This window comes from Heteronotia binoei, chromosome 1 (assembly GCF_032191835.1).
Source record: "Heteronotia binoei isolate CCM8104 ecotype False Entrance Well chromosome 1, APGP_CSIRO_Hbin_v1, whole genome shotgun sequence".
NCBI lineage: Eukaryota > Metazoa > Chordata > Lepidosauria > Squamata > Gekkonidae > Heteronotia > Heteronotia binoei.
The window spans coordinates 69,439,551-69,511,639 of NC_083223.1; positions in this window are offsets into that span (position 1 = coordinate 69,439,551).

Sequence of the window (72,089 nt, forward strand, 5' to 3'; positions counted from 1 at the left end):
ACTTTTGTCTTGTTTTGAGTGTACTGCTCTTTTTTTCTGAAGTCTTTCCTGAGCGTTACAAAATACAGTCCATAAAATTATTTGTGAACTTTCTTTGAGAATCCAAGTGCCACTGAGGAATCTGTCATTTTTAAATAGGGCTGTATTTAACAAGCAATAAATTTCTGTGAATTATTCCTTGTTGTTTTTTTCATATTAACCTAGCAATTAAAATCTCACCAGCTCTCCAAAAGCACATTTATTGCTTAAAGATTATAAAGCCAAATGATGGGAATCTTGGACAATACGTGACGGGCTTTAATTGTTTGCTTGCTTGCTTTTAGCCTGTTCATGCTGATTCTTGTGTATAGATAATACTCTTGGTTGATAGTACAAATATAGACCAGCTCTTGGGATGTATTAAAATTTTAAGTGTGTATTTCATTACTACAAAGGAAAGCCATTTATGGACTGACTGTACTGCACAAATTCAAGGAGTTATGGGAGTCATAGATAATAAGACAAACATTTGGGTTAAAAATACCATTCTCATAAAATGCCTGTGCTATTTACAGTGAAAAACTGGAAGATTATTAACAAGAAATAGAGCCAACATCTCGGCTAGCAGACATTCTGGGATATTAAACATAAAGCACAAAGCACGGGTTTTCCTACAGATATTCTTGCAAGTAAACCAGAACAAATCAAAGTCTCTTCTAGACAGTAATTTCTAAACAAAAAGAGACATAGGATATTGGCAAGAGGAATGCCCCAGAGGTATAAACAAAGTGTCACAATGTTGTCTTGAAAGGGCAATGCAGTATCAGACAAAACCTAAATCCTCCGAGGAAATGAAAGGCCACATAGAGGGTTTTTTGGTGGGGGAAGAAATGAGGGGAAAACTGTGTTTACCAGTTATCTCAGTTTGTGAAAAATTAGTTGTTCAGAGAGAGTACCTGTGTGGATTAAACTCACCTGACTAAAAAGCAGCCTTGTCTGTCTTTCTGTGGATATTAAGGATGTAGGCAAATTGTGGGAATTCGTTGGTTCAACTTGTATACTGATGGTTCATTTGGGTTCTTTTACTCCAAAGGTCAAAATCAGAGCCATCAAACATGTTTAATTGGCAAATGAACTCCAAATACCATCATTGGCATCAGTTGTTCACCACCACCTCACTACCCTAAGCTGCAGCTGTAATGGCTAACCGTATCTTTGAGTTGTTGATGAGTAGGAATGGCCATCACAAATGGCCAGCTTGTCTGGTATTGTGTGTATGAGTATGAAGGCATTGTATCTGCAGGAGACACCTGCAGAGACATGTGTCCCCATGGAAGGCAATGTATGGAGAGTGAGAGGACAAAGGGAGAGGGAAGAGGGGTCAGATTTAAGAGAGGCATCCTATTCAAGGAGATAACATCTATATACCCTTAGAGTGATGTAGCCCCCCCCCCCCTCACAGTCTAGGCACTCTGAGTTGCTCACTCCAACACAAACCTTTGCTTGGGAGACTGGAATGCTTGTTCACATCCAGTTCTTTAATAAGATGCTCACTCTGTGATTTATAGCATTTATTATACTTGTTTGTTCTACTTCTCTAGTTTATCCAGTTTCCTACCAGTTACTGGCCAGGTTATAAAAGGAATGCTAGACAGGCCTGTGGGGAAGGCTATACTCTCTCAGTCAGTTAACCTGCAGAAAATCTCATCTAAATGTTAAAAAGTTGTTGCTAAACTGCAAGGCAGGATTTCCAAACACCTGAGAGCTGAGCACAGTTTGTTTCTTGAATTAAAATTAGTGGCAAGCTTCATTCTTCCATCTGGGGGAAAAATCATTCTTGGGCATGTAAGGAGAAAGAATAACCTACCCTCTCAAGCAACCTACTCCCTGTGCTTCCACATGAGTCACTGTCCTGATCAAAAATACTGACTGCAAGGAAGGAACCCTGGAATATTGACCCATGCAGAGCAAGTAATTCTGCTGCATGATCTTGAGTGGTCAAATGTCTATGTGTCAGGAGTACTCACCACAAGCAGAGTCTGATTGGAAGTAGACAATGAATCCAGAGCAGTAAATCATGCAGAGATGCAGCAGGCATCCTCCTCTATGAGTAGGTATGTACTCTGAGCACAGAGAAACTAATATATTTGGCATTTATACACAATATTAGCATTTTTAAAGCGCAGTAGTGTACAATAACACATAGCTAAGGGCTTCCTTTTGTAGAAGGTAAGGGCAGTCTCTTTTATCTGATTTCTTTAAGCCTTGTATGCCAGACCTGATAAAACTTAAATGTCAATTGAATCAAGCTGTTAATGTATTAAGGATCTGTGAGTATGCTCTTTCTTTTCAATTTTCTTATTTATTTATTAAATATTATTTATTATTTATTAAAACATTTATAGCCTGCCTTCCTTTTTACTGTTCCACTCAGACATCAAATTAAACCATTCTTAAGGTATAGAACAAAATAGGAGTCAATTGCACCTTTAAGACCAACATAGTTTTATTCCGAACGTAAGCTTTTGTGTGCATGCACACTTCTTCAGACACTTCTTAAGGTATATAAGAAAAGTAAAACTACCAACTGTAGACTTAGAATTTTCTGGAAAAGGACTAAGTCCTATAGAAATCTGAATGCAACCAATAACTTGCCTGTACCCTGCCCCGTGCTCAGAGTGATAAAGCCGCAGTACTGCAGTTTGAACTCTCTGCTCACAACCTGAGTCCAATCCCGGCGGAAGCTGGGTTCAGGTAGCCAGCTCAAGGTTGACTCAGCCTTCCATCCTTCCGAGGTCGGTAAAATGAGTACCCAGCTTGCTGGGGGGAAAGTACAGATGACTGGGGAAGGCAATGGCAAACCACCCCGTAAAAAGTCTGCCATGAAAACGTCATGATGCGACATCACCTCAGAGTCAGAAATGACTGGTGCTTGCAGAGGGGACTACCTTTACCTTTACTTTTTTACCCTGCCATATAAATCAATAAGAATCACACTCAGAAGGTCAACATAGTAGATCTCTTTGGAAAATAAATCCCAGAAAAGGTGATCCCATGTTTGAATAATCTTCTGCCAGGATACTTCAGTCACTAAATCAGAGATTTCAGCTGCTCATATCCTTTTAAATATCACCCTCAGGTAGAGAAGTAGTTTCTCGAATATCCAAGATTTATAGCATTTCATGTTATATATTTTCAAAACTAATAGCTTAAACTATGGTGGACTCCAGTGCCCATTGAAGTTTCAGTCCCATCATGCAATGGAAATACTAAAAGTAAATTGTTAACTATAAGAGACTCAGGAGTTCACTCTTAGAAAATGGATTAAGCTTTGACAAAGTACCTGAAATAGCTGGTATTGCTGCCTTTAGATAAAATGTGCTGGATAGCCTTCAGAATCAGTAATTCATGTTCAAAACACATATATTAAGTAGATTAGAAACAAAGTGAGTTGAGTTGTGTACATACACACAGATAAGGGTAAGGTCAGTATAATAGAAAACTTTTGAAAAAACTCAGTAATTTTATATTTTCTGATTTCAAGGAGGATACTATAGTTTCTACTAAATTATGTGGACCCTGAAAAGTAAAATGTATTTGTAATTTTACAATGTGAAAGGGAAAGTGTGGGTGAAAACAGCACCCAAGGAATCTGTCTGGTTCCATAAGCTTGTAGAGAATGCTTTACTTAAGGTATAATTACTGCTCATGTACCATAACTAATGACTGCTAGCTATTCATTATAAGCACTGTTTACTTGCCGGTTTTCATAGTAATACCACCTACTGCTTGCTTTCCGAATAAATAATTCAAAGGTTCTCCCCATAATTAACATGTTGTATTTGTTATGCCGTACCCTAGCTTGTGTCTCAATTTGTCATTAAAAGAAACCAGTACAAAAATGTGTGGTGAATATTTCCTTAGAATGTATGGGGAAAAGGTGGGAGGGAGATGCAACACTGCAACATTCAATATATGGTAGACAGAACAGGAACCTGAGCATACTCAAGCAAAATGGCGGACTTCCGGAAAGATGGCGTGGTGAGACACAGGGCATTGCTGAGCTCCGGCGTGCACTGTGATTTGGAGCGCTCCAGAGAGGTCCCTCTTCGTAGGGGGTCTCTTAAGAAGCGTCTGAAAGACGCATCGAAGCTTGGGGGAGCTGGTTGGGGGCTTAGGAGGAACGCGGAGGCGTCCCTTTTACCCCAGCCTGTCCCTCGCCTGGTGCTCTCTAACGCGTTGCGCAACAACCAGGCCTCCGGAACAGGAGCGGAGGGGGCGAACGAACTCAGACGAATTGCCCTAAGCGAAGACTAAATTGGAAAATTGCTAATTATTAATACAAACGAAACATCAAAGAGAGTCTATTGAAGAATATAAAAAGTACCGTCCGACGGAGAAGTGGGGAAGCGAAAGACGGATCGGAAGCGGCTGGCGACGCGGTGCAGCAACGGAGAGGCGGAAGGGGCCGCACGAGAGGTCTGACCGGGCGAGAGCGGCGGTGGCGGTGGCGGCTGAATAGCTCTGGCTGAGCGGATCAGATATTTACTAGAGTCCGAGGCGTCGGCGGCCTGACGCAGGCGGAGACGGCGGAGCAGAATTTGGAGAAGGTGCCGGGGCGCCGGGGCGAGTGGACGGGAGGAGATACGAAAGCGGGCGGCGAAATGAGGAAGCGGTGAAGCGGAGGAACAGCAACAGCAACGGGTTTGTTGAACAGATGTGGTGAACGGAGAGTCGGGGAGTAACAGCCTGTATGGTGCGGAGCGAGGCGGCATGGTGGAAGATGGCGCAGAGTGGTGAGTGAAAGAGAGAGTGGTGACTGAGAGCGGGCTAAGAGTTAAAGACTAGTGATGAGAATATAGAAGGTGTCTGGAAAGTGAAGAACGACTAATAAGACCGAAAGAGAAAGAGAAGGAGAGAAAGAGAGAAAGAGAAGGAGAGATAGAATCAAGGATTAATCAAGTGAGGGAGAGACAGTTTTTAGCAGGGAACTCTGCGGCTGTCCCTCCCTTGAAGAAAGGGTGAGAAATAAAAGGATATAAGAACCGGAGGAACTGAGATAGAGGCTAAGACTAAGACTAAGACTATATATAATAACTCTCCCGAAGTAGACTGTAAGCGGTTGAATAAAAGGGGAGAAAGAAGACAGAAGAAAGGAAGAGGAAGATAAGAAGACAATAAGAAGAAAGAAGAAAGAAAATAAAGTAAAACCAATAAGACTGGACCTTAAATAAACAGTGGTTCTTAGCTGTAATGTTCATACTGCCTAGCTGCTGAATTGTGAGTTGTGTTTGATGAATTTTGAATACTATATTAATGCCAAATAATGAGTTGTTAAAGTGAAGAAAAGCTGGGGGAAGAGATACTGATTTACAATTTATTATTTGTTTAAGTATTGATGAAGGGTGGAATTGATTTACCAATGAAATTGATTTATTGATTTTGGGGGAGAAACAACAAAATGAAATGGTGGGGGTTTGATTTAAGTAATTATTAGTAGCAGTCAAAATGGCACAAAATTCCTGAATGGCCAATATATGCTAATATCCTGAAGTAATTGCTTTGGGCTGTGATTAATAATTGTAATAGACGATTGGTGTTTTGTGCGGTGAATAATAACAATTGAACAGAAGCAATATAAAGACAGGAGAAAGTTACTCTACGTTGTTTAAGTGAGCAGAAAGACTAAGGATATGGGAGATAAAGAAAAAAAAGAAAGACAGATGGAGGCCAAAATTAAAAAAGTAGGCCAGGGTACCTCACCAGGAGGTCAAAGAACTTTACCATCAACAGATAATCAGGAAGCTATAGAGAAGCTGCAAGCAATAATGGTGGCAAGCTTTAAGCAAAGCCAAGAAGCTCTGGAAGCGATGAAAATGGATCTGATGGGGGAGATCAAAAAAACAAATGACAAAATGGATGATTTTCAAAAACAGCTATTAGCTAACACACAGCAAGTGCACAGCTTGGTTGCTAAAGTGGATAGACTGGAAGATCAAAATAAAGCCACTACAGTAACGGTGCGAGAGAATCAAAATGAATTAGTAGAGTTGGAAGATAAAGTAGCGAAATTAGAAATGGAGAAGGCGGCATATGTACTAAGATTCCAGAATATCCCAGAAGCTAGGGGAGAGAACTTGGAGGACAAAATTTTGGAGATATTAAATACAGAGGAAGAGAAATTATTGGAGGGAGGAAAGAGTGAGATTGACTGGGTAAGGAGAATATCTTCCTCCTATTCCAGAAGACATAACTTACCAAGAGAAGTTTTAGTAAGGTTTGTTCGAAGAGTGACTTGTGAAAAGATCCAAAAAAAGGCAAGAGACGAAGGTTTATCCTGGCAAAATATTAATATCAAAGCTTTGAAAGATGTTCCATGGACAATTCGCCAAAGAAGACAAGGATATAAGAAGTTGACCAGCTGGCTATTGAAGCAGGCAATTCAATTTAGATGGCTGGTGCCAGAAGGAATCTTTTTTACGTACCAGGCCAAGAGACATAACATTACTACCCTGGAAAAAATGGAAGACTTCTGGAGCAGTTTTGTAGCTTCAAGTAACCAGAGTTCTGATATAGGGGAAGATCAAGAAGAAGAAACAGATTTGTGTGGAAAGGAAGCAGAAGATAGCTGCAAGTTTAGAAGAGAAGGAGTCAGAACAAGACAATTTACTAAAAGAGACCAAAGAGCAACAGAAGGAAGTAAAACGATATTAGGATGAATAAAAAGGCGGGATTACAAATTGTATCGGTAAATGTGAACGGCTTAAATGAACCAAAGAAGAGAAGGAAAACCTTTTTACAACTTCAGAAAACTAAAGCTCAAATAATTTGCCTTCAGGAAACGCATATAAAAGAAAGTGATAAGAAGTTTCTACAAAATAAAAGATTGGGACAGTTATATTATTCGTGTGATGAAGGAAAGAGGAGAGGAGTAGCCATATATGTTCATCAAAATATAGATTCCAAACTGATTTATAAAGATGAAATGGGAAGGATCCTGATAATAGAAACAACAATTAATAAAAAAAAGATATTGCTTGTAAACATATATGCACCGAACGACAAGCAAGAAAACTTCTATAAAAATGTGCATGAGAAACTAGTGGAATTACAAACGGAAGCCTGTTGCATTATAGGAGATTTTAATGCTGTATTTGACGCTCATAAAGATAAAAAATTTGAAAAGTTAAAGAAAAATTCATCACGTAGTGTCTTGCCAAAGGCTTTCTTCAAGATGGTTGAGGAGTTAAGTCTTATTGATATCTGGAGGGTTAAGAACCCACAAGCAGAAGATTTTACACACTTTTCACAAGCTCACAGGTGCTGGTCCAGAATCGACATGTGTTGGATGATGATAGGCCTGATTCCGCAAGTCACGCAAGCTAACATTCTCCCGAAAACATTTGCCGACCATAATCCATTGCAAGTGACGATACATTGCCCATCAAGGAATAGTCGCTGGACTTTGAACACCCAAATTTTAAAAGAGACAACTTTCTTGGAAAAGGCGAAAAAAGAAATAAAAGAATTTTTCCAGCGTAATGTGGAAGAAGATACCAGCATCCAAAATATTTGGGATACTTTCAAGGCCTTTTTTAGGGGGATGGCTATTAGCTTCACGGCAAAAAGAAATCGGGAACGGATGAAGTTATTTAATGAGTTAGTGAAAGACTTAAAAGAGCAAGAGAGACAACAGAAAATTAAGAATACGAAAGAGATAAAAGCAAAAATACAAGCTACGCAACACAGAATTAATTTATGGCTAACAGAAGAACTGGAAAGAAAAATGAAGTGGACTAAGCAAAACCTTTTTGAAAATGCAAATAAAACAAGCAGATGGCTAGCATACAAACTCAAAAAGGAAAAGGAAAAAAAAATCATAAGATCACTTATAAATCAAGAAGGTGAAGAAACTACAAAGGAAGATCAAATGGAACAAATAGTCAAAAGTTTTTACCAAAATCTATACAAAAAACAGGAGATTGAAGAACAACGGCAAGATGAATATATTCAAAGTATTAATGTGAAACAAATTACGAAAGAACAACAGAAGGCATTGGATAGCTCTATCACAATCCACGAGGTAATTGAAGCAATTAAGCAGCAGAAACCCAATAAAACGCCTGGTCCGGATGGTCTTCCGGTGGAAGTATACAAAACCTTTGAAGATATACTCTTAATTCCCTACAAAAAATTGCTGGAGAAAATTCAGGAGTCAGCAATAATTCCAACATCCTGGAGAGAGGCGTTGATTACATTAATTCATAAAGAAGGAACAGAGTCTAAGGAAATCAAGAATTATAGGCCAATTTCTCTCCTAAATGCTGACTATAAAATTTTCGCTACGATATTGACAAATAGATTCAAGAAAGCAGTAACCAACATAGTGCAAGAAGATCAAACGGGTTTCATACCCGGAAGAATGATGCGGCAGAACTTAAGATATTTTTTGAACATCTTAGAATACTATAAAGATCATCCGGACAAACAATTTGCAGGAATTTCATTGGATGCAGAAAAAGCGTTCGACAACGTGAACTGGAATTTCATGAGCAAAGTATTGCAAGCTGTTGGTTGTGGCAAAAATTTTAAGAAGATGATTGAGGCTATATATACTAAGCAAAATGCAAGAATTAACATAAACGGAAACAATTCTGGATTTGTGGAAATAGAACAGGGGACCAGACAAGGGTGTCCTCTCTCCCCTCTCCTTTTTGTAACTACAATAGAATTTTTGATTCAAAAAATAAGAGAGGATACTGAAATTAGAGGCCTGAAGGTAAAGAACGAAGAATTTAAGATTCAAGCATTTGCAGACGACCTGCTGTTTTTTCTGGAGGATCCTATCTCTTCGATTGATAAACTAAAAATGAATTTGCAACACTTCGGAGAAGTTTCTGGATTCAAGGTGAATACACAGAAAACTAAATTTCTAACTAAAAACATGACTAAAGAACAAATTAAACAATTAGAAGATAAATCGGGCTTTAAAAAAGAAAAGAAAATCAGATATTTGGGAATTTATTTAACAAATGATGTGAAATCTCTCTACTGCGACAATTATGAAAAGATTTTAAAGGAAATTGAAACAGATCTGGAGAAATGGCGAGACTTGCAAATTTCCCTTTTGGGAAGAATAGCCACAATTAAAATGAACATTCTGCCCAGAATCCTATTCCTATTTCAGATGATCCCTGTCCAACTACCCAACTCGTTCTTTCAAAAACTTAATAAAATGATCTTGACTTTTATATGGCAAAACAAGAAGCCAAGGATTAAGTTAAAAATTCTCCAAGAGAGCAAATTAAGAGGGGGCATGGCCTTACCAAATTGGTATTTATATTACAAAGCCTCTTGTTTAGCCTGGGTCAGAGATTGGTGTCTGCTAGAAAACAAAAGGTTACTAGTTTTAGAGGGAGCAGGATTAACTAAAGGCTGGCATGCATACATTTGGTATCAGACCTCCCCAAAAAACACCAATTTCCAGGCACATGAAGTTCGAAAAGCAATTTACAAAACTTGGTTCGAGATTAAAAAGAAAATTTATACATATACTCCATTGTGGGTCTCACCAGTGGAAGCAACTACCCACCCTAATTTATATGACTGGGAAAATCCTCAAAACTATTCAATCCTATTAGACAGTAAAAACAATTTAAATCTGGAAACAAACATAATCTCGGACTGGTGGGTCAGATGCCAAATTAAGTCAAGATATCAATCTGACAAAAGCGTGGGCTTTCCTAAAGACGCCAAAGTAAATGAATTTGACACAATGATACAAGAACCCAAAAATCTTATTTCAAAAATCTATAGTTGGTTATTGGAGATGGAAATGCAGTCGGAAACGGTTAAAGAGAGCTGGATAAAGTGGTTACAGGACTTTGGCTATTCGATCGAATTAGAAGAATGGGAAAAGATCTGGAAATATAATATTAAATTGACCAAATCAGTAGTTTTCAAAGAAAACCTATATAAAATGATGTATAGGTGGTACTTGACTCCAGCGAGATTAGCCAGAATGAACCCAACCTATAACGACAAATGTTGGAAATGTAAAAAAGCTAGAGGGACACTTTACCACATTTGGTGGAACTGTGAGATTGCTAGAAAATTTTGGACACAAATAAGTATATGGATCCAAAAGATTTTAAAGAAAAGGTTGAAACACTCACCCGAACTGTATTTGTTAAGTGTATGTAGAGAAAACTTAACACAGGGTGAGAAAAAACTGGTAATATATATGATCACAACAGCCAGAATCCTCTTTGCAAAATATTGGAAATCCCCCCAAACCCCGTGTAAAGAAGAATTTTTGTTTAAATTACTGGAGTCTGCCGAAATGGATGTTTTAACTATAAGGTTGAGAGATGGAAACTGGCAAGAATGTATAAAAACTTGGGAACCAGTGTATACATGGGCGAAAAGTATGGGATATGATTTGAGACAGTAGATTTAATATCATTATATGCTCCTAAAGCTCCTTTCACAGGTGGTGGTGGAAGATGGGTGGGTATGGGATTTATGTTCTTCTGTTTCCCTTTTCTGTATTTTTTGTTGGTGTTTTTTGGTTTTCTTGTTTGTTTGTATTGTTTTTCTTTGAACTTTAATAAATGAAAATTTTCATCAAGCAAAATGGCTTCTGTATTTCTTGCCCTTGATTTGGATAACCTTTTATCAAATAATGCAGTTCTTGAAACCTCAGCTTTAATCAAGACATTTCAGGTAATGTATTTCTTTTAACTTTTGGAGCTTGCATGAAAGTTCAAAATAAGTGATAATGGTCGTTTTCGCACTTAGCGTTTGCTCCCCTTATTCCTCGGCGCAATTATGTCCGGATCATTTTCCTCGTTTTCGCACATTGCCTCTTTAGTGGAGTTGCTTTCCATGAAGCCCCGGCTCAAATCGTTTTTGCACTAGCATCGACTTGAGTTCGATGCCCTGTCAATCTTTTTTTTTTAAGCGCAAGTCGAATTGCGTAACAACGTAACAACGTAAACCGCATCACGTGTGCCGCTTCTGCTTATGGAGTGGCTGCAGCCGTAGTATCCTCCACAGCCCTTTATGTATTAACAGAAGCATTCACAGTGGAGAATCCCAGCACTAGATTCCCCCCCCCCAACACAAATGCCAGAGTTGCGTGTGTGTGTGTATGTGGCAGCTTCTTCCTTTCCCAGCCTCGCTCCCTCCCGGGTGGTGAAGCTGGGATTTCCTCCGCGCTCTTCCCCCTCCCCGGCTGGCGCTTGCAGCCGCAACGGGGACCTGACTGACTCCTGCTGCCAGAGCTCCCCCCCCCAGCCCATTCTCTCCTTCCCCTTCTGTGGCGCGTGTGAAGAGTGAGCTCGCGTCTGTTTTCTAACCGAGTGGAATGTAGCCAGGGAGGAGAATGCAGGACTCCAACTTCCCATTTTATACATGGCGATTTTGTGCAGGTCCAGAAATGCTGGTGGCACAGCTGAGGGAGGCATTTCCTTTTTAAAACACACACACATGAACGCTTTGGCCCACGCCAGCACTAGATTTCCCCCCCCCCCCCCCCAACAATGTATAATGTATAATGCAATTTCGAAGTTGCGAAATAACGCAACAGCGGAAAAGCAACCTCACATACCCGCCGCTTCAGGAGGGGTTTTTTTTTTCTATTTGTTAATTTCGAAATATCGCTATTACGCAAGAAAGATGAAGTTTAAAAAAAATGGCCGTGCGGGCACTTTTGGGAAGCGCCGCGAACGGCTGATGATTGGCCAAGGGGGTGGATGGGGTGGGAGGACGGAAAGGGAGAGGGTGACGCCCACAAAGCAGTCGATCCGGCGTGGATGGATTTCCCACAGCAAACTCCGAGGAGTGGATCCGGTGTGGATCCGGAGGTTTTCAAAAATTCCGGAAGGAGGTGGATCTAGATACTCTGGCGTGAAACCCCTGCAGCACCGGAGCAAGACGCAATGCCGGAGCAACAGGTGCGAAAACCAGGAAAAGATCCGGAGGTAAATGGGGTGCTACGCCGGAGTAAACGCTAGTGCGAAAACGGCCAATGTGTGTGTTAAGTGTTGTCTTTAGCCTTGCCAATCCCCAGGTCCCAGTGGGGGTTCTTCCACTTTCCCAGGCTCCTTCCCGCCCCCAATCAGCTGGCCAGTGGGGAAAACCCTGCCCCCAAAGCCACCATATGCCTTTCCATCTCCAGAGGCTTCAGTCTTTAATTGAAAGGCTTCCTCTTGGGATGGTGTGTCTGTGTTACTTTGAAGAAACTGGCAGCAACTCTTGAATAGAGAGGCCAATCCTTCGCTTCAGAGTCACCAGAAATGGGCTGGGGGGTGGGGAGGGAAACGTCTTCTGAGCACTTCATTATTCCCTATGTGGAGAGCGATTCTCATAGGGTATAATGAGGAATTGATCTGGAGGTTTCAGCGACTCTGGGGGAGCTGTTTTTTTAGGTAGAGGCACCAAATTTTTAGTATAGTATCTAGTGCCTCTCCCCAAAGTACCCCCATAGTTTCAAAATGATTGGACAAGGGGGTCCAATTCTATGAGCTCAAAAGAAGGTGCCCCTATCCATTATATCCTATGGAAGGAAGACATTTTAAAAGGTGTGCTGTCCCTTTAAATGTGATGGCGAGAACTCCCTTGGAGTTCAATTATGCCTGTCACACCCTTGTTTCTGGCTCCACCCCAATGTCTCCTGGCTCCACCCCCAAAGTCCCCAGATATTTCTTGAATTGGATTTGGCAACCCTAGTTGTCTAGTCACTTCCTATTTATGGCAACCCAATATATCAGGGGTGGCCAAATTTGCTTTACATAAGATAGAATACATGTCAGATGTTTGAGCTGCAAGACATGAGCATCAGATGTTTGAGGGAGGGAGGGCTATAAATGCATTCTCCAAGCCACTGGCTGGCTTGGCTTAGAGAAGTGATTTAAAGAGAGAAATGCCTTTTCCAAGTCAGCTGACAGGGTGGTGGGGGCTTCAAAAGCCACACAATATGTGTGAAAAAGCCACAGTTTGACCACTCCTGCTATAAATTCATGAGTTCCAAAACATCCTATTATTAACAGTCTTGTTCAGGTCTTGCAAACTGAGGGCCATGGCTTCCTTTACTGATAGTTTCATGCTATTGAAAAACTCAGTATAAGAAAAACATACTCAATAGCCATCAGAGAACCATCAAAATCTACAGAGATTTTGTGTGCTTTGTTGCCACTTGTGGTGATCCACTCAGGAATGGAGAGCATAAGATTCCCAGGACTATGACATCCTGCCAGGTTCTGGGACGACTCCACTTTCATAGACAGCTTATAGGTTTATAGTAATGTATACTTAGAACTATAATAATGGCAATCAAACCTGAAAAAGAAACACCCCTGGGAAATGTTTCCCAATTCAATCACAATTTCTTCTGACTCTCAGGAGTGGATGGAAGCCTTCTTATCTGACAGTTATTCTAACACCTCATAGGCTGATTTTGCATTCTAGATAGTCAAGAGAAAGACGTTGCTTGTCACTGAGACTGATTTCACTACTGTTGCTCCACCGCCAGGCTTCTGTTCTGCCCAGCACAAGCAAACAATTTCTCACCAGTTGCAACAGGGGCGCATTTTGACACGCAGCTCCCTCCAGTTCCCTTTGCAGCTTTGTGATGCTATCTTTCAAAGATTAAGAAACTGCAAGGAGAACTGGAGGGAGCCACATATCAAAATGCACCCACACAGCAACTGGTGGAAAATTGATCTCTTGTGCTGGGAGAAAACAGAAGCCTGGGGTCAGAGCAACACTAGTGAGAAATCGGTATGATAAGCACTGTTTGAGATAAAGGCACTGTATCTTCCACGACAGGTATTGCAGGCAAGCCCACATCTCCTGCATGTAACAGCACATCTTTCCTCCAAGTCCAATATCCATCGCCTGTATATATGTGCTGTCAAGTTACAATGAATTTATGGCAATCCCAGCAAGGGGCTTTCAAAGCAAGTGAGAAGCAGAGGTGGTTTGACATCCTGGAGTGTGAAGTCAAATAGATCTTAGAAAGCATTACTGACAACAAAGCGAGCAGAGATGACGGTATCCCAGTTAAGCTATTCAAAGTCCTACAAGACTATGCTGTTAAAGTGATGCACACATTATGTCAGCAAATTTGGAAAACACAACAGTGGCCACAGGATTGGTAAAGGTCAGTTTATATTCCAATCCCAAAAAAGGATAATGCCAAGGAATGTTCAAACTATAACACCATTGCACTCATTTCACATACCAGCAAGGTCATGTTAAAGATCCTACAAGTTAGGCTTCAGCAGTATGTAGATCAGGAACTTCCAGAAGTTCAAGCTGGGTTTCACAGAGGTAGAGCAACTAGAGATCAAATTGCCAACATTTGCTGGATTATGGAGAAAGCATGGGAGTACCAGAAAAATGTCTTTTTCTGTTTCATTGACTATGCTAAAGCCTTTGATTGTGTGGATCACAACAAACTGTGGCAAGTTCTTAAAGATATGGGAGTACCAGCCCATCTCCCATGTCTCCTGAAAAACCTGTATAAGGGTCAAGAAGCAACTGTCAGAACAAGATATGATTGGTTTTGAATAGGAAAAGGAGTTTGACAAGGATGTATATTGTCACCCCACTTATTTAATTTATACGCAGAGTACATCATGCAGAATGCTGGCCTGGATGAAGCACAAGCCAGAATTAAGATTGCCGGGGAAAACATCAACAATCTCAGATATGCAGATGACACCATTCTAGTGGCAGAAAGTGAAGAGGACCTAAAGAACCTCTTGTTGGGGGTGAAAGAGGAGAGCAGAAAAGTAGGCTTGAAACTCAACATCAAAAATACTAAGCTCATGGCATATGACCCTACCACTTCTTGGCAAATAGAACGGGAAGACATGGAAGTAGTGACAGACTTCACATTTCTGGGATCCAAGATCACTGCAGATGGTGACTGTAGTAACCATGAAATTAAAAGATGTTCGCTCCTTGAGAGGAGAGCTTTGGCAAACCTAGGCAGTATAATAAAAAGTAGAGACATCACCCTGCCAACAAAAGTCCATATAGTCAAAGCGATGGTATTCCCAGTAGTAATGTATGGCTGTGAGAGTTGGACCATAAGGATGGCTGAGCGCAGAAGGATAGATGATTTTGTGGTGGAGAAGATGTGGTGTTGGAGAAGAATCTTGAGAGTCCCTTGGACTGCAAGAAGATCAAATCAGTCAATCCTAAGGGAAATCAACCCTGACTGTTCCCTAGAAGGTCAGATGCTGAAGCCGAAGCTCAAATACTTTGGCCACCAAATGAGAAGGGAGCACTCACTGGAGAAAATCCTGATGCTGGGAAAGACAGAAGGCAAAAGAAGAAAGGGACAGTAAAATATGAGATGGCTGGACAGAGTTACTGATGTAACCAACACGAATTTGAGCAGACTTCGGAGGATGGTGTCAGAATCAACTGTGCAACTGAACAACAAAAAAGCAAATACAGTAGAAGACAGAAACAGGATCCAGAATGATCTTGACAGTCTGGAAAACTTGGTTAAAATCAATAAAATGAATTTTAACAGGTAGAAATGTAAAGTGCTGCATTTAGGTAGGAAAAATCCAATGCATGGCTATAAGATGGGGGAGACTTGTCTTAGCAGTAGTATGTGTGAAAAGGATCTAGGGGTATTAGTGGAACACACACTGAACATAACTCAGCAGTGTGATGTGGTAGCTAAAAAGGTGAATGCAATTTTGGGCTGTATCAAAAGAAATATAGTGTCCAGATCACGTGAAGTGATGGTATCACTTTGCTCTGCTCTTGTAAGACCTGGAGTATTGTGTTCTGTATTGGGCACCACATTTTAGGAAGGATATAGACAAGCTGAAATGGGTCCAGAGGAGGATGGTGAGGGGTCTAGAGACCAAGTCCTATGAAGAAAGGTTGAAGGAGCTGGGCATGTTTAGCCTGGAGAGGAAATGGCTGAGAGGTGGTATGATCACCAAGTACTTGAAGGGCTGTCGTCTAGAAGATGGTGTGGAATTGTTTTCTGTAGCCCCAGAAGGTAGGACCAGAACCAATGGGCTGAAATTAAATCAAAAGAGTTTCCAGCTTAACATTAGGAAGAACTTCCTGACAGTTAGAGTGGTTCCTCAGTGGAACAAGCTTTTTCAGGAGGTGGTGGGCTCTCCTCCCTTGGATGTTTTTAAACAGAGGCTAGATCGCCATCTGACAGCAATGAAGATTCTGTGAATTTAGGTGGAGGCATTTGTGAGTTTCCTGCATTGCGCAGGGGGTTGGAATAGATGACCCTGGAGGTCCCTTCCAACTCTATGATTCTTCCATATATCTCAGAATGACTGCATTTTAGAAGCAGATTGTTTAAAAATGTGGCAACAATAGTAGTGGGTAAAGTTTTGTGGAATTGTAGATGGCGGTACCTTTGCTGCCTGCATGAAGCCAGGGTGACATCACTGTTATGTGGAGACAGGGGGTGGCAAGGTATTCAGCCTCTCTGAGGATGTATCCCACAGCTCTTTAACAAGGGCTTATAGAAGGGCCAAGAAATCTGACTAATGGTGTCTTTCCCCTGGATTGATATAGCCTCTACACAACCAGCTAAGCGCACCTGTATGTTCCAGCTGTTGGTGGTGGAAAAGACAACATACTTCAGCAATTGTGATGGGTCCTCCAGTGGATAATAGCTTTATACATATTGCTAGGGCTTTTTTGTAGTAGGAACTTCTTTGCATATTAGGCCACACACCCCTGATGTAGCCAATCCTCCAAGAGCTTACAGGGCTCTTAGTACAGGGCCTACAGTAAGCTCCAGGAGGATTGGTTATATCAGGGGTGTGTGGCCTAATATGTAGTTCCTGCTACAAAAAAGCCCTGCATATTGTTATTCTGAGTTGGAATCTTTTGTAATCTTTCCCCCAAGAAATTTCTTTACATAATAACACTTGGTGAAGATGCATATTGCTAAGGAAGATTCAATAAGCTTGTAAGAGAAAACAACATATAAATAATAATGAATATTTGGCATGCTGACAAACAAGCACCACTTTTGAATAACCTGCTAATTGGTTGTGGTCAGACAAGTAGTTAGACCCATTGTTGTTGCTGTTCCCATCCAAAATTAAAGTGCACAGACAGCGACATCTGCTTGCTGTTCCCCAGTTGCCTTCACCCTGTTCTGACCCATGTTAAAAGCTGAGTTATTAGGCCCCTGGGAAAGTCTGGTATTTATAGATGTCAGCACTTTCACCTTGCATTCCTAAATGTCTGAACTTCCCTGTTACAAACTGAAGCTGTTTGGGAAGTGTGAACATCTCCACCATTATTTTCCACCCAAGTTGTTGATGATGTGCACATAAGTACATAAATGCACATGTACCCATAGCATTTTTTTTTTTAAAAAAAACCAACCAGACAGTGCACTCTGTGGTTGTTGTACAATACTAATATGGATGATTGAACTCAGATCAAGTGCATGGTGAAGCCACCTCAGAGTGTGCTGTCTGATCATACCTTCCTGTTACAACTTAAACTGGTGCAATTAGAGGTGCAGCCAGATTGTGCCAAGCTGGTAGTCTGACCACAGTCATTATCTGAACATTAATTTGGTGTCCTAATGAACAAAAAAATCCACTATATTAAAGGTTGTGCATTCTTTGAGAGCATAATCCAGCAAGGAATCCCATAGGATGGAATATTAATTTAGCTCGGTTTTATGTGTACTTATTTAATAAGTTCTGAATTTTAAAATTATTATTTATATAATTATTTTTGCTCATGCAGTTTCCTTCTTGAAGCAGAGGAGGGACTTCTAATGAGAACATCTGAAGTTTGCAGACAATGAGCAGCTTCTAGAGGAGACCTGTGTAAAAAATAATAAAGTGGGAAATGAAGAAAATAGTTGCAGCAGTGCCAGAAAGTTTTGGCACCACTATCTTCATGAATTATTCAGAGGACTACCTTTCAGCACTCCTCTCTGCCAGGTACAGGTTATCTTGACAGGAATAAACCAGCCTGCTATTCACACTGCTTTGTTGGTTACTCTAAGGAGAAAGTCTCAGGGTGTGCAACTCATCCATAACCTGGAGCAAGTGGTACCTAGCATGTAGGAAATCGATAGTGCACCAATATTCAGAAAAAGCCTTGCAACAGGCTGGCTCCAGATATATTGGCAGCTGAATTCCTAAGATTTAGTCTGTGAGAGCAAAATGGTGGGCAAGACCAACTGTTCACTACACAAGTGTGTCAAAGCCAAATGATTGGGGGATGTAGCAGTGGGCTTCCACATGCAAATTGGCCTGTGTATTGAGTCTGTAATGTGTAAAGCACTCTTTACAGAGGTAAGAGTCAGGCTGTGTCACAGGGTTAATTATTTTTACAGTCTACAGTCTGATGTATACCCAGGTGCTGACTTGATACAGTACTCCAGTTTAGAAGGATGCACGAAATAGAGAGGGAGAAACTCAAAATAAGTAATTTTTATTCCCTTAATGAGACACAAAGCTAGGAAAATTAAATGCAAGGGAAAGCAAGTATGTGAAACAACACTGCAGTATAGTAACGTAATCCTAGCAATGCTACATTTATGTGTTCCCTGCTTATTTTATTTAATTAGTTCATTTATACCCTACTTCTTCCCCAAAGGAGACCCAAAGTGGCTAGCCACATTTTCCTCTCCTCCATTTTATCCACAGAATAACCCTGAGAAGTAGGTTAGTCTAAGAGAGTGTAAGTGGCCCAAGGTCATCCAATGAGCTTTCATAGCACTAATGGGGATTCAAGTCAGGGTCTTCCAGATACTAGTTCAACACTTTTAAGTTTTAACCACTACAACACTCTTGGAGTGAATGGGAAACTTAACATCAAATAAAGGATGAAAGGAAAAATATACACTCCTTTATCCTAAAGAGAAAACTCCGTTAAGTTGAGGTCTGGGAGCAAAAGGAAGAAAAACAGACCAATTCAAAGAAAAAATCCAAACCAAAACCATCTATGAAACTGTGGATCCAAGGCAAGGGATGTAGTGATTCAGCAAGAGTGAAGGGCCAAGAAGCAACCCAACCACATAGTTGGGGAAGAAAGTTCATATTGAGAACCAGCTACAAAGTTGGAGAAGCTTAGGGAACAGTATTTATGGGTTTGGGGACAGATGAGTTACAGGAGGATCAGATGGTGGAACGACTTTGATGGGGTGAATGAATTACCAGGAAGGTGGACCAATTTAGATTGGTCTGACAAAACCTGAATAGCAGCTTGATATTTCCTTTGGTTTGGGATTGAATTTCCAGGATAAGCTGAATAAAGAAGAGGATTCTTTGAGAGTTATGTGCTGTCAAGTCACTTCCAACATATGGCAACCCTATGAATTTATGTACTTCAAACCATCCTATCATTAACAGGACTTCAAAATGAAGTTTGTGGCATCCATTATTGAGTGAATGAGTGCTTTATTCAGGGTTCTATAGCCTTAGATTATTAACCAGCAAACATGAATCAATCATTCTTGCATGTGAGAAAACTTCTGAGGCTGAGGACAAAAAGCCTTTAATAAATGTGCTATTTAGATCATTCCAGCAGGCTACTCCCATGTGGGAATCTTAGGCTTGCCAGTCCCCAGGTCCCAGTGGGGGATCCCCTGTTTTGCAGGCTCCTTCCAGTCACCAGCCAGCTGGCCAATAGGTGAAATCCCTGCCTCAACAACTACCATATGCATTTAAATCTTGGCAGGCATAGAAGATGGAACTTTTTGTGTTTTGGAACATGTATATCTTTAAATCTCAGCAGCAGGAGGCAGGGCAAGCAGGCAGAGCCACCGGTGTGTGAAACTATGGGAAAGCAGAGAGCAGAGTCCCTCTGTTTTGCATTCATTTCAGAAGTCATTTCCATAGTAAAATAAATAAGAAAGAGTTAGCTAGTACCCGATTATGGAATAGAGAACATAAGAACATAAGAGAAGCCATGATGGCTCAGGCCAATGGCTCATCCAGTCCAACACTCTGTGTCACACAGTGGCCAAAAAACCCCAAGTGCCATCAGGAGGTACACCACTGGGGCCAGAACATTAGAGGGAAACACCACCCCCTAGGCTGCTCTTCTTTCATGTTCCTGTCTGAAGAAGTTGGTTGAAATATATACAGCAGATGGTTTCTGTACTCTTGAAGGACTACGGCTATTGTTTTGGCAATAATTATAATGCTGGTTCAAATAAATAAAAAATGTTTGGGGAAAAAGAAATACAGCAGACGGTTACATTCAGCAACTCCCATGAGTAAATTGCTCCAGTGAGATCACAAAAGTGTGGACTTCCAAACTGTATTCATTTTGGCTGCTTTGTGTGTGTCACTTTAAAAAGCCATGCTTGGAAATGCTTCCAGAGCTTGACAAGGGGACTTGTGGGGGTATGAAAAATTTCACTTTCATTTAGTGGAAGCATAATAGCCAGGGTAGGCAAAAAAAGAGGATAAGGAAATGAAGACTGTATTCAGGGGAAGTGCACTGCTATATTTTTATTTATTTATTTAGGAAATGGAGACGTATCTTGGCTCCACGCCCAAAGTTCCCAGATATTTCCTGAGTCAGATCTGCAACCCTAGGGAATATCCAGGGAAAATTCCTGCTGGCCCAAATATCCCAGTCTTGATATTAAACTAGATATTATGTCCAGGTCTCTGACAGCTAAATCAAAGGGATGTGCAAATATAGAGGCCCCTGTGTGGAAGTCTCATTCACAACTGAGACACCTATGGATATTTCTGCTCACATTTATTAATTTAATTATAGTTTGCATAGGGCATGCTCAATAGCACCCACTCTCAGTCATGACCCTGATCCCCTCAGGGTATAGAGCTGCTCCTGAGGCAACTACCTGGCAACTCCATCAAAAAGTCTATGGCCGTTTTCGCACTAGCGTTTGCTCCGGCGTAGCACCCCATTTACCTCCGGATCTTTTCCTGGTTTTCGCATCTGTTGCTCCGGCGCTGCGGTTTGCTCCGGCGCTGCAGGGGTTTCACGCCGGAGTATCTAGATCCACCTCCTTCCGGAGTTTTTGAAAACCTCCGGATCCACACCGGATCCACTCCTCGGAGTTTCCTGTGGGAAATCCATCCACGCCGGATCGACTGCATTGTGGGCGTCACCCTCTCCCTTTCCGTCCTCCCACCCCATCCACCCCCTTGGCCAATCATCAGCCTTTCGCGGCGTTTCCCCAAAGTGCCGGCGCGGCCATTTTTTTTTTTAAACTTCACAGTTTTGCGTAATAGCGATATTTTGAAATTTAAAAAAAAGACCCCCCCTCCTGGAATAGCCTCAATTGCAACTTTTTTTGTAGTTTTACACTGTCCCTGCACTGTTACGCCATTTCAAAGGTGGATGCATTAGAATTTTTTTTTATTTTTAACTTTAGTTGCGTTACTTCGCTAAACCGACGGGTCAGTTCGAGTGACGTTTCGTTATTTCGCAGTTGCATCACACATAACACATTTCGGCTGATACATAATTATTGATAATAAGCATTATTATTGATAGGGTGTTAGGTTCGCGAGACTTTGATGGGTGCTATGGCGAGGGTCTCGCGAGAATTGCGGCTGATACATTATAGTTGAGGGTGTTGGGTCTCGCGAGAATTGCGACTGCTGAGCTAGAATCAGGGAATCGCCCACATCATGCTGCCAATGCTAGTGGCCAATCATGAGGCGAGAAGCAGCTATCGTCACAATTTGCATGAGCCGAACAGAACACTGGGAGGAAGAAGGGACAGATATTGCTGGCCGCCATTGAGCATCTTACTCCCGCCACCGCACAGCAGCTACGTGCAATGGCATCCATCAGCAGGCCAATGGGGGCTCGTGGTGTTTCGTGGCGGGAGAGCGAAACAGAAGCCTTGCTGTCCATTTGGGTTGAGGAAAAGATCCAGAAGGTGCTGGCCTCTAACCGCAAAAACATCTATGTCTACGAGGATATATCTAAGGCAATGCATGCCATGGGGCACAAGAGGTCGGCGCTTGAGTGCCGCACAAAGACCAAGGGCTTGCGTGCGGACTATCGAAGATGCGTTAGCCACAATGAAAAGACTGGAGCATCCCCAGTTTACTGCCCTCACTTTGATGTGCTGCACCGCATACTTAAGAACGATAAGTCCGCGCGTCCCCCCCTCATGAAGAGAAGCTGGACGGCACGGTATTACAAGGCAAATAAGGAAAACATCCCGATTCAAGGATCTGATAGCATCTCTTCAGCTGACCTCCAAACAATCAACGCTGCTGATCTCCTGACGCACACCACTGAATCACCTCCTGGTGAGTATCCAGGCGATGCAGTGCCCCTCAGCCGTGTAATTTTTAGGGTTTGGGGTCCCTTCTCACCCATAAGGAAACCCACGTAAAGGGTTCCTTAGTTTTTTCAAACTTTTATCGCAATAGCGATTCTTCGAACTAACGAAACTACAAAACGTAAGTGGTTGCTGTGGGTTGGCCGGTGATAGGGAGCCATGGGGAAAGCCTTAATGAAACTGCCCCTTAATGAAGGGAGACGTGGATGTTTGGCACTTATTATACTCGCAACACTCCTCTGCCTTCTGCCTCCCCCCCCCCCCCAGCTAGCGTAATACTGTTGATTTTTCTGCATTGCTATAGGCTCAAGCGGCGTGAACCCAAGCAATGCGTTACAGGAACAGGAACAGAGCCAGGATTTTAATGATGAACATCCAGGCGAGGAGTCATTTCGGGGTAAGTGCGGCCTGCAGTGCTTCTGATAAGTCTTATGTGGAATGTGAAAGCTTTCAGTGGAACTTAGATGCATTGCCCAGCTTACAATTGCTGAACCATTGACCCTGCGTTTCCTGCTTCATGTATGAGCAGAACTGCTCCTGAAGACATGTTATAGTACAGATTTTTAAGGTAAGCATGGGCTTTGCAGCACTAACCAGGTTAAGGAATGAGTGTTGTGTCAATTTCAATTCCAGGTGACATTGAGGAGGAAGAAGGGTGCAGTATCCAAAGGGGAGGACCTGGAGATGCTGTCCTCTCAGAGCAGGAAGCAGAGGAAGGAGGTATGCTCGTGGGCTTTCTGCTTAATGTACAGCAGCGATGCCAATGCCCGCAGTAGAGTAGTGCATGTCAGTAATGGGAGCTTGTACCCTAGCTCAAACAAGGGGTGTATTGCCAGAGTTTTCCAAGGAATGTAATCTTTCCATCCTTCTTCTTTGAGGAGATGCTTCAGGAGATCAGCTGCCGGTATCATCAGCACAGCAAATAAAGGAGGCGAGTGTGCAGAACGAAGCTCAACGTCAGCGAAGGGTTGCCATGCTGAATAATGTAGCTGAAAGGATGATGAATCAAAGCCGTCTGGATCATGAAGACGCAATGGAGCACTTTAACCGAATGCTAGCTTCTGAAGAACGCAGGTTCACTTTGCAGGGAGAGCGTGACACAGGCTTGGTAAAGGCTTTCGAACAGGCCACAAGGGAGACTGTGGATGTTATGAGGGCAGCTGTTGATATGCTAGGCAGCATTGCCCAAATTTTTAGGGAAGGTCGGGCACAGGGAAGGGTGGGTGAGGTACCAGCCACTGCAACATCTCCACCATATGCAGCATCTCCACCATCTGTCACACATAGGCAGCTTCACCTAAACTGTGACTGCAGCGAAACTCGGGGACCACTGCCTTCAGATATAGCTTACCCGGTTTTGGCAGAAGACTCTATGCCTGAGAGTCAGAGCCTCCTGTCTCCTGCACCCTGCTCAAGTGGCAGTGTGGCGGCTTCCCGTAGGGGCAAGAAAAGATCCTGCACAGGGAAGCAGAGGGTATATTTTGAGCCCTAAAACCATTTCATTACTGGTTGGCTGCTTCTGACATGCAATGCTGTCTATGACAGAAGCAGGTACTGCTGCTCTGCCTTTTTATTTTGCTGTGTTTTTCAGCACTGTCCCATTCCTGGGTACCAGAATCAATGCCCATCAAGGGAGGCAGTGAGTTGCAGGCATTGTTTACATGTTGTGCATGTTGTTATTGATGATGTTATTTCATTGTTTACATGTTGTGCATGTTGTTATTGATGATGTTATTTCATTGCTTATACCTGCACGGGCAGGCTGTTCCTACCTTAGAGATTAATACGCAGCAGCTGTGTACAGCTGATGTTGTGTTCTTGTCAGGTTAACGCACTTTTAATAAAGTTATGTTTTGCACAGGTCCCAGTTCGGTGTTTAGGTAAAGAAAAACGATATCCTAAGGTTTCAACATTAACAAGAATTTATTAAAACTGACAAACAAAACTTAAACTTTATTCACCCAACTCCCCACCCCTGGCCCGCTCCAGTCTCCGGAACTGCCGCTCGAGGGCGTCGATCCTGCGCGTGAAGGCGCTCACTGCAATTTAGAAAAGAAGCAAGTAAGTGCAACGCCCTCAGTAATGTACGCACAGCACTCAGTCACTCACAAGAACTACCCATCATGCAAAATAGTGAGCACTCACACGCTGAGCGGCAGAGGGCCTCCAGCTGGGCAATGGCTTCCACTGGTGGCTCCTGCACTGGTCGCCGCTCGAGGGCCTCGATGCGGTGCGTGAGGGCCTCCAGCCCGGCATTGGCCTCCAGTGGTGCCTCCGGTGCTGGGCGCCGCTCGAGGGCCTCGATGCGGTGCGTGAGGGCCTCCAGCCTGGCATTGGCCTCCAGTGGTGCCTCCGGTGCTGGGCGCCACTCGAGGGCCTCGATCCGGCGCGTGAGGGCCTCCAGACGGGCAATGGTTTCCTCCAGTGCTGGGCGCACCTGCTCCTCCACCACTGAAATGCAAGCACACCATGCATGCACATTAGAAAATTATAGGCATGTGTGCATTGCATAGCACATACAATGCACACATAGCGTGTGTGCATTGTATAGGCATGTGTCCATTGTACAAGGCTGCACAAGGCTGTACAAGGCTGACAAGGCTGCAACATCATATTTATTAGAAACTTGCACGCCATGCCTATTGATTTCTATCTGCGGCTCAGCGAACCCACCTGCCTCCTCAGCGCCTCCTGCCTCCTGTGCTGCTGGGCTCCCACCGCCTAAGATTTGCAAAAGTAATCATTATATTATTTTCTTGAACGCCCTGCGCACATGGCTTATTAATGCGTTTAATGCGCAGTAACCAAGAGGCGGCCGCTTTGTCAGGTAATGTACCTTCTTGCTTCTCCGCACCCTGCTCCTCCTCTCCCTCCGAGGGTGGGCCTGGCCGCTCCGCTGCGCCTCGTGGACGGGTGTCAACTGTGGCATGATATAGAAAAAAACCAAGCAATGAAACTCATACATGCAAGTGATGTGAATGAAAGCACACAACATATGTGAAAACTGCACTGTAATCTGCAGGTAATACGTACTGGACCAGGAAGGCACATCAGGACATATAAGGGGGTGGGTGGGGGTGGGATCCAATTAATGAGGTCTCTGTGATCATCCATGGTTCCCCCCCCACATCCCACCAGGAAGGCACAGCAGAGCATAGAAAGGGGGTGGGTGGGGGTGGGATCCAATTAATGAGGTCTCTGTGATCATCCATGGTTCCCCCCCACATCCCACCAGGAAGGCACAGCAGAGCATAGAAAGGGGGGGGTGGGGGTGGGATCCAATTAATGAGGTTTCTGTGATCATCCATGGTTCCCCCCCCCACATCCCACCAGGAAGGCACAGCAGAGCATAGAAAGGGGGGGTGGGGGTGTGATCCAATTAATGAGGTCTCTGTGATCATCCATGGTTCCCCCCCCCCCCACATCCCACCAGGAAGGCACAGCAGAGCATAGAAGAGGGGGAGGGTGTGGATCTTGTACTGTACTGCCATGAAGCAGTAATAAAGAAGGAAGGGGGGGGTGTGGCGTTTGTGTGTTGTGTGTGTGTGTGGTGTTACTCACAATCATGATGACGGTCCTCCCAACGGGGCCGCCCCGCCAACTCTCAAAGACACACCATGGCGTTGTGGTAGGGCGTCCTTCCCGAGGCCCTGGGGATACCGCCCCACGCTTGCAGGCTAGCCATGAAGCTGCAGCGGAGGCGTTTGATTTTTGACCGGCACTGCGCAGCAGTCCGGTCAAACCCCCTCCGCTGCAGCCTCCTGGCTATCGCCTCGTAAATGTGGGTGCTCCTGAGGTGGGTGCTGGCCATAATCTCACGAGCGTGCCCACTCCGCTCAGCAATATCAAGCATTGCCAGCACCTCCTCCCGCTGCCAGAACGTCCCTCTCCTTCCCCTGGCCGCCATTTCGAAATAACGCTCTTTCGATTTTGCGAAATAGCAGCCTCCCCTTTCTGCTTTGATTTATCCAATCATGGGGAAGGCATATCTTGATCGACAAGGCAAAAACAGACCCAGGCCAGAAGCACGTGTAAGACCCCCTGGTGCACCAAAATATTACTCCCCCCCCCCCAACCACCACCAAAGTAAATGAAAGCAATGCAGTTTATAATGCTCAAAACTTTATTCGCTGTAACGGGAAGCAGCCTAAACAAACGCAGGCATAATGTTAAGAAATATGCAGTATTACTGGGTGGAAGCTGAAAAGAGGCTAAAAAAAGGCAGACAGGGAACGTTTGTGATAGCGTAAGATCGTAATAACAGCAGTCTTTCAGTCGCAGGCGGCGGCAGCGAGAGACATGGTGGACAGGAAGCCGCAGAATCATCTTCTCCTTTGATAAATGTATTCCGCGACAGCATCCCGCACAATCCTCCCCCTCTCTAACTGCCTCCTGTTGATCACCCTAAAGTCTGACTCTTCTGGTTCCGGGAGGAGTGTTATCCCCTTATCAGGAATATCCAGCGTGACCGCATGTCCCTTTTCCTCACAAATATTGTGCAGAGTCACAGATGCGGTCACGATGGAGAACACACTCCGGTACTGCGCGTTCATTCACGTTAGCAGGACACGCCAGCAAGCCTTAAGCCGCCCGAAAGCACGCTCCACCACGTTCCTGGCCCTGGCGTGCTTCTTGTTAAAGTGCTTCTGCACGGGCCCGATGGGTTTCCTGTACGGGGACAACAGCCACGGCCTAAGGGGGTACGCTCCGTCGCCCAATACAAGCGCAGGGATGGTCACATTTCCAAAAGTCACCGTAGGGTTCCCTGGAACCCAGAGCCCTGCATCATTGCCGGCGCAGAGATGGCTGTTTGCAAAAACGAAGGCATCGTTGGTCCTCCCGGTGTAGCCAAACTCTGCATCCAGGAAGCGTCCTGTGTGATCAACCGTGCCTTGGAGGATCACCGAACAGAACATCTTCCGGTTGCAAAACTCCTCAGTTCTTCCCCCAGGCGCCCGTATCGGTATGTGCGATCCGTCCACAGCAGCCACCGTATGCGGCAAACCGAGTTTACCGAAACCATCCATCTCTCTCTCTCTCTCGGCTTGGCTTCGCGAACGAAGATTTAAGAAGGGTGCAATAGTCCACGTTTGCTGCAGGCTCGCTGGTGGCTGACAAGACCAATGTGGGACAGGCAGGTCCGGCCACAGCGGCTGCAGGGAAAAGTCTGATTTAGGGTTGGTCCTGTAGCAGTGCGATTCTTCCTCAATCTCCTTTTGTCCTCAAGACCAGCTATGCGTGTGTTCTCAAAGGAAGAGACTGCCTGGTGGATGGTGTGCCTCCATGCTTTGCGATCTGAGGCTAGGTCAGACCACTGGTGATGGTTGATGTGACAGGTGCTAAGGGATTTCTTCAAGGAGTCCTTGTACCTCTTCTTTGGTGCCCCTCTATTTCGATGGCCGGTGGAGAGTTCGCCGTACAGGGCAATCTTGGGAAGGCGGTGGTTTTCCATCCTAGAAATATGCCCTGCCCAGCGCAGCTGCGTCTTCAACAGCAGTGCCTCGATGCTGGTAACCTCTGCCCGCTTGAGGACTTCAGTGTTGGTCACAAAGTCACTCCAGTGGATGTTGAGGATGGTGCGAAGGCAGCGCTGATGAAAGCGCTCAAGGAGTCACAGGTGATGACGGTATAAAACCCACGATTCGGAGCCATAGATGAGGGTTGTCATCACAACCGCTTTGTAAACATTGATCTTTGTGCCTTTTTTCAGATGCTTGTTGCTCCACACTCTTTTGTGCAGTCGGCCAAATGCACGGTTTGCCTTTGCCAGCCTGTTGTCAATCTCCTTGTCGATCTTGACATCTGAGGAGATGATGCACCCCAGGTAGCTGAACTGCTGGACTGTCTTCAGAACTGATTCACCCACAGTGATGCAGGGAGGGTGATAATCTTCCTGGGGTGCAGGCTGGTGGAGAACTTCTGTCTTCTTCAGACTAACTTCTAGGCCGAATAGCTTGGCAGCCTCTGCAAAGCAGGACGTCATATGCTGCAGAGCTGATACCGAGTGGGAGACGAGTGCAGCATCATCAGCAAACAGTAGCTCTCGGATGAGTTTTTCCATTGTCTTGGAGTGTGCCTTTAGTCGCCTCAGGTTGAACAGGCTGCCATCGGTGCGATAGCGGATGTAGACACCATCGTCCTCATCTAGATCTACTGCGGCTCTTTGAAGCATCATGCTAAAGAAGATCGTAAAGAGAGTTGGCGCGAGAACGCAGCCTTGCTTTACACCTGTGCCTATTGGGAAGGGCTCCGAGAGGTCGTTGCAGTGTCTGACTTGGCCTCGCTGGTCTTCGTGTAGCTGGATGATCATGCTGAGGAACCTTGGGGGACATCCTAAACGTTCCAAGATTTGCCACAGGCCTTTCCTGCTAACGGTATCGAAAGCTTTGGTAAGGTCGACAAAGGTCACATACAGACCCTTGTTCTGTTCCCTGCATTTCTCTTGGAGCTGCCTGAGAACAAATACCATGTCGGTGGTGCTCCTGTTAGCTCTGAAGCCGCACTGGCTCTCTGGGAGGAGTTCTTCTGCAATGGTGGGCACCAGTCTGTTCAGGAGTATTCTGGCAAGGATTTTGCCTGCGATGGAGAGCAGGGTTATCCCCCGGTAGTTGGAGCAGTCTGACTTTTCCCCTTTGTTCTTGTATAGGGTGATGATGATTGCATCGCGAAAGTCCTGTGGTAATTTGCCTTGTTCCCAGCAGGTGACAAGTACTTTGTGAAGTGAGCTATGTAGTACTGTGCCCCCATGCTTCCAGATCTCTGGTGGAATTCCATCAACTCCTGCTGCCTTGCCACTTTTCAGTTGCTTGATGGCTTTAACAGTCTCTTCTAGGGTGGGGATCTCATCCAACTCTGTTTTCACCGGTTGAAGTGGGGTGAGGTGGATTGCTGAATCTTGAACTACGCGGTTGGCACTGAAGAGAACCTGAAAATACTCCGACCACCGGTTCAGTATGGATGCCTTGTCTGTGAGGAGCACTTGGCCGTCTGCACTATGTAAGGGACTCTGAGCCTGATATGATGGACCATATACTGCCTTCAGGGCTTCGTAGAACCCTCTTAAATCACCAGTGTCTGCACACAGCTGGGTTCTCTCTGCAAGCTTGGTCCACCACTCGTTCTGAATGTCTCGAAGCTTGCGCTGGAGGTTGCTACATGCAGCGCGAATGGTTGCTTTTTTCCCAGGACAGGAGGGCTGAGCAAGATGTGCTTGGTAGGCAGATCTCTTTTTTGCTAGTAATTCTTGGATCTCTTGATTGTTCTCATCAAACCAGTCCTTGTTCTTCCTTGTGGAGAACCCGAGGACTTCTTCAGAGATCTGCAGGACGGTAGTTTTTAGGTGTTCCCAGAGTGCTTCTGGAGAAGGGTCTGTGGGGCAACTGAGGTCCTCAATTCTTGACTGGAGTTTTGCCTGGAAGGCAGCTTTAACTTCGGCTGACTGGAGGCTGCCAACCTGAAACTTCCTCCGAGGGATACCTCCTCTCCTGGGTGTGGGTTTAAAGTGAAGACGGAGATTGCAGCGTACAAGACGATGATCCGTATGACATTCTGCGCTGGGCATTACTCGGGTGTGTAAGACATCTCGAAGGTCTCTCTGGCGCACCAGAATGTAGTCGATAAGGTGCCAATGCTTGGACCGTGGGTGCATCCAGGTTGTCTTCAGACTGTTCTTCTGCTGGAAGATAGTGTTGGTGATGGTGAGCTGGTGCTCCATGCAGAATTCTAGCAGGAGGCGCCCGTTGTCATTGCAGTTGCCAATGCCGTGTTTGCCAAGTACTCCTTTCCAGGCTTCCGAGTCTTTACCTACTCTGGCATTGAAGTCGCCAAGGATGATCACCTTGTCCTCTGTAGGGGTCTTCCGTACGAGGTTGCGTAGATCAGCATAGAACTTGTTCTTTTCTGCAGGATCTGCTTGAAGGGTTGGGGCATACACACTGAAGAGTGTTGCATGCTGCTTGTTTTGAAGTGGGAGGCGCATGGACATGATGCGATCTGAGTGACCTGTTGGAAGGTTTTCGAGTTTGGAGGCAATGGAGTTCCTGACCATGAAGCCAACGCCAGAAAGGCGGCTCTCAGCCTTTGACTTACCCGACCAGTAGAGGGTATAGCCAGCACCGTGTTCTTGAAGACTACCTTCCTCAGGGAAACGGACCTCACTGAGAGCTGCTATGTCGATATTCAACCTGAGAAGTTCGTGGGCAACTAGAGCAGAGCGTCGTTCAGGGCGACCACTGCCTACTGTGTCAAGCATGGTTCTGATGTTCCAACACGCAAGCTTTAGTCTTTGCACACTTTGTGAGGCAGGTGCATGCCTTTTCTTTGTTGTTATTTTTCGACCGCAAGTAAGGATGCCCGTTGACCGCGGCTAGCCAACTGGGGTGGGGGAGACGAGCTTTGTTTAGGCCACCTTTTCTAGGCCCCTCTCCGTGTGGAGCAAGCAGTGCTGTCCCTAGATAAGGCTGCTTGGTCGTTCAGGGTGCTGCCGAAAGATGCTTTCGTCTCCGGGTTAGCATCAGGCGACCAATATCCTGAACCGCCTACATGCAGGATCGGGACTGCGGCTTCCAGTGGCACCTTCCACCTGCCGTTTCGCCCCTTGCCTATCGCTGCAGGACTTGATGCGTTGTGGGTTGTGTGTGTGGATATGCCCTTCAGGCCTGCGCAGAGGAATTTTTTAGGTGAAGCGCAGTGTGCGCGGTACTGGCTCCACCCTTTCACCTGGGGGTCATCTGCCATGGCCCAGTAAGCCGGGACGCCGGCAGTGAGTCCTCCAGGTGGTAGGTGTTACATTAACGAGCTCTATCTGCCCGGGTTTGATGTTAGAGTTTTCCTTCTCTTAGGCTGACGAAGTTGGTGGGCCCAGCCTGCCCATCCGGTTATACCATCCATAATCTGTTGAGAAATGGAGTACAATGGATCAGGTCAAGGTTAATGCAGCGTCCACTGTATTAGCAATGGAGAATCGCATCTTATATATTGATATTGCGTTATAACACAAAACTAGGGAAGGGGGGGGGAAATATATACACACCGTTCCAATGTCGTCACCGAGGCAGACAACCTTTGAAAACAGACGGGTCTCGATGGCTTCGCAGACCTCCATCACAATCCCATGGACGGTGGAAAGGCCGATTCCGAACTGCCAGCTGATTTCCCGATAGGCGCTTCCGGTTGCGAGGTACCATAGCGCTACCGCGAGCCGCTTCTCAGGGTGGACAGGATACCTCATCCGTGTGGTTTGCCTTTCCAGCTTGTCCTTCACAGCGGCATAAATCTCCAGGAAGGTCCCTCTGGTCATCCGGAAGTTGTGAAGCCATTGCTCGTCACCCCAGTACACAAGCACAAAGTTCTCCCACCAGAGCGTTCATGGGGGAACACCCAATACCTGGGCGAAAACCGCATTCCGGCAAGATAGTGCCATCTACGTTCCTGGCGGCGAGTGCCACCTCTAATCAGCCGAAGCCGGGCGTCAGACTTTCTAGAGGAGATCAGAGGATTCCGGGATCTAAATGCACAATGAGTGAGGAGTTTTCCTCCGGTGCAGAGGACTTGGCGCCCGGCGCAGAGGCACAGAAGCAGAAGCTCCAATGCTGAATAAAGCAGCGCCATAGTCTCGTCATCTAGATTCTCCATTGTGAATACTTCTGACGATACAAGGCAGTATGGAGGATGCTGCTGCTACAGCCAATACTTAACCAGAAGCGTCACGTGATGGTTTGCCCGCGAAAAAGGGGATTCTCTATTGCGTTGCTACGTTGTTGCGTTATTACGTTGTTACGCTGTTACGCAACTGGAATTGCGCTTAAAAAAAAATGATTGACAGGGCATCGAACTCAAGTCGATGCCAGTGCGAAAACGATTCGAGCCGGGGCTTCAGGGAAGGCGACTCCGCAAAGAGTCACTAGTGCGAAAACGAGAAAAATGATCCGGACATAATTGCGCCGCGGAATAAGGGGAGCAAACGCTAAGTGCGAAAACGGCCTATGGGTTCTTCTTCCCATGTCCTTTTTCCTTCTCCTTTCTTGGTCTCCTTCTCTTTCCCCCTCTACTTTTCTCTCCTCCCAATAGGCCTCCTTCTTTCCATGTCTTCCCCTTAAAACTTGACCTGAGTTCTCACTGGCCCTGCACTGTTTTGCCCCTGCTTTTCCTTCCTCCTCTTATTTCCCAGAATTTTGCTGTGTCTTGACTGGAGGCCTGTAAGGCTAGGGAGTGAGAGCTGCTACCTTAAGCCCCCCACACCCACCCACAAACAGCATGCTTGGCCAGTACCAGCAAGTGGATTCTAACCCCCATGTCAGAGAAACTGCCCCATCTCTCACAATGGGCAGTTGATTAGTGCAAAACAAATCCCTCCATGGTGGGTTCACCTGAGGGGCCACTGATGCCACTCCATTCCATTTGGGGCAGCCACAGGCATCCCAAGCACTGCTCTGGATCACCATGTCCTGCCACTGCCCAGTGAGTCAGGCTGGTCCCAGGTGCCACTACTCTGTCACACTAAGCATTTGCAATATACTTTGTAGTCTTTGCTTTTATGCAGAGGAAACACAGCAAAGTTGACAGGTTTCTGGAGAATTCTGTTTAAATATTTAGGAAAATACACTAACTTTCTTTTAAGACAATTTTGGCTCAAGACCTTGCTTCCAGACTATTCAGCACCATGGAAGCTGATAAAATGTCTCAGAGACCATATCTGAGAAACTATAGCTTTAGGTTAACACTTTATCCATTTGGAGATTTGGATAAAACTGAAGACCCAGTATGAGCTGTCAAACTGGATCATAGCAACTCTCTCAAACTCTAGGATTCTACAACTAGGATTATAGGTCAGCAAAAATAATATTTATTTAAATGGCTTTTGTGCAACTTTCTCAACTTGAATGCTCCCCAAAAAGGTTACACACATGTGCACATACATGCTAATTTAAAAATAAAATAACCAGTATTAAAACAATGTAAATAGATTTTTAGAAGCATTTATTTTAAATACAAACAATCAAAAAACATACATCCATACCATAAAACATAATAACCAAGATAACCATCAATACTCTGTTACAAAACCTAAATTCACAGTTACCAACCACCTAGCTTTAGTTGCATCGAGGGGATTATATCCTTATCACACAAGAAATCTAAAACTGGTTTAAAGGGACTGCAGAAGACACAAACGTTTGGGTGAGCCAAGTAGTTCCTGAAACAGGAGAGAGTGTAAATTAATGACTTGAGTGCCCCTCTTTATTGAGAAAAAAAGGAAAAGAGGAACCGGACATTGGCTAATGAAGTGGCAACTTCCTTGGGCTGGGCAAGCACCTCTAGGGTATGCTCAGTTATTCCAACGTTCAAAAGTCTTGCTATTGAGAATGAAATGAAGTCTTATTAAGAAGTCTTATTGCTACTGAGAACCTTGAGCTGGGGAAGACTGCACAATTCCAGCACAGCCTTCCTGTCTGTTCCTGGGAATGTCATGGCTGCACCTAGGTGCCTTTATGAGACCCCCAGAGTTTCAGATCCCCTTGGCACTTAGGTTGTAAAAGAAGGTGCCTATTAAAACAACTAACTCCAAAATAAGAGGGAGACCCCTCTAACCATAGGGGTCTCAACTGGAGAATGGGGTGGGGCCCTCACAGAGTATCAGCATTGATAAAGTAAATACAATCTGTAGTAGCAATCAAATAGCATTAGAATAAACAGTAGTGAGTTCAAAACATTAAGACAGTAAAAAAATAATATATGAAATCATCACAATCGTTCTTTTCTTAAAAATTCTAGCATTTTAAGATGTTTTACAAGATAAGCTAATATATTCCACTAATTCAGTTAAAAGCCTGGATAAACAGAAAAGCCTGACCTAGATAGCCCAGGCTAGCCCAAACAGATCTCAAAACTAAGCCGTGTCAGCCCTGGCTCATATTTGGATGGGAGACCACCAAGGTATACCAGAGCCGTGATGCAGAGGCAGGCAATGGCAAACCACCTCTGAATGGCTCTTGCCTTGAAAACTCTATGAGTTTATCATAAATCAACTGTGACTTGTTGGAGAAACCAGAAACAACAAAACAAAACAAAACTGCCCAGAAATGTCTTAAGCAAGTGTCAAAGGTACAGCAACTCAATATCAGCTAGGTAGCTGTAGAAAAAGGTATTCTGCAAATAGAAGACCATGTCTATCATGGTCATTTATCTTACACCGGGCATGGACTAGAAGACTTTCCAATACGACCTCAATAATTAGGCAGGTTTGTACAGAGATGTCCTTCAAGTGTCCTGGTCTCAGGATATGTAGGGCTTTAAAAGTAATAACCAGCATACTAAATTGTACCTGGAAGTGCAGCCAGTGAATCCCAATTCATGAATTGTTCTCTTTTGGAAAAAAGAAATAGAGCCTAATTTGTCACTCTTGACATTGATCCAGTATTCACTTGACTCTAAACGAAGTTGAATTGTATCCTTTGAGAGAGCTTGCAAATGAAAATGGCACCACTGAGCAATATGAAATATATTATTAGCACAGAGTATTCCATGACTTCGGGGTTAAGAAAGTGAAACTAATAAGAAATAATTATTGTAATGAATTACAGTAAGTAATAAGTGTGAAAGCCTCCAAAAGGGCTTTTGTGTTGATTGTTTTGTTCAGATTGCAATTTTGGCAGCATTGGGTTTTATTGATCTGATTACTGTATTTAAAGATTTTAAAGTTATATATTACAATTGCCATTTTTGCTGGATACTAAAACAGTAAATTAAAACTTCAACTCACTGGACCACTACTAAGACATATTAAAGTGAAATGTACCCTGAAGACAGTTTTACTAGACTTCCTAGCTTATCTGTTCCATTATGTTTTTGTAAATCTTAAATACTTCTCTCCTGAAACATAATTACATTGTCTTCATGTCTATTTGAAATAAATGGGACAGATACCCATGTTATTATTGTAGATAATAATTCATTCTTTTATGACCCCTAGTATGTGTCTTTAACTATAGGCCTCTACAACCATAACCTATGTTGCAAACTATTGAGACAACTACTACAGCCTTTGTCGCGAAATACATTGAATACTTCTGGCTGCTAGTTTTTCTGTACAGTGACATTTTATCATCAAATTCTAAATATTTTAAACTCTTCAAAAGGGCTGCTGTAATATCCTCACAGAAAATGAACAGCAGGAACAGGGAGATTGTATGCATATAATAGTGACATACTGTTGGCAAAAAGACACAAATTGGCCTTACATACAGGGGTGGACCTAGACTGTGTGGCACCCTAGGCAAGGCTAACTACTTGCGCCCTCTAGCATTCCGCCACAGTAGTGGCCCAATTTCTCCATTCTATCCTATGGCCCATAGGATAGAATGGAGAGATCGGGCCACCACTGGGATCTGACCCCAGAGAAGGGGCTGCCCCACCAGTCCATGCCTCTCAGATACTGGGTTGCAAAAGCAGAAAGAAAGCTCCACTGCCCATGCCTCTTGGAGACTCTGAGAGTCACGGAGAAGACTATGTCCAATTATACACCCCTGGACCATTGATGCCCTAGGTGATTGCCTAATTCACTGTCAGAACTTGTATCTTTACTGCTGGTCCCCTATAATGTGACCAATGCTACAATGTATTTTTACTGTGATTTAGAACTGCTTTGTTACTGAACCAAACTGACTCCATGTTGTAACCCTTGCTTGACCCAGAATGCTTGAATAGCAATTAACCTTGCCCCACTGGTATCCAAAATATTTGGGGTTGTAGAATGAGTTATGTTATGTCTCTGTACATTCTCACCCTGGGACCCTTTGAAGCCGAATAACATGGCCTTCGAAGTAGGGAGGCATCCTCTCTACTGATAGCGATGGTGGGAAGACAGATGTGCCTGTAACGGTGTGAATTGGGGCTTTGTGAGATGTTTGTTTTACGTGTATAAAATTGTGCTGGTGCTGGCTCTCGCCATCACTGTTATCTTGCCTCTTCCAGTGCTTAGTTCTCTCTAATAAAATCCTAGCTTTGTAACCAAGTATGGGATCCGTTTGAAGTTCTTAAGTTCTGACATTATAACAGTGATCCCATTGTTAGCGGCTTATCTGTACTGGAGGCTTGGCCCGATGGCGGCAAAAGTGCCAGACGACGGAGAGCCCACCACCCCAACAGAGGACCCGCCGCTCGACCCTAATGTGACGGGAGTCCGGCGCAAGATTAAGGTCCCCGCGCCTTTCTCGGTCGACGCAGCGTTCCCAGCCCCGCGAACCTGGAGCCCGCGGAAGTCCACGGCAGCAATCGACGCCGCGGAGCAGCGGTACCGAAGCATGCTGGGCGAAGGGGGAGCCGGAGACGGCGACGGCGACCAAGAAGAGGGTCCGGCGCCCCGAGGGGGAGACGACCAGATCCGGACCCTTCGCAACGACTTGTTCGACTGGGTCCGGGAGATACACGACGACGTGCATCGATCCCGCGTGACGATGGCCGAGGAGCTGCAGCAGAACCTGGGCGCGATCTACGACCAGCTCCGCACCTTGCAAACTGCGGTCCTGGGAGTCCCGATAGGAGGGCTACCGCTGGGGCAACCGCCCGTAGCCCCGCCGGCTCCGCCGGCCCCAGCGCCGCAGGCTCCGGCCGCCCCGGCCCCACCAGCTCCGGCCGCCCCAGCGCCGCCGGCTCCGGCCGCCCCGGCGCTGCCGGCTCCACCTGCCCCGGCACCTCCAGCCCCGCTGGCCCCGGCTGCCCCGGCGCTGCCGGCCCTGCCCGCCCCAGGGGTCCCGGCGCCACCCGCCCCGATCCTGCCGGCTCTACCGGGCCCCGCGCCGCCGCCGGGGGCGCCGCGAGCCCCGGGAGGGGCCGAGGGTCGAGGAAGAGAATTGAAGATTACTTTCGATGGGAATCCGGAGGACGTGGAGTACTTCACCATTCAGTGCGACACGTTCTTCACCCACTGGGGTGCGGATTACCCGACCGAAGCCAGCCGAGTGTACCACATCGCGTCCCGACTGAGAGGCGCGGCCCGCAAGTGGTACGTCGGGCTTTTCATGGGAAGAAAACCCGAACTAGCTACAGTGGCGGGGTTCCTGCACGCGATGCTCCGCCAGTATGGCGATCCCCTACGGGAGGAGAAGGCTGTCGCCGCCCTACAGCGCATCGAGCAAGGCAACCGCTCAACCCGCGAATACGCCACCGAGTTCCTGGGGTACTGCGCGGCAGCAAGGGGATGGAACGAGGTCATGAAATATACCGCGTTCATCAATGGTCTGAACCCGACAATCCTCGACCGCTGTTACAGTCAGGGGAGACCCGACACGTTGGTCGGGTGGATCCAGCTGGCCGGAGAGGTGGAGACCAACCTCCAACATGTGGGGATGCGACGGCAGCAGCTGGCAAAGAAGGCGGCGAAACTCACACCGACTAAATCCGAAGGGAGGAAGGCACCGGCGACCTCCACCCCGTCTCCTGCTCGCAAGTGCTTCAAATGTGGAGACCCAAATCATCTCGCTGCCAACTGCCCAGTGAAAGTGGGCGCCGCCCCACCCACGGCGAAGACAACTACCCCGGGGCCGAAGAAGAAGAAGAGCGGCCGCTCGAAGGAGCCCAGCCGGGGCTCTGTCGCCACTTCCCTGGCGACTGACGAGGATTTTACCACCGAATTGGCTACCGTGGAAGAATCGACCGAGGAATCGGACGACACCGAGTCGGCGGGAAACGACAGCGACCTGCTTTAATGGGTGCCGCAAAGCAGGTCCAGCAACAGCCGGCACTCCTCACGGTGAGAGCAACAGGGGGTTTACTTTTTATGGCCGTTACCCTCCTCAACCCTAACCTAAAGAGATTCATGCACGCCCGAGCGCTGATCGACTCCGGGTGTAACAGGGAACTGATCACCCCCCGCCTAGTTGAGGCGTTGGGATTAGCCACTTCCCCCCTACCGCAGCCGATGCAGTTCCAGCAGATGGACGGGGGGCCCATGAGAGGGGAACCATGTGCGTTAGAGACTCAGGCAGTCCCGGTAGGAACCGAGGAGCATTGGGGGATTGAAACTTTTGTAATTGCCCCCTCTTGCTCTTTTGACGTGGTGATGGGCTCGTCTTGGCTCGCCCGCCACCAACCAGACATAAGGTGGGAGGAACAGATCGTCCGGTTCCCGGATTGGAGGTGTGAGCATCACCACTGGCGCCCCGAATGGGGGCCGCACGCTCCTCCCCAGAACATGCGGGCGTGCCTCACTCTCGAGGAGGTCGCCTCGATCCCCAAGGAATATCAAGACCTGAGATTAGCGTTTAGCGAGAAGGAAGCGGACGAGTTACCCCCCCACCGCCCTACGGACTGTGCCATCGAGCTGATCCCAGGGCAACAGCTTCCCAAGGCGAAACTGTACTCCATGGGTTGGGCGGAAAAAGCCGAACTCCAGAAGTTTTTGGACAAGAACCTTAAGCGCGGCTTCATACGGCCGGCCACTGCCCCCCATGCCGCCCCCGTCCTCTTCCGAAAGAAGAAGGACGGGTCTCTTAGGCTTTGCACAGATTTTCGTGCGATAAACGGGATTTCCATGTCCAACGCCTACCCGATCCCGTTGATAAAGGATCTGTTGAATACTGTAGCTAAGGGCAAAGTATTTACTAAGCTTGATCTCAGAGACGCGTACTTCCGCGTCCGCATCAAAGAGGGGGATGAGTGGAAGACGGCATTCAACACCCCCCTGGGACAGTTCGAGTACCTAGTCATGCCCTTTGGACTGCAGGGAGCTCCTGGTGTTTTCATGAACTTTATCAATGAAGTGCTACGGGAATTCCTGTTTAAGGGGGTGGTGGTGTACCTTGATGACATCATTATCTATTCACAAGATCTCAAGTCTCATGTGCCCCTGGTCCGAAAAGTGTTACGCACCCTTTGCAAACACAAACTGTACGCTAAATTGTCAAAATGCGAGTTCCATAAGACCGAATTGGACTATTTGGGGTTCCGGGTGTCGGGGGAGGGATTGTCCATGGACCCCGCAAAGGTCCAAGCGGTACTAGACTGGGAGCCCCCTCGAACCCGCAAGCAGTTACAAAGTTTTATCGGGTTCGCTAACTTTTACCGCGATTTCATTAAGGGGTTTGCCACCGTCATGCTCCCCCTCACCGAACTCCTCAAAACCAAAGGGAAGGGTGAAGAGGCGAAAAAACCGGGCGCGCGCCTAACGTGGACGCCCGAATGCCAAAAAGCTTTCAATGAATTAAAGCGCCTCTTCACCTCCGAACCCGTGTTGGCTCATCCTGACGAGCGGAAACCCTTCGTGGTCCAATGCGACGCCTCCGACGCCGCAGTAGGAGCCATACTAATGCAGAGGGGGGGAAATGGGGTGCTCCGTCCATGTGCCTATATCTCAAGAAAATTTTCCAACGAACAAAGAAATTGGTCAGTCTGGGACAAGGAGGCGTTTGCAGTCATGTTTGCCCTGAAAACTTGGCGCTCCTGGCTCGAAGGAGCGAGAGTGCCCTTTGAAATCTGGACCGATCATAAAAACCTTGAAGCCCTCACCGGGCGCCGCAAAATGACTGCAAAACAAATCCGGTGGGCAGGTTTCTTTGCTAAATTTGACTTTGTGCTGAAACACATCCCAGGCTCAAAGAACTTTTTAGCAGACGCCCTCTCTCGCATGCCACAACACGACAGTCTCCGGGAGGAGGTAGTGGACTCATTAATTTCCCCCTCAGCCATCTCGGGGGGGGTCACTACCCGCTCAGGCAGGCAGACCAGCCCCCCGGATTCAGATCTGCTGCCCCGATTCCTCTCAGAATACAACCAGGAAACCGACCGCCCACCTAACTTGGTTAAAGCCGACAACGGGCTTTGGCTGCACAATGAAAAAATCTATGTGCCCGACCCCCTCAGAAAAGAGGTCTTGGAGCGCTGTCACTCAAGTCGCCTGGCCGGCCACTTTGGCTATGTCAAAACCCTCAACTTACTCACCCGCCAGTTCTGGTGGCCGAAAATTAAGAAAGATGTCTCTGAATTTGTCCTTTCGTGCCCCACCTGCCTCATGGCAAAAAGAAGGGGGGGTAAACCCCCAGGCCACCTGGTTCCACTTCCTACCGCCACCAGACCGTGGTCAGTAGTCTCCATGGATTTCATTGTCGAACTCCCACCCTCACAGGGCAAAACAGTCATCCTGGTCGTAGTCGACACATTTTCTAAGCAAGCCCATTTCATCCCATGCAAAAAGCTACCCACGGCCAAAAAACTCGCCCAGCTTTTTTTCACCCACATTGTACGCCTACACTCATTCCCGGACAAGGTCATTAGTGACCGCGGGACACAGTTCGTTGCCAACTTCTGGCGGGAGTTCTGCAAACTAGCTGGTATCGAGCAGGGGCTAAGCTCTGCCTACCACCCCCAGTCGGACGGACAGACGGAGAGGGTTAATGGCCTTCTGGAACAGTACCTCCGCTGCTTCATTAACTTCCAACAGTCCAACTGGGTGGACCTCCTCCCTTTTGCAGAATACGGCTACAACAACAGCCTCCATAGCTCAACCAAAACCTCCCCTTTTCAAATTATCAATGGTTACGAGGGCAAACCGTTTCCCACTCTCGCCCTCCCCGCCAGCCCGGCCGAACCCACTTCCTGTCAGCAATGGTGGGAGGGCCTCCGTGAAGGCTGGAAGGGTATTCAGGAAAACCTGGAGGAAGCGAAAAAAGCCTACAAAAAGCAGTTTGACAAAAAGCACTCCCAAGAGTGGGACTTGAAGGTGGGGGATACAGTTTTCCTGTCCACAAAAAACCTTCCCCTTCCCCAGGTCTGTCGCAAACTCGCACTGAAGTTCCTGGGCCCATTTAAAATAAAAAGGGTAATTAACAAAGTGACCGTGGAACTCGAACTGCCCAAATCTCTAAGTAAGATCCATCCTGTTTTTCATTGCAGCTTGCTTCGGAAAGACCCTGGTGCTACGTCCTTCCATCCCAGGGCCCCACCGCCCCCTCCGACGACAGTGAGGGGTCAGAGTCACCATGAAGTCCAGGAGATCCTGGACTCCAGAGTCAAAAGGGGGAAACTGTATTATTTGATCAGGTGGAAACACTTCCCCCCGAGCTGTGACGAGTGGGTCGAATCTCAGAATGTAGCCGCTCCGCAACTGCTGAAAAAGTTTCACCTACTGTACCCGCACAAGCCCAAGGCAGGCCCCGCGGGAGGGGGCGCTTAGGGGGGGCAGTATGTCAGAACTTGTATCTTTACTGCTGGTCCCCTATAATGTGACCAATGCTGCAATGTATTTTTACTGTGATTTAGAACTGCTTTGTTACTGAACCAAACTGACTCCATGTTGTAACCCTTGCTTGACCCAGAATGCTTAAATAGCAATTAACCTTGCCCCACTGGTATCCAAAATATTTGGGGTTGTAGAATGAGTTATGTTATGTCTCTGTACATTCTCACCCTGGGACCCTTTGAAGCCGAATAACATGGCCTTCGAAGTAGGGAGGCATCCTCTCTACTGATAGCGATGGTGGGAAGACAGATGTGCCTGTAACGGTGTGAATTGGGGCTTTGTGAGATGTTTGTTTTACGTGTATAAAATTGTGCTGGTGCTGGCTCTCGCCATCACTGTTATCTTGCCTCTTCCAGTGCTTAGTTCTCTCTAATAAAATCCTAGCTTTGTAACCAAGTATGGGATCCGTTTGAAGTTCTTAAGTTCTGACATTCACCTAGTAGATGGTTTGGCCCTGCTTACATAAAGACTTAAATATGTAGGCACCTGAATGATTAAGAGAAATTATGCCATGTTTGGTAAATGATTTGGAAGAAAGTGCAGGCAAAATTCTGCATGTTGTAGACTAATGGAGAATAATAAATACCTTTGGAATGGATCTTTCTTTCATGGATGAAGAAGAAAAGTAGGTTTTTATACCCTGTTTTTCTCTACCCCAAGGAGTTTCAAAGTGGCTTGTAATCACATTGCCTTCCTCTTCTCACAACAAGCACCTTGTGAAGTAGGTGAGGCTGACAGAGTTCTGAAAGAACTGTGACTGGTCCAAGGTCATCCAGCTGGCTTTATGTGGAGGGCTGGAGAATCAAACCTGATTTTACAGATTAGAGTCTACTACTCAGCCACCACATTGGCTCTTTATGAGGACCTTCACAAACAGTAACTTTTGAGTGACACCTGAGGACTCTGGTTATTCTGCAAAATCATAAATCTGAACAAAATCATGTGATTTTTTTTTAAAATTTGAAGTTCAGCTTGCTGGAGGTAAAAAAAAGTCATTGTCTGAGAACCCAATATCGGTCAGATCAGCCCTAGATCAGGGCACCTTAGTTCTGACTCATGCAATTCTTACAAAGGAGGTTGTCATTATGATTGATTTTACTTGATGAAGTAAATTAAAATAGAGCAAGACTGTATTGCCTGCACCTGGCATGTAGGACTGCATCCTACAAAACCCATCACATACAAATATAAAGACAAGGTCAGTCCCAACAACTGAACTTCTGTTTTCAAGCATCCCTGACTTTTCCAATGAAAAGGGCTCCGTCTAACACATAAACTGTGTATTTAGGGCTCCGTCTAACACATACCGATTCCACAGTAGCTGTTGCTCCACCCCCAGGCTTCTGTTTCCCCTGGCTCAAGTGGTCAGTTCCCCACCAGTTGCTGCACAGTTGCATTTTGACCCATGACTCCCTCCAATTTCCCCTGTACCTTCCTGATCAGAAGCAGAAATTGGAGGGAGCAGTGGGTCAAAATGCAGCCGTGCAGCAACTGGTGGGGAATCATTTGCTTGAACCGGGGAAAGCAGAAGCCTGGGAGCAGAGCAACTGCTACTGCAGAATCTGTCACAAACTTCAATTAAGATCTTAGTGTATGGAACACTGAGTCCAAAATGACCATAATGATTCACAAGTAATACACACACTATAGGGTTTTTTTCCCCCTCTTCAGCTATACCCACACACAACTTACTTTTGGGTAAGGGTAGCTGCTGAAAGAGAAAATTGGGATGAAGGGAGATCATATGCAGTAAATAGCAGCAATTTCCATGTCAGAATGTCATGTGTGGAGCCTCTAAAGTGTTTTAATGCTCAGGAAGAGTAGGGTTATTACTAGTTCAATATGTTTGCTTTATTAATTATACGAATGAAGAAAATAAAAATGCCAGGGAGAGTGTTTCATCCACATGTGGCATAAATCAGTTTGGTTTTCTTACAGTAAATGAATCTCCACATGCGATAAGGATCAAACTTTGTTTTGAAACTGTGTATGAAGAAAAAAATGCTAAGACAGATTTTCAGTTGCACGTCTCATATCTCTTACAGAACTCTGGAAATAAAGCAGCATCTTATTATCACTATCTCAAATAACATCACACTGAGCAAGTGAGAAAGTCACAAAAAGAGTCCTATCATTGAACACCTCAGTTATCTCACTTTCACATTCAACCATGTTGGTCCTGGTGCATACTTTTTAGTTAAAGAGTGCAGTAGTGATGAGCAATAGCCTTCCTTATCTTTGGCCTCAGAAAATAGTTAACAGCATTCCTCCAGGACAAGAGACAGTTCACAATAAGTATGTCATTATAACTAGGGGTGTGCATTCAGTTTGGCCAAACCAAATACAACCCCAAAAAACAGCTAATTTGGCTGTATTTGACTCTATATATAGCTGAATCAGATCCTCTGATCTGGTTCAGGTGCTGAATACAGCAGTCACAAATACTACTAAACCTATTTGGCAGTTATTCAGCTCCATTATACCCTATGGGTCATTAAAGTCAATGGCCCATACAGAGCCAGATTAACAATTAGGCCAAGTAGGCACTGGCCTATGGGCCCCCACATCTTTACGGGCCCCGAGTCAGCTCCCCCCGGTTTCCCCCTTACTTACAGTCCTCCCAGCCTGCACTGGCAGTCAGCAACTAAGCTGCTTTTTTCCCAACTTGCTTGGTGCCAGTGCTTCTGGCATTGTCACCACGTTTGCCTCTCTCTGCCTCTCCACTGCAGCTTAGTAAAAGGGGCTTTTAAGAACATGTCTGCAGACTGCAGCAGGAGCTGTGGGTGGTGGGCTGGTGCTCAGACTCTGAGATAATTTGTGAGGGCCTGCCCCCCCCCCCAAGATTTTGACTGCCTAGGGGCCTCCACAGGGTTTAATCTGGCACTGGGCCAATAGGGTATAATGGAACTGTATATTCAGGAATAGTCAAATATATCCCAAATCAGATTCTGGCACAGAATCTGATATTCAGAGATATTCATACCCCAAAATATGTATGCCCCCAAATCTGTATTTTACCAAAAAAAATTGCACATCCCTATTTATAACTAGAGTGTTCTATGTTTTAAATACATATTCAACTTAATCCTAACATCTGCTGCATAAACACATCTCCTCCATTGTCGAGAAAATCATAACCAGACAGTTAAACATTGGAACAACCATCAGATGGTAAGGTTTCAATGGTGCCATCCTAAGTACAGTTACTCCTTCCTAAATCGATTGGATTTTATAGGCCTAGAAGCTCTCTTAGGGTGACACTGCAAATGTCAGAAAAAATACTGTCTGGATTCTAAGCATATCCACGTATTTATAAACAGTGCATGTTCAGGCCTCCTGAAAATAATGGCTATACTTAATTTTTTGAACTGAGACAGAAAAGGTGCCTTACATACATCCTCTAATATAGGGGTCCCCAACCCGGGCTGTGAACCAGTACCAGGCCATGGCCTGTTAGCAACCGGGTCGTGAGTTGTATAATTATTTCATTATATATTAGTAATAATAATAATAAGATGATGACATTGGATTTATATCCTGCTCTCCACTCCAAATTTCAGAGTCTCAGAGTAGCTCACAATCTCCTTTACCTTCCTCTCCCACAACAGACACCCTGTGAGGTGGGTGGGGCTCTCCCCAGAAGCTGCCCTTTCAAGGACAACTCAGTTAGAGCTATGGTGATGTCAACCGGTTTTTAGGAGCAATACTCCTATTCCAATTACAATTACCAGGCTTGAGACTTTGTTGTTCAGAGGAAACCACTTTATTTTCACTTCTGCAGAGAGTGGAGAGAGGCCAGCCATGAGACCGCCTCTCTGCCAATTTGGCCAAGCCCTTTGCCTTATATAGGGTCCCCGAAGCGTCATCCCTCTCTTGCCCTGTGGCTGTTTGCCATTGGTCAGAGCTCACAGTCTAGCTTCAACGGCCGATTAGGCTGAGGGCTTTTAGCCAAATAAGGTAAAAGTTACAAATATCTCCGCCCAACAACACTTCCTTTTGTCAGAACTTGTAACTTTATCTATATGCTTAGCTAAAATGGTATTCAGTTAGCACAACTGACTCCATATTTGTGAACTTCATTAACCCTGTGATTTTGCATTTCAAACAAACACTAACCACTGAAGGGTGACAGATAACCACTCACAAACATCTGCAGATGCCCCTTTGAAATTTCCAGTTCTGACACCTCTTATAAAACCAATTTTGCCCTTGTGATTGATTGATTCTTTGTTGTGCACTCTACTCACTATTTATGCTGAATATTATAAATCACTATACTTATAACAGTTGTCTTGTTAGCATATAAAAAAAGAAAGAAGCATTTTACTTTTGCAGGCTTAAGAGGCTGATGTATAGGAAAATGGTGAGGGAGGGGGAGTGAGTATCTTACCCTAAAACTAGAGTTGCTAAGAACTTCAATAGGAAATGACTTAGCCGCAAACCCATGCTGAGGGAGGCAGGAAGTCAGTAGCAGCTTCAACTGTCAAGGAGAAGGTGGGGGCTCCTTGGATTTTGTCCTACCTGGCTAATCAAGTGTTTGTCTTATGCTCTATTCACCTATTTATGCTAAATATTGATTAACTATAAAAAGCCTGTATTTAAATCATAACAAACCTTAAAGAAAGCAAAAAGTCTTTGTTTCAGAAACTAACAACCTGTTTGAGACGCTGCAATAGGAAATAGCTTGACCACAAAACCATATCAGGAAGCAAGCACACGAAAATAGTTCATCTGCCAAAAGCTGGTGAAGGGGTGGGGAGGCCTTCGGGCTTTATATCTCCTTCTTCATTGAATTAATGAATCTTATATTTATTCTATCAGTGACCTAAGGCCATTCCAGCAGCTGCAAGTGGAGGAGTGGGGAATCAAAACCAGTTCTCCCAGATAAGAGTCTGCACACTTAACCACCATGCCAAGCTAATAGAAATAAAGTGCACAATTGTATCATCCCAAAACCATCGCCCCCGCCCTCCTGGTCTCTGGAGAAATTGTCTTCTGCAAAACCAGTCTCTGGTGCCAAAAAGGTTGGGGACCGCTGCTCTAATAGGCTCTTCCAAAGGATGGAGGCTATCTCCAAGAAAACAATTGATTTCCAGCAGGAGAAGCTAGAAAGGCTTGAGTCAGCAAGCAGGCCTGTAGAGGGAAAGCTGGTTCTTCAAACAAGTAAGAGTCACAACATAGAGGGCTTTAAAGGTTAAAATGAATATCTTAATTGTACCCAAACCTACATATGTAGCCAGTGGTATCTGTGACAGGGACAGGCCAGAGATGACACCTACTTACTGGGGGCCAGGAGGTGCTCCTCATGAGGAAAGTCCTGAGGCATGGTTGGAAGCAAAAGGATACACCAGCAGCTTTGAGAATCCTGCTCAGAAAATCCAAGAAAAAATCCAAGTGGAGCTGATGAGAGCCAACAACCCCTTGAGCCTGCTAAGCCAGCAGCCATTACCAGCAGCTGAGTGTAAGTGGGGAGTTCCTCAGTCAAACCAGGGTGCTTGTTAAGGTATCATGTTTAAAGACTAACCTAGTGATAACCAAACACAAGCCTCTGTTATAATTCAAGAACAAATGTTGCATTCAGGGCAAGGCCTGGCATTTTTTACTCTGCCTGGGAGTTCCAGGAGACACAAATGCAAACACAACAATTCAAAGCATGAAATAAGAGCAAGATCACAAATCAACACAGAGTCAACAAGTCGAGGATTCTGTCAGAGAGTCAAAAGAAACAATAAGGCTTGGGATTCAAGGTTTAGAGCTCAAAAAACAGAGCAGGAAGCAAGAGCTGAGTTTCTGCCTGAAGAAGCAAGTGCTAACAACAAGGCAAAACACTAGACAACCAAAAAAGCAATATTCTTGTTCATTAAGCAGGCTAGTGCACAGAGGTGTGGTGAACTAAGTCCGTGTCTTTCTTTTATCAGGCTAATGGCTGACATCTCCCCATAGCACAGGTGTTTCAACTCAGCTTCAGAAATTAGTGCTGACCATCACTGAGCAATTAGCCAGACACTCCATCACCTTTCCACAGCCGTCAAACGTTCTTGATGTCTTCAAAACTCCGCTGGTTCCAGGGATGCAGACAATGAGTGCCACTCCAACATTTGTCCCACTTCTCTCATCTCCTGCCAAAGTATGCAGCTCTCATCACCTGACAAATCTTTTGCTGGTGCTACTTTTAAATCTAGCTGTTCAGGCATTCTACAGGTACAAGGCCTAGCTACTGCATTTCCTCATCCTCAGGTGAAGAGGTTGCTGACTGGCTCACAACAGAAGGCAAGTCTTAAAAACAACAGTGAGATGCTTGCTGGGGGTAGGGTGGCAGATGGAGTAGTGAGGGGAGTCATGAGGTAGGAACTACTCCTGTACAATGTATGCTTGGAAAAAAGCAAGACTGGGTCCAAATGAACATCCTGGGTCTTTGCCAGCGCCATGGCTAAGGACTGCAAGGACTGTATAGACACCCTAGACTGATAAACTCCTCCACATGGAAATGACATCATCCCACCATAAAGCACTCTCCATCATTTATTTATTTAAAATATTTATTAGTCCTATTTTTGCCTTATGGAACTTAAGGTGGCTTGTAAATAAATTTAAATAAAATAATAGAAGGAAATGTAAATAAAACATAGAAGAGTGCAATTTAAATTTCTAATTGAGATTCTGCAAGCAATTCCTGAACCTGTAGCATAGTCCCACATGGTTTTGATTTCTCCTGGCAGCTCCTTGACAAACCATCTTCCTTTATGCTTACTGCTCAGGCTACATTTCCTCACGTCACCACCCAGTGCTCCACTGGCTGCCCTTCCATCAGCCCTCTTACCACTACTGAACTGCGATAAGAGGGTGGCTGGCAGGAAAGTACTGCATCCAACATGGTCAAGAAGTACAGGAAGGAGTCCTAAGGGAGCACAGTGCCTATCACTCCAAAGTCTTGCTTCAACCAGTATAGCAGAACAGCAGAGTGTATGGTGTCAACTGTGAGGCAGAATTTGTCATTTTAGTCTCTACTGTTTACTGCAATTTTAGATCTTATATATTTTAATTGGTTTTAACTGTTTATTGTCTTTTTATGATGTAATCCACCCTGAGCCTGTTCTACGAGAAGGGTGGGCTAAAAATCAAATTAAATAAGTAAATAAATAAATTGCAACACACACATCAAAATAAACAGAAACATGTGGGAGGATGCATGAAACTTGGGGGGGGGGGGGTGCGGGGGTCCAACTAACCTCCCCATTGCCATCTGGTGCAACTCCACTCCTCTTGCAGAGAGAGGAAGCTAATACCAACCAAACCTTCAGTAGATAATAACCTGATTGTGATTAAAAAGTTCCCAATTCAAGCCCCCTAATCAGATCAACAGAAATTTACATATTACAGAAAAAGGGATCTTTCTTGTGTGCTGGGCTCATTACAATATAACACAGTCCAGCGTTTGCTTTATCAGTCATTAATCCTGAGTACAGCCTGATAAGATGGGCTCAGCACATATAATAAAAAATCCCTAATACTCTACATGTCTCCAGAATCAGATTAGATACCAGTTCTATCAGCTCATTCTAGGAATTTACTGGAAAGCTAGATGGACAGCGTACCAGTAAGATCCTTAGCCTATTCTAAAGGAACAAATAATCAAGACTGGCCACTCCCCCTACACATACACACACACACACAGCCAAAACAAGTTGGCATGAACTATATTAGCTGTCATCCAAAGGTCATTGATGCCTGCACAATATCCACCATTAAATCATGGAAAGATCCTAATTTTAACATGACATCAAAGGACAAATTGGGAGTATAAGGAAAGGAGTCCACATATATTGAAGAATGGACTGAAGATTAGATTTAAAGCAAGACTGCCTATGATTCCCTCTTAGTCACTGCACACTAGCATTCATCTATAATACAACCAGAATCTACCCCCTTAAAAATGGTAAAATTCCACTCACTAACCCACCAAACCCCAAGAATAAAACTAACCAGTCCCTTGGAGCACCAAATACTAGTGCTATATTCTGGACACTAAAGACCATGCCAGAGGGACACCCCAATGGAATAATGCCCTCCATATGCACTAACATCTCTATGACTACACCAGTTTTAAAGAGAAGTAAACCCAAAAGTGAATCAGGTCTGCCTGATGACAGTGTATATTCAGAGCCTCCTCCTTGTCTCAGTTGCTCCCTACAACTTGCTGGAGTACAAACAAATTCAACAGGGTACTGGAATGATTGCTCCAAATTATGAAATACATGGAGATTTTGGTGGTGGCATCTGAAGAGAATGGGGTTTGGAGAGAGAGGGATTGCTATGGGGTATAATGCCATTGAGTCTACTGTCCAAAGCGGCCATTTTCTCCAGTTGAACTGATCTCTGAGATCAGTTGTAATTCCAGGAGATCTCCAGCTACTACCTGGAGTTTGGGATTTGGGGTGTGCATTTGGCATAAACCAAACCAAATAAATATCCAAAAAATACCTTATCAGTATTTTTCAGGTATTTATTCAGCTGAATACAGATCAGACATCTGTATTTGGCTACTGAAGCAGCCCCCACCCCAAATTAAAGTCAATATTATTCTGTTTTTATATGAGTAGCCTAAGTGAAGGAAAGGTATTTAAAGGGGCTTCAGCATGACTCCATGAGACAAGGAAAGGGGTTTCAAGCTGGAGTTGGGCTGTGGCTATGGCATTATTCCAGAGAGAAGGGAAGGGTACAATACCAGTACTGGTATTAGGGGATATTTGGGAATACGAATATTTCTGAGTCTCAAACACCCAAATCCAAATAGACCTATTTTTTTTCTTCCACACCCCTAGCTGGCATCCCTAAGGGAGGAAAATCTGGGATATGCTTTCCACCTCCCTCAGCTGATGGCCAATAGATAATGCAACAAGATACTAGTGATCAAGAAATCAGTAACACAAATCCCTCATAATAGACCACTCCCAACATAATCCAGATGACCATTCATTCATATTCAAGGACTCACAGGACAATATGGAAAGCAGTTGCTCCTTTCCCAGTTCCCAAATCTTTTTACTGCTTCAAAGAAGGGCTTATTATTTGCCAGTATCTGTCCAGCCTTTGACCGCCACAACTCATTGGCATGGCCAGCTGAACTCTTGGTTCTCTCTGCAGCTTCAATATGCCTTCAAGCACAGTGAAGATAAGTGCTTCCCTTTGATAAGGTTAGAGGCCACATTATCTTGTTCCTGAATCTGGTGATAATGGCACAAAGTTATTTGCTTCCTTCTCTCTACATCTGTGAGAACATTAAAACAATAATAGCTGAAAGCCTCTTAACCTTGAGGCATAATATCAATAATCAAAGCACTTATAAAAAACCTTTCGAAACAAACAAAAAAAGCAGAAAGGGATTGAACAGGCAGTGACCAATGCTCTCTCTAAACTGTGGAAGTTTGTGAGCAAAATTTCTACTTCATTACTGACATTAAAGTTATGAGCTACTGCACAAATTACTTTGCTCTACAGCCATTTTTCCTGAACGAAGACAAAAATGTGTGAGCAAGAAATTAAAAAACTGTGAGCTAGCTCACACTGACTCAGCTTAGAGGGAACACTGGCTGTGACCCAAATGTGTAGATTATGGTTCCATTTAGATGTCATGGACAAACTGGGATTTGTACAGGATGGGCAAACCTTTATTAATTTCTGGGTTCACATGCTCCCTGACTCCTTTCCATTCCCTCCATTCCTCAAGAAACATGCTGGGACTGTGGGCTTTTCTGAACACTCAACTTATATTTTTCTTGACAGTGGAATTGGTTTGAGCATGGATCTTCTACGGATCTGTCCTCCCTTGGCATTTTCACAATGGTAGTGTTGGTTTATCTTCTTCCACACTTGCTTAAAATAATGAGGAATTTCAAGAGAGGGTGCTGTCATCATCAATGGTGTCACAGAATTCCACTTTTTATTTTTATTTTTTGTGCATGTGATTACTACAACACGATAGATCAATATAGTGTTGTAGTGATAGTATAAACCAGTTCTCTGAATTCCCAGCTCTCAATTCAGAAAGTAAGTCTTTATCCCTTTCCCTCATGGTGATATGAATTTTTCCTTATATCTTCACGAGAGATGTTGTTAGAGATCTACTTTTCTTTTTAAAAAAGAAACCTGGGAATTCAGAGGACCTGCTTAAACTATAACTGCAAACAACACTAAATCAATATAGTAGCCAGTACTATACTACAAGTATTCTGTTGGCTACTATGGTATTACCACTGGTCATTTGTCCTTGTGTGTCGTTTTACACTGGCTTTCAGATATCATTGCCTGTTAACAGGGATGTTTATTCAGCAATTCAAACCAAATTCACCTTCAATCTGTTTAAAATAGTTGCTAAAACAATGACAGCACTCTCTGGGAATCATCTTTGGAAATGGGCACTATTCAGGCACCCGGCTACATGCTTTTCACAGCTGCATGTGGCAGGCAGCAGGGTCATGGGAGGCAGCAAGGGGAGACAGTGATTTTGCAAATAATCTGATAGCCATCCACCAATCAGGAAAGTTTACAGATTTTTCATTCAAAAGCAATCCTGATAGGTGTTTCTGTACACTGTGTTGCATTTTCCATTAATTGTTGCACTGTCTCACTTATTTGGGAAAAACTTTCCTGAGTCTAAGGCTGATTCCGCATTTGGCATTTGCCTCCCTTTTGCTCTGAGGTTGTTCCATGCGGGTGTGATTTCCCGATTCTGCACTAGAGGATTTCTCCCAGATTCAATTCCCAATCTGTTCCGTGTGTTCTGATTCCGCATTACTGCTGCTCCCGGAGTTTCCCCCACAATCGTAGCAATCGTAGCTCCCTCATACGTTTCCCTTTTTTTTTTTAACACGCACACGTGTTCACGTTACAACGCAATCGTCTTTGTTTGCGTTAAAACATAATGCCAGAGGCATAATACTGGCAAAGTCACGTGTTTTCCTTTCACCCTGCCATTGGCAGGTTATCTAAGCCCCAGGAAATCTGAGTCGGCGATCCACCATTTTTATCCACATACGCTGAATGTTAAGCACACAATTTTCCATTAAAAGCTATAACAAATTACAAAGAGATGCATGAAGGTGTGTGTGGAAGATTTATGCAGAGGGGTTAAGGGAGAAAGTTTCCCCAATCTATCAAAAATATAAACCTATAAACATAATCAAATTCCCATTCCCGTTTGAGGCCATACGGGGGGGGGGGGGGATCGATAAAGGTGGCAATCGTGCATCTTTAAAGTAGTTTGTGTAACATCGCTATTTATTTAGTTGCGTTGTAACAATCTTATTTGAAAAAAAAATTATAATAATCAGGAGTGATTTTTATCGGAGGGGGGAAGAAAGTAATCACAATGCAATGACACATTATCAAAATCATGTGGAATACCATAAAGAATGGGGGCGGTTGGAAGCAAGGGATGTATTCAAAATGTGAGTTGTTTAAAAAAATTGCTCTATTTCAGGAAAATATTGGATAATTTTCAAAGGGAGTAAAATTAAGGAAGTATGATGAAATAACTGGGCAGAATCATGGGCGTGGAGTTATGTGGGTGTGTTCTACTGATGCGAGAAGTTTGACAGCGCATTGGCATGAATACCACACATAAATTTCAAGCTCCAGAACCTCATCAAAAATAAACTTCTTGCATTTTGCTGATCTCCTAAATTCGGGGCGACACCACTTCGGAGGCGGGTCAAACTGCCGCCCCGGGTCAAGATGTGCGGAAACCAACATCTGCCCCGGGGGAAACACAGCGTCGAAGCCAAGGCTAATGTGGAATAAGCCTATGTCTTGTTTGATTGCTATACTGCTGCTGGACCTATATGCCTGCTAGTCTCAGGGACAAACATTGTTCCTCTCCTCTCTAGCCTTCTTCAGACATGTTCACACCAACTGGGAGCACATCAGCTAAAACTATCAGGCACACAGTCTCCATAATGCACCCATTACACATGAACACCATGCTGTTTAAACTGGGCAATGCACACATTTTTCATGTTTTCACCACCTCAATACATGTCAACCAGAACCATGCACAAAGGCTAATGTTCCCTCTAAACTGCAGTCTTGTGAGCAAAAAGTCTACTTTGTAAACTACTGGTATTAAAATTGTGAGCTACTGGCATTAAAGTTGTGAGCTACTGCATAAATTAGTGTGCTCTGAGTCATCCTTCCTGAGCTAAAACAAAAATGTGTGAGATGGAGGTTAAAAATCTGTGAGATAACTCATAGTAACTCAGCTTAGAGGGAACACTGATGAAGGTATGGATACATTGCAGCAACTGCTATCTGCAGATGGCAAACTCCCAGTTTGCATGAATTTAATGTTTGGTCATGCCTATTGAGTGCAGACATCACAGACCTGAATAGAGAAACATGTTTAGCAAAATCTCAAAAGAACAATGATCTCAAATGCCAATAAAATGGGCTTTATCATGTGAATCAAAGAGTTCTACCACCACCATCACAATGACACTTTATATATCTCTTTATAGCTTATTGAGATTGCTGTGGCAGCAGCAATGTGATAGAAAAACAATCAGGAATTATATAAGACATAAAAAAGTGGAACCTTGTTATATATAAAAAGAATCTCTGCTGCCTCCATGCATTTGCAGAGAGCGTTAAGAGCAGATTTCCATGCCACTTGAAACAAACGCCTGCCAATAAACCTGTTCTCAGTTTCTTTCCCATTTGAGATTAACGTTTATAGTCACACGTGGGATGCAATGTTCTCCTGAGTGATATCAGATGCCTGTTTGTTTTTTCCCCATAGACTTGAAACAACCTTTCACCTGCCAAAACTGGGTCCAGTACATGCCTCATTTTCACTATGCACAAAGGTTTCTGAGTGTCACCAATCATTGGAGGAAAAAATATATTATAACCAGGGTTTCATTACAAACTGCAGCACAGCTTAGCATGAAATATACAGCCCTGGCAAGCCTTTTCAAAATTCAGCACTGCTTGCGGTGATCAGATCATGATCAATATGAGAAATTAATGTTAAAACTGTGCTTGAGAAAAGGTAGATGGGATCAACACTGACAACATCCCAAATAGAACAATTTCTCTCCTTAAATGCTCACTGATATAAACAGAACTTGTGTTTTGGCTAGCTCACATTATGGAGTAGCTTCACATGCCTTTTGTTCTAATCAAGGTACTAATATGATAACTACATGTTTACTTATATATGGGAATAATTTGCATGAGATTATGGCATTAGCAGATGGATCTGCTTTCTCCAGGGCTTCATTCCACAGCTCACTCCTTCTTTTGCCCCATTCCTGCCTCTGGGCTCCTTGATCTTTAAGGTTCCTTACTTCTTTAGAACCTCTTCCATTCCATTGCCTAGTTACTATTCTACCTGCAGAGCAGCTACTATCTCTCTGATAGTTTCTTTTTTGAAGATTTTCCTTAGTCAGACAGAGCTTTCATTTCTCTTCACAGCAGCTGGACTCAGCAAATTCTGCTTTTGACAGTTTATTTTTGCCAGTAGTTAAAAATGTACCTGAAGATTCCATGACATCACAGAAGTTCAACTACAACATAGATTTCATGCTAGTGATACAATCAATCATCTGTTTAGGCTAAAATTGATGTCATATACCTTCTTCAAAGGTGATAGGCAAGTCAAGACACTTTAAGTCTGTAACTTTAGAGTACTGTTATGCACCCTTTACTTCCTTGGGCATTGATATAGCCAACAGTGAATGATTAATCTGAGCCCAGTTTGAGAACACTGATTGACAGGGGGTTCAAATGTAATTCTGCAGTTGAGAGTGAGAGAGTGACAGTTAAGAGTGCCAGTTGAGACCGCCAGTTAGAACAGTTGAGGAGAGTGAAGGACCAAGAAGAATCCTGAAACACAGAATCAGGACCAGTAGTCTTTCCCTAAGATAAATGGCTCCTAGTAAAAGAGGGTGATCCCTATCAAGTGTTTAAGAGGATAAACTGAAACTTGTGCATATGTTCCTGCCTTCACAAACTTAAGTGTTTTTTTTTAATACCAGGAAGATTATGCCTGTTAATTTAAGCAGTGACTGCCATGAGATCTTTTTCCCTAATTTTAAAGACCTGACTATGAAACAAAAAAGCTACATTTTGGGGACAAGCTATATGTTGTATATAGTTATACAAAGTGACCTTATTTCTACTGCCTGTTCACCTGCCAAGTTCAAATCTGATACCTACCTTTCCCCTCACAAAAGTGAAATAAAACTCTTTGCTTGTTTTCAATTAATCTACACCTCTCATGTGCCATTATAAAAATATACATCTGAAGGGTTTTTGTCAGGTCCTCAGTTCCCTAGGCTGAGTAAGCTTATATCTATATGCATTTAAACAACTGTGTCAGGGGCTATCCAGGGCTCAGCAATAGTGAAAATTCCTCAGAGAAGGATGTGTCCTGGGTAATCAGCCTGCAGTGGACAGGAGCCAACCAGCAGGGGGTTGAAGTACAGGCATTCCTAACTTGCAGCCAAGACCTGGTGTAGAATCACCTCCACCCTCTGATCCGGTTGTTGAAGGTCAGCCCTCCACTTCCACTTCACCAGCACCCTTGGAACACTTCAGAAGAAGGCTAAGAACAGATTTACAGGCTAGATATAGGAGTGCATATCTCACTGCTCAACACCAGCTGCCTTCTGATAGTGAAGATGAATCTTTGCAGGATTGTTACTGAGGGGCTGGCTGCATGAACGATGTCTCAGCTGTTGGCTTTAAAGTCTCCCAGAGAAGCTGGTGGGGGTGGATGCAACAAGTTCATTAGATGCTGAACTTGCCAACAGTGCCTTGACTGATTCCTTGATAAACCTGATCCCTGACCTGTTCAAGATGCTGAGTTTCTGAAACTTCCTCCATTTTTGTTTTTATTGGAAAGATGTTGCAACTTGACACCAGAAGTCTGTTCAAGTAGCAGCCTGTCTTAGAACAAAGCAGGTGGGACAGACAGTGAAACAAAGAAGAAGAAAAGGGACTGCTCAGCTAAAGGGAGGGGGGAAGATAACTGGGGAATTGTTATAGTTGTATTATGTTTTCTTTCTTTCTGAATGCATTGCCAGCTCTTCATTGTTTCTAATACCTCCTTCACTTTGAGTGGTTGCTAAAGTGGCAGAAGATTTTTGATGTAACTAATTTAATTGTTTTGAATTTGGCATCTTTCAGTGTGTCAAAATATATTAACATGTGAGGACTTTCAAAGAAAGTATTTGTATTCTTTTCTTTACCCGCTGAGTGTAAGGTGTGCATTATCCTATTTTGTCTTCACAAAACCCCTTTGAGGTAGGTCGTGAAAGAGATTCACATCCTCAAGGCCACCTAGGAAACACTATGGCAGAAAGGCAATTGTATTTCTGTGGAACATAAAAATAAGATAGGATATCAAACCCCCTTCAAAGCTAGACCCTTATATTGAAATTTTTTTTTTACTTTGAATGTTTCAGATATGTTCTCTTATAAAACATTAAAAGATAACTTCCTTCAAACTGAATCCCCTTTTTGTTGTTTTCATGATACATATACACACTGTAATTCTGATCTTGTGCAAAAAAATACCTTCAATAAAAATTTAATAAAAATATACACAGAAAAGTTGTTGAAAAGATTTAATGTTTTATCATGTTTTCATGTTGCACGAGCACTGATTTCTTGTGTTGCTGCAGAAATGCAAAAACAACAAAAGATAATTTATTGCATTAATAAATTATCAATCTCAACGGAATAGACTTGTTTCCTACATCAAATCCATCATAAGCTCACAAAAATTCTCCCTTCTTTCAAGAAGACAATTGGAGTGAGACTCAAGGTACAATAGAACAGTGTAATAACAAGAGAGCGGAATGAGGGAACACTCTCATCCCTGTCTAACACCAGAATATGTAACCTCAGGATTAAGCGACACTAATTTACATATTCTACATTCAGAGATGCTCCAGGCTTTTCCTACAAATTACAACTGAATATCACTTTTAAAAGGTGTATTTAGAAAAATAAAGGGCTGTGTTTGCGTGGTGATATTGCAGATTGTACACATTTGTGTGCCCATATCCAGGACCGGCCCATCCATTAGACAGAGCTATGGGGCTGCCTAAGGGAACAGCCCTGGGTGGCACTGCATTGGGCCCACTCATCCTCGCCTCCTTGGCGAGGAAAATGGGCAAGCATAGCAGTGTAGCATCTGTGCTCCAGAGTGTGCGCACTGCCTGGCCTCCACTGTTCAGCCCAGCTGCCATCACTTCTGAAAGCTTCCAGAAGTGATGGCAGCCAGGCTGAGTGATGGTGGCTGGGTGGCATGCACACTATGAAGCTCATGCCACCACCATGGTGCTCAGCCTCACTGGAGCAAGGAAGTGTGCAGGCGGGGGGGGGGGGGGGGCGAGGCCTTGCCTCAGGTGCCAAGCACCCTGAGGCCAGTCCTGCCCATATAATAGTTATCAGTTTTTCTTTACTCCTTGTAAAAAAATGGCTTCCTGCCTCTGCTGCTGCTACTAGAAGTACAAGTGCTACTGCTGCTACTACTACAGCACCTGGAAGTAGTGAAGGTCAACATAGAGGGAGAGAAAGAAACCTGTGGCAGTTATCTCCAGGATATAATATAATGCATAACAGTAATATATCTTCAAGTATTATCAGCAATGTAATAGGTACTGTCTGCTGTACAAACTGAATATTGCCCTAAATCCATAATATCTGGCATTTATTTATGGACAGACCTTATGATCTTCTCCATAGAAATGAAATATTTTCATTACATTCATCATGTATTCATAGTCTGCATTACAAAGGCACTTGCTCATAAATGTTACATCATGTACAGGTCAGACCATTTAGTTGTTCTCCACACATGAGCCCCATGAAAACAAAAATTTCCTTTGTCTCATAATCATTATAGGATCAACTCCACTGCATGTAAGAAACTCCTTCAGATGGAAAAAAAAGCCCATCATAACAAATCTAGTTGTCTAATAATATCTTCCAGTATATTTCAAAAGGTTCCACTTGAATAATTTCTATAGTGAGCCATTTGGGGCACATATTTCAGCAGGGTCAGGAAGTTAAACTTGTTTTCCCATCCTAATGGGAACTAAATTAGTCCAACGCATTCTTAATTTTCTGTGTAACTGAGTGTTATAGTTCTGTGCTCTGCAACTATACAACAAAGAACAATGCTAACTATTTAACAACAAATATCTCAATCAGACTTCTGTCTGACATCAGAAGTCTTTTTGTATGCAGAGCAAGATGTTAATAAAGGAAGGAAAGAAAACAGTTAAAATCAATGCCTATCTAATTTTGAGAAACTATTGAGATCTCTTGGTGCTTTGATACTTTATGCATTAAGTCACTCTAAACGATTGCACTGCTTTGTGAGAAGTTTCAAGGACATTGTGAAGGAGAATTAAATTACCAGCTAATGTTACAGCTTGTTCTTATATTTACATTTATCTTGAATGAAGATAATTTATTTGGCAGATGAAAGAAGGGTAGCAAAGGAAACCATATATCACACAAATGCAGACTCTGAAATATTTGACCTTCATATATTGACCAGACATGGTCCAAAAAATTGACAATAGTTTATCTGTATCTAAATTTTTCTGCAGTGTTTTGGTTACCTCAGCTGCTCCTGGTTGGTGCCACATTCCCCAAGCATTTGGAATACAAAAATTTGAAGTAGCTATACTTGGTTTAAAAAGAATAATACTTCAAATATAACCTCCAAGGCCTTATAGATCTGGATTCTCTCATATTTTCCCAGACAGCAAAGTGAGGAAAAGCACAAGAAAGAACATCCAGAGGCTTTTAGCTCTATGGAGAATTTCAGAAAGGGGAAATTTATACTATTGTTGTCTACAGTCTCACTTAGGCTCTCTTCAGCTTTCATACAAACAAATCCCTAAGTGAAAACTGTGACTCTGAAATGAGATTTCATACTCTGCTGCAGACTTATCCAATGTGTCACCACTGGGAAAAAAATTTTCCACTGGGGCAATTCACAGAGCGATTTTCCCAATGGCACACAGACACCTGACAAGGTGCTTAAAGGGATGCTCAAATGTATCTTCAGAAGTAAAGAGGCACACAAGTATTTCAGTCTGGGCAGCTGATCTTACCTAATTAATAACTTGAGACATTGTTAAAGGTTCTTAGTGTTATCTAGAGCAAAACCTGAAGGATATATATAGGTCATTAAGTCTGACCCTCCAGCCAAATGGTTGGCTCTCCAGGATACTGTAATCATTAGACACGTAGCATCTCCAAACAATAGATGGTGCTATATACTATTTTCTTAGCTCTTACATTGCGATGTTGTTTTCATGCTCCTAGGAACAATCTAGAATAGGGGTGTCAAACTCATTTGTTATGAGGGCTGGATCTGATATAAATGAGACCTTGTTAGGCTGGGCCATGTATGACATAAAATGTAATGCCAGATAGTGGAGATATCAACTTTATAAAGGACACAGACAAGCACAATTAAAGATTTTTTTTTTAAAAAAAAACTTAAAACAAAACATGCTTACAAGATTAGCACTCTTGCAATATTTTGTTTTATTTAGTTTCTGATAACTGACACCTCTTGCTCTGAATTATTGCATCAAAATCTAGAGAAAATGTCTGTTCTTTAGCAATCTTGTTTATGCTGTTCAGGTGTTGTTCAGGTGCATATCTGTAAGTTGCAAACCTACTTTTGATTTATTGACATTCATTACAGAAGTCTCATGGTCAATGCATTGAGCCTAAGAAGGGAAAGCATGAAATAGCTGGGCATTGCAAGCTTTTGTACATAAGTTAGTCAATGGAGAAAATAGAGGCTTTTCTCTGTAGCTCCTGTGCATTTGAGCAACCCTGGCAAAGCAAGTGGTGTTGCATAAGGAAGCAAGAGAGAAAGAAGGAAGTAGATGACAGTGAGTTGCTCGCAGGCCTGATAGGAGCCCTCCTGGGGTCAGATCCAGCCATGAGGCTGCACATTTGACACCCCTGATCTAGAAGTTCAGCAATAGTTCAGCAACTGAGTTTATGAACTCACACTCTACTTGAACAATGTGTTGATACAATTCCAAGTAAGCAGAGTAACTGCAGCATGGGGTGGGGGGTGGGGGGGGTGGAACCAAGCAAGATTTTCATTTACCAGTTTCTAAGCCGTGCACTTTAGATGTTTTCTTGTTAAAATTAAAAATGTAAACATTAAGAAACTGAATGATGAACAATTACAGTGAGGTTCTGTACAGTTTCTACAGTAATTCCACATAGCCACTCTGAGCCTGCTTCGGTGGGGAGGGTGGGATATAAATCCAATAAATCAAATCATAGGCTTGCACTTTTAGTTCAGGCAGGACTGAATTTCTAATTCACATCTCTCTAAACTAGTCAGACTAATTTCCTCAAGGGTATTTGTGGCCCTGACCTGGATATCCCAAGCAAACCCGATCTCATCAGATCTAAGCTAAGCAGGGTTGACTCTGGCAAGCACATGGATGGGAGACCTCCTTGGAATATCAGCAGTCAGGAGGTTGGGGCAGTCTTTATTCAGCCACCTCCCTGAATATCCTCCAGGTCCCCAGTAGGAGTCAGTCACCAGAAATCAACATGACTTCCAGGTGCGCACACACACAAAATACAGAAATATGAAAAAAATGTATTTATAAGTATTTTTAAAAGATTGGGTAGAGTAGACAGGCTGGAAAGTGCTGTTGCTTAGGCAAGAAAGAAAAATATATATACCAAGCAAAGCCAACTAGCTTTGCTGAGTCACAAAATGAACTTTCTCCCTTCTTAAAATGAAGATCAGTCATGCCAAGCTAGCCAATATGGGTGTGGTTTGCCACACAGCCCTTGGAGGAAGGGACAGAACAGCTGTAACACTCAATACATTTGCTGAAAAACAATTTTGTTCAAAACAACTGGTATGCTATGGAATTAGTGGGGTGTAAATTGCATTTGCCAATATGATTAGATCAGCTTTAACAAATGGATCAGGATTGTGTATTTCCTGAACAACAAACAAAATGGGGCCATTTGGAGAAAGTTTAAGATGCAACACAGAAATCATTTCCTCCCCCCTTCTAAAAATTAACTAGATTATCACAAAAATTAACTAGATTATTACTTCTGGCACTAGAAGTATTGTGTTTACATTTAAGTATATCAGTAAAGTCATTCACTAAAGACAGTCATTATGCGTTTATAGAAAAATAATAATTTTCTGAAAGATATTTCACTCTCCTTAATATACCCATATTTGTCCACTACCACCACTGGTAAAACAGATTTAGCAGGTTTTTGAGACAATAGAAAAATAAGTGAAATGAAAGAAAAATTCAAGAGACAAAAGGTGAAATGAGGGTGCAGCCCATAATCAGCCACCCTGCTTCCAAAATTACTTTCTGTTCTCTGGAAAACCTATTTTCTGACTCCACCACTGATTTCAAACACATGTATGTTCAATGCTAGGCACGTGCATTCATTTTTACAGGGATTGTGACGTATCTGGCTTGCTGAGGAAACAAAAAAACACTGGCAGAGGCTGAGAACTGCTGAAGAATTAACAACGTTCCTCACATTGTACAATATTTTGCTCTTTCTTTTCTCATATTAGGGCTTTTTCACCAGGGGCATCATTTGGGAAAGATGGGAATATCCACCTTGTGCTTCAGACCACAAGCAATTATTCTTCAACACATTCTGTATCTCTGGTCAACTCAGTGGTTATTTGTATCCAGTAACTGCTATAAATCATAAAACTAGTTGATAGATTTTTGGAAGAGGAAGGAGACACTTGGTGATACCATGCTTATTATGACACATAAAAACTAATCATTACATACACTCTTCCATTGTTTTAGTATAACTATACAGAAGGAAAGGTTTTTTAACCTTAATGTGAGTTTTGCCCTGCACATAGCTTATAATGGGAGCGCTCTCCACACCCAGCTGCTTCTGTTACACAGGGTTTTGAGGGAGACAGCAATATAAGAGCACAATCCTGCCTTCTATCAAGGCTTTCTTATATGTGATTACTTGTAATGTGTAGTTTGGCTCTTAGGGATCCATTGAAGTTGTGCCTTTTTATGTATTTGCTTTTCTGGGGGGGTTTCTCCCCTTACTTCATTGCTTTTGACATCTCTACATGCCTGGAGTCTATAAATTCTACTCTAGATCAAGAATTAAACAAAGAGCGTCTGCAGGGAGACATCTCTTATTTGATGGATGTTTCAGGGAAGGCCGGTGTAGATGCGGGGATGGAAGGGTTAGAGAATGAAAAAGGTTTGTTTTTAAATAGGCATGATTGGTACAAAAGGTACAATAGAAATTATTACGATAGCAACATCCATAAACTTAGTCACAGGCCAGATTCTTTTTTGGTCAACCACAATAACAAGACTACAAGCAAAACAACTTTACAAGCAGGAAAATGACTGAAAATATTTATTTACTTCATTTATACCCCACCTTTCTCCCAAACAGGGAACCAAGGTGATTCACATTGTTCTCTTATCCTCCATTTTATCGTCACATCAATACCCCCCTGAGTGAGATTAGGCTGAGCCTATGTGACTGGCCCAAGGTCACCCAGTAGCCTTCCGTGATGGAGAGGGAATTTAAGTCTGGTTCTCCCACATCCTAGTCCAACACTCTAACCATTACATCATGTTGGTTCTCAAAATATACATTATATCCAGCAAAAATTACTGAAAAATAAGTTTTTAATAAGGCAAGATCACATTTCATTGAACCATCACTGTCTAGTATATTTTACATCCAAATTTTAATGTAGGACATCACCATAGGATATGAACAGCGAAAAAGATTTGTACTCTTCTAAGCTTATTGACTTCAACTGACTTAGAAGGATATGTATCTCTGTTTATGATTGCCCTACATTCCTATTAAAGCTGGAAACTAAACTCAAAAAAAGCAGAGGACCAGATTCCTCAAATAGAGGTAACAGATAAAAGACTACAAAAACACATGGCACAAACCACATCTACTTAAAAACTGGCCCTGCCATTACCAATATTGGGTTTGTAAACCTGTGCACATTAAAGGAAAGGACCCACTGAACTTTATAGGCCTTCCCCTTGAGTATACTTTCACAACATTTCACCGTTGACCTAAAGATGTATTCAGCTTAGAATGCTGAAAGCCCTTTCACTCATTTTCCATACTTCTTATTATGAGATCATACTGTCCTTTGGTGTAGTACAGTTTGGTTGGAAAGAGCCAGTTTGGTATAGTGATTAAGAGTGCAGACTCTAATCTGGGAACTGGGTATGATTCCCCACTCCTCCACATGCAACTGCTGGGTGACCTTGGGTCAGTTAGAGTTCTCTCGGGGCTGTTCTCTCAAGATCAGTTCTCAAAAGAGCTCTCTCATCCCCACTTCCCTCACAGGATGTCTGTTATGGGGAGGAGAAGCCGCTCTGAGACTCCAAGTGAAGGGTGGAGTATATATCCAATATCGTCCTTCTCGTCCTCTTCCTGCCTTTATGCATTTGATACAGCATTTAAATATTCCCATATACAGCTTTCTAGGCATCTAGTCCAATAACATGATCCTGAAGTACAGATAAAGAACACACATATAGGGTTGGATCCAGCTGGATTTTTCATCCAGACTCACCCAGTCTCCCTCTTTATTATAGACCCACCTACCCCCACTTGGATTTTGTCCATGTTCTCCAGTTTAGCTTTTTCGGTAGCCCAAGAGCCCTTTTGATAGCCTCTTTCCTCTTTTAAATCCATACATTTACTTTCTTTTGAAATTAGAGGTAACTGGGACCAAATGAAAACTATCAGTTTTCAGCAATGTTTGCATTTCATTCTATTTAGTTTAGTTAAAGAGAAAAAAAATGTATATTCATAGCGTTGTTAGCATGATAAGTGGCCTCATATTGGATTTTATTTTCTGTACTTAATAAAATCTTCTCATTTTGGTGTTTATCAACAGCCATAAATTTTCCAAACAAAATTAAAATTCTAGTTAGTTCTCATATTTAAAACACTTTTCTTGTTGACCGGATTCTTAGCCACCTGTGAGAAGTAAAGAATAGACAACACTGTGCATGTCCAGAGTGCCTCCTTAAGTAGGCAAAAATGTATCCTGAGGCATAGGTGGTCAGGATGTTCCACAGAATGATGCAAAATGAGATTCTGAAGTGACAATGTGTGCAAGAGTGGTTTGATGGGTTTTGCTGAGACAAACTAAGGGTTTCAGGAAACTGAATAATGTGTTGTGGTTGTGCCTAGTAGGTGTTAGCCCATTGCTGAAAAGGTAAGTCAAGAAGAATTGGGACAGGGTAAGGTGATTATATTATTTGAATAGGAGCAGGAAAGCAATTAATTTTTGAGATGCAGCAAAAGAGTCAAGAGTTGGAGACAGGGAATTCCCATGAAATATAAATATAGATACACCCAAAAGTGTTATTGACAGAAGACAAAGGCTGGAGGACAGAAAAAGAATTCGTAACAGAAGGAACTTTTTTCAAGTCGGTGCATGGAAGCTGGAGGAATAATGGGATTAGCCAGGTGTCGGTTTTCTCCAGAACCACTTTAGTCAGAGACAAAGAGATTTATGCATACTTATCTTCATTTGCTCAGTGCTGGTATATACTCAGCCTAGGGGTCACAGCATGTTGGAGCTGGGGCAGCTTGACCAAAGTGTTGTCAGCCTCCACTTTGTGTGCCAAACCTGGCTTAGAATGTACAGAGTGTCAAAGTATTCTATGTGCCAAGTGTTCCCCATACTGTGGTGCAGCCTGGCTATGCCCACCACAAAGTACGTGGGTGACTGGGGCCTATAGGTGTAATTACAGCAGATATCAGTTCCCCTGGAGGAAATGGCTGGTTTGGAGAGTGGGCTGTATGGAATTGTACAACACTGATGTCCCTCACCTCCCCAAATCCTGTCCTCCCCAGGAATTTCCTAACCCAGAATCGGCAGCCCTAAGAAAGCATTTATATTGAAATATAAGAAATAATTAAGAAATACAATAAACACAACGGTGTATAGCACAATATGATTCTCTGGATCTTTCTTCTCTCACACTTCATTCTAGGGGATAACTGGGGAGCAGTATAGGTAGAACATTGATCAAAACTTCATTATACATCTTGACAGGACAGCCTAGTATGGGCATCATAGAAACATCACTGTATTTCTTGGTCTAGCAAGACTCTGCCTCTTATTGATTACTCTGTGAAAATCAATACACTGAAATATCTGATAGTTGTTCCAAGCTTTACAAAGAAAGGAAAGAACATAAGTGAGTGGCTTGTATGTCTGGTTTTCCTACCTCTTTTGTGATTTGGCCTCACAACCTTGTGAGTCGAGAAGTTTTCCCCAATAATGAAAAACTGTGAATCCTCCCAGTTCAGACACTATAGCAGAAATGGGAAAAGCATACACACAAGTCACCCATGTTTCGGCTTGCATCCCTTTCTTTTGCAATGTGTGAACTAGCTTTCAAAGGAAATACAATATATTTGGAATGGCAGTGGTTTGTAAGCGGGAGTCATCCCAGCTGCCTCATAGCCCTCCTCCTAATTATTTCCAATTGGTCACCACTGTTCTTGAATTGAACATCTATGGCTGGTAACTGTGTGCATCACTGCACAGCTAGTACTAAGCGGAAAGATACCATTTATAGTCAGCTGGTAGGAACAAAAATTTCTCCCTTGATTTCAGCTATATGAACATCCTACTTCTGTGCACCAAGGTTCTCCCGGCATTGATCAGTGGAGAAGCCTGAGATTTACTCTGTCTACTGCTTAGCACACACTGAACTTCAATTTGGAACGTGGATACTATGGTGTTGTTCACATGGATTTGGATTGTTGATTAATATAAAAAAGGCATCTGAAAATGTATCCTCTTCTTTCTTGGTTCTTGAATTCTCTTGCTGTAAAAGGGCTGCCAGTCAAGCATCCTTAATCATAGCTGAAGTTGTAGGATAAATTATAGCCACCACATTGAGTCCGCAGAACTTCATAAGCTAATAGAGTCATTAACAATATTCCAGTTCACCTTCCATTTGCACAATAGATTGCTTTTGCAGAAATTTAAAACATTATATTTCATTGAGAATAGTTTTAAAACTTAAATATATTTTGTGAAGAAAGAAGCTTTAATACTTCAGCTTTAATAATTTAATTTCATTTATTGGATGTATATTCTGCTCTCCCTGCAAGTAGGCTCATGTATGTCTTCATCAATTATCAAGATCCAGTCACTTGTTTGTAGCTATGTGATGGTAAAAACTGCACCTCTAACTCCCGTTCCTTCTATTAGTTATGGGATCAATCTAACTAGAGGCAGAAGGAAATCCCATTTTCCCTGCTTTGTTCTTGAATTGCATGGCATACTGTGCCTTTCAACCAACGATGAAACTGCATGCTATCTTCACTTTGGTCTCTACAAAAACCTTGTTGCTTTCATTGATCAGTGATCAACATGCACCATTGCTGCTGGATTAAAAAGAATTTTAGATTCTAGGCTAATTTATTTTTCTGACAGAAATCATCACATGATCAGACATTTTAAAAAATCCACTACTACCCAGCAGCTATAAATAATAAGACTTGTCAGGGCCTATCATGGAATATTTATGTACGTTTCACTCCTTCATTTAATACTGCCTGTTGCTAGGTTTCACAAATTGGCTCAAACAAAGGAGGAAACATCAAACCTGTCAATTTGAGTTGATCTAGTCTTCTAAAGCTCCAGCAGTCTCCCGCTTTTCGATATCTGGCAGGATTTAGATAATTCATCTTGGCTCTTTCACTCATGTACAACCTGATCTTGTACATGTTACTCAAGGGTAAGCCCCACAGAATTTAACTGAGTTACTTCTAAGTAAGGGTGCATAGGTTTGCACTGTATTTTTAAAACAATGAAATACCATTTTTTAGCTATCCAGCCTCACAATTTCATTTTATTATGCAAATATGTATTTGCAACTAATAGTGTAATAGAGAAATAGTGTGTGTACTAATTCTCTCTGTGTGAAATGGTGTACAGGGCCCTGGGCCACATGTTATTTTACATATAACCCAATATATTGACTGATTCCATAGTCCATATAAACTCAGATGGAAATGGATGGCATTTAAAATGTAAATCTATCCCTAGACAGGCTAGTCAACCTTTTTAATCCACAGAATTTGTATTGTTTTCTTTAATATGAACAAAATAGCCACATGGACAGGGAAACATGGCTGGTATACCTTCAATAATTTCAGAAGAATATATTGCATGCTTTCTTATTTCTTCATGAAAAGCTATATGCACCTGCAGAAACTGTTTCATTTACACAGCTATTAAAGGAACAGGAAGTGTTTACATCCAGATCACTCATGATGTGAAACTGTATTTTGTGCTTTCTAGTTGTGAATGAGCAGGTATCTTTCCTATTAATTTACATAGAGCTACCTCCACCACAAAATGAACTTAAGAGTGATCCTCACAGGCAGGTACAAATGTTGGCAGGAAAGAGGAAGGAAAGGAAGGAAAAACAGAAACAGCATCACAGTTCCATAACATCTAGTAAGAAATACTGAGCATTGCATGCAGAGCCTGAGTGGGAGGAGAAAAATCGCTAAGACTGAAAGACAGACTGAAAGAAAAACAGCAAAGACTGAAAGACAGAAACTTGCCTACAGTAATGGTCTGTTCAGTGCGTGGATGGAAAACCTGCACTGATCAGGTGGTGGACTCTATGGCCAGTCCTTGCAGTCCTTATTTATACCCATTTGCTGTGCCTTACGTCTTCCTTCTGGAGGACAATCAGTAATGGTAGAGTTCAGAGATCGTGTCAACATACCCTGAGGTGGGGTAGCTGCCAGGGTCAAGGGATTCTGGTACTGTCCACTATTGTCAATCTTTACACCCACCCACCTGCATGTCCCCCCATCTTTACCGCACATAACTTTCACAAGCCATGAAACTGGAGTAACTAGAGGAGCCCAAACCACTATAAAAATTGGGACTGATTATAACCTTTTGCCTAGAATGGGGGGAGGGGGGGTGTTGGTCTTGGAATGTGAGAATAATAAAATATCACACACACACACACACACACAGAGGATGTCTTTGTCTGTATTGTGAAGGGGAGTTTTCCATGCTCACTAGTGCTGCCAATCCCCAGGTGGGGCAAAGAATTCCCTGGTTTGGAGGCCCTCCCCCAACTTTAGGGTCATCAGAAAGCAAGGGGGGAGGGAAATGTCTGCTGGGCCCTCCATTATTCCCTGTGGAGACCTATTCTCATAGAGTATAATGGAGAATTGATCCCCAGGTATCTGGGGCTCTGAGTGGGGATGTTTTTGTGGTAAAGGCACCAAACTTTTAGCATAGCATTCAATGCCTCTCCTCAAAACACCCTTCAAGTTTCAAAAATATTGGACCAGGGGGTCCAATTCTATGAGCCCCAAAAGAAGGTGCCTCTATCCTTCATTATTTTCAATGGAGGCAAGGCATTTAAAAGGTGTGCGGTCCCTTTAAATGTGATGGCCAGAACTTTCTTTGGAATTCAATTATGTTTGTCACAACCTTGCTCCACCCCCAATGTCTCCTGGCTCCACCCCCAAAGTCCCCAGATATTTCTTGAATTGGACTTGGCAACTCTAATGCTCACAGTAAACATATCAGAAATATTCCCTTAGGGAGATTTGTAAATTGGAACTACAACTGGAAACTTGACAGAAACCTTCCTGTTCTTCCTGTCCAGTCACTAAGATAAGGAGGAACTTGCTGGAGTTGACCCATTGCTTGTTGTTTCAGAGATTTGATTCATTAGTTAAGATCAAATTATCTGGGAGGATGCTCTGGGGCTCTTGAATGAAACAGTTCTCCAATTTACTCCCTTTTAGGATGGGTTTTCCATGATTGATAAAGGAGCTGCCTTACAATCCTTACACCCTCAGCATGCCTTATTGCCATTTAATATTAGTTTGATACAGACTCCATCTATCATTCTTAGGCCAGTGCTGAGATGTTCACATATGCAAGTGGAGATTAAGCATTATAAAAACGAGGGTCCCCTTGGACTGAGGGTCCTGGGGTCATCATCACACATGCTTCCAGTTTCCCAGCACTGCTGAGGAAGTACCTGCAGCTGGTGCACAGTGGCAGCACTCTTGGAAGCACAGAAGAAGCACTATGAGCTACATGTTCCAGCCAGTGCTAGGAAATGAGCATAAATGTGGTGCAGGCTGCTGTGAACACAAGCAATGAGAGGGCTTGTGAGCAGAGCCAGATGGTGGGACATGCAGGTGGGTGGATGGAAAGGAAGGATAAGAGTCAGCTAGTAGAGACCAGAAGGGGACATTATCTGCCCAGGGCTCCCCAAAACTTGGAACCATTGTTGGTTGAGTTTTATATAAACCAAGGGTCTTCTCTTCATAGTTTATTATTACAGCCCACAGTTTTATAGAGAGTCTTTCAACAATTGCAGAATGTTATTCCCTCCTTGTCATATATGGGATGCCATGAATTTTGCTGTGGAAGTGTTTGACAGTTGAACTTACACATTTGACTGGGCTGACCAGAAAACTGTCTATTTATATGCATTGTTTGTCCTGTTTCACACATCTAATAGTATCTACTGCAAGGCATCCAGCTCCTTCAGTCCTTTGTTTATCCTGATGTGGACTGCTGTTCTTACCAGAAAAAAACACAATAGAAGCTTTAGGAAGAGCATTTTAAGAAGCTACTTGTTGAAGCCTTCTGAAAATCTATCCACAGTGGCTAATACTTCCCAATATTGTTGTTGCAAATTGAGGAAGAAAAGGGTAGCTTGGAAAGTCATCTAGTTAGAAGTCACTTTTGTCATAGCTTCTATCTTTAGAATTCTACTGATAGTGTATCCAGGCCTAGTCTGACGTTGTTTAATTTGGGGGGGGGGGGGGTTGGTACGGTAGGGCTGGTATTGTCACTGTACACTGAGGTAGATCATTAATAATTACTTGTTGCCAGCTAAGCCATAGCACAGCATTTTTTTATTATTAAGCTGGCATTTATCCAGTTTTTTTTCTGATTAAGTCACTTATTAGTAGACAAGGTAGGATATTTTAGGGGGGGAATAAAAAATCTGAACTGATTACATGGTAATCAGAGAGGGGAGGCAGAGGCTCACCCATCATTAAAATGGTATCAAACTAACTTAAAAATCAGCTGTGTTAAATTTTAGAACAGGCTGTAACTGCCCATTATTCCCTTGACAGATTTTTTGGTACGATTTTAAAAATAATGCTTTCAATAAAATGTGTTACTTACAATGGGTTAATACCAGACATAGGGTGTGCTGGTTTGCTGGAGCTCAACAACACAAGTAGATTTGCTATGGAAATTCTTTCCTAGTAACATAGACCTTAGTACTAGGTCACTTTTATTCTCAGCAAATTTCAAATTGGGGTGGATCAGGGCTGAGAGATGGTAGCTGCCTCAAGCAGAGGGTGGGTGGGCGGTCAGTTTTTCTCATGCTCATGTGCATAGAGTAGAAGAGATATACAATTAAGCAGAAGAAACAGAAAGCTGAGGCAAGCTGCACATGCTCTAATTTTGGAAACCCTCAAAGATAAAACTGGAAATAAGGAAGAGTGAAACACAATTTAGGGGTCAAATTCTGAAACCATGGAATATGAGTGCCCTGCTCATTCCTAATCCTGGCAGCTTTTTCCCCTGAGGATCCTTTGGAGTTTGTAGTGTTTGAGCTATCTTCATCCCAGTTGTTATAATTCTCTCTCTCTCCTCCCCCCCCCCCCCACAATTTCTGCAGCAGTGAAGAGAACTGGGGTGCAATCTTGCACTAATGATTGGTCATTTTCGCACTCACCTTAATCAGCAGCGACGACCCTCTTCACCGCGCAGGATCTGCGCGGATTTCGCACTAATTGCCGCAGAGCACCCAGAAGAGCCGGAAAGTCCCGGCACTTTTGCGGCGCAAACGGAAACCGCCAAAAACCAGTTTCCGTTTGCGCCGCAAAAGCGCCGGGACTTTCTGGCTCTTCTGGGTGCTCCGCGGTAATTAGTGCGAAATCCGTGCAGATCCTGCGCGGTGAAGAGGGTCGTCACTGCTGATTAAGGTGAGTGCGAAAACGACCATTGAATGCTCATTTTTAAAAATTCCAGATGCACAAAAATGTCGTCAATTTGCTTGTCCAGGTCACAGGGTATTATAACTCCTCCTGGAAATATTTCCTTTTGGGTTTGTTTGTTTGTTTGTTTGTTGTGCAACTTAACTATGGTTTACAATATTAAATATAGATACTATAGAAAAATGCATATTGTGCCCAACATAAGAAAATAGATGTAGGAAATGAACTTGTCCTGATATTCTCTTGTGTCCTTTTCATTGCAGATATTACTCAAAAAACACAGAGGAGCAATTCATGCTCTGATTTGAATTAGGTTCGTTTCAGTTGCTGGAAAGAGATTTCACTGCTGGAGATGCATGGATTTCCTGCATTCTTCAGTACTGAGCAGTAAATTTTCATCTTTTGGATTATATATAGGTACATCAGACTTAGCACCCTGTCTTGTACACTCTG